This window comes from Aedes aegypti, chromosome 2 (assembly GCF_002204515.2).
Source record: "Aedes aegypti strain LVP_AGWG chromosome 2, AaegL5.0 Primary Assembly, whole genome shotgun sequence".
In the NCBI taxonomy this organism is placed as follows: Eukaryota; Metazoa; Arthropoda; class Insecta; order Diptera; family Culicidae; genus Aedes; species Aedes aegypti.
Genome location: NC_035108.1, coordinates 36714694 through 36779492, shown reverse-complemented (window position 1 = coordinate 36779492; position 64799 = coordinate 36714694). Strand labels below are relative to the sequence as shown.

The window sequence follows — 64799 nt, the reverse complement described above, 5'->3', positions numbered from 1 at the left end:
ATGTAACATGCAGTGAATGAACGTTGTTTGTCGTAAGTATTGTCAAATTGTGTGTCGTGAAGTTTTTTGCGTTAAAGAATATGTATTTCTATGAAAATAATGAAAAATTTCAATATTATGTACGGTGCAGTATTGACAAACATCAATAAACTTCTAGTTCTAGACAAGGATTTGAACATGGTACAATCCTAAAAGTTTGTGAGGATACTTAAGATATATCCCCAAACAAGATTTCATAACCAAAACTCGTACCAATTCGCTCTTTTGGTTGAAATAATTGAATTTCTGTTAGATATGAGGAAATTCCTTAGGAAATTGCATACATTAGGCGTTTTCTGCGCAATTCTTGAAATTTAATTATGCATTATTTATATAAATATTGTATTGTAAAGAATTTAACAAGCATAATCGAATTCAGGAAGCTCAAATTTATTATGTAAAGTTGTTTTGAAAACTAACAAAAATCGCATTGATAAGTGATCAATTTTACCTCGAAATGACATCACCCGATTTTTCATTTTAGAGATATTTTTTAGCACTAAAATTACTTTTGTTACAAAATTTCGGTACTTAAGCCAATGAGGCTCACCTTCGTACTTGTTTTCCTGCATTCAGTTGTTTGACATTGCCAACATTAAAGAAATCAGACAAGAAAAACCGTGAAAAATGATCAATTTCACCCGAAATTACGGTACGGTATACCACTTCAACGTAAAATCATTTGTTTAACTGGATTATTTAGATCTTTGGGCATCCCTGAAAAACTTTGTTTACGTCCTCAATTATATGCGGTCGTTCGCTAATCAGATTTCACGTCTTGATTCTGCCCCACTACCCCGATTGCCATCACCCCGAATTTCATTACCCCAAATGTACTATTACTCCGAATTCCATCACCCCGAATGATGTTTCCTCGAATTTACACTAATCTTGACATGATGATTCCTCCTTGAGTCCTTGATGGCTACAGCGTAGCGTCACGCCATTGCCGGGCGTATTTTGTCGGTTTTGGGCGAAACTTCTCCAGTAGGGTGCGGGTTATTTTTCAAAAGTTCTCAAAACCAAAAATTTGTGTGCTCTACTGAATTCAAATCACACTAAAAGAGAAACGTCAAAATCCGAGCCAAAAATATCAACATTTAGAGGTGGCGCAAGCGTCTTGAAGGTGAATTTTCAAATTATAAAAAATAACCTTCAGTGTAGTAAACATAACTTTGTTATTTTTCTACCAATTTTAGAACTTTTAGCACCATTATCTTCAAAATTAAATGTATGAAAACTTTGTAGAACATCAAATTTGTCTAAAATTAAAACTAGTCTTAGTTAAAAATACTTTTATCCAAATTTTTCCTCATTTTACTAAAAAAATAATGTTTGTTTGACCATAACTTCATAAATACTCAATCGATTCCGAATATTTTTATTTGCTTTTGAAGCAAATTTAGTTATTTTTTAACTGTTCATACAACACATTTTTCTTAAAAAATGGTTTTGATTCAGTTATTCAACAAAACAACTCAAAAACATGATTTTTTTAATGAAAAAAATTCTTTGGATTGTTCAAGTTTTTTTGCCGGAAATTGCATTTCTTCTATAAAGCTCACATTTTTAAAGCATCCTGCTTTAATAACGAGTTGAATAGTGCATATATTTTTAACACATGCAAACATATTTATGTTTCAATATTATTTATATATATTTTTATATAAAGTCCTTCTTATAGGTTTAATAAATGAGAAAAAAACAAATTCAGTACATAGTACATTTTCAGACATTATCTGCCAAAGCTCATTTCTTTTCACTGAGTCGTACGCCGCCATGAAATCATTAAACAGATGATGAATGGGGCCCAGATAACCGTAGCGGTAAACGCGCAGCTATTCAGCAAGACCAAACTGAGGGTCGTGGGTTCGAATCCCACCGGTCAAGGATCTTTTCGGGTTGTAAATTTTCTCGACTTCCCAGGGCATAGAGTATCTTCGTACCTGCCACACGATATACACATGCAAAAATGGTCATTGGCATAGTAAGCTCTCAGTTAATAACTGTGGAAGTGCTCATAAGAACACTAAGCTGAGAAGCAGGCTCTGTCCCAGTGGGGACGTAACGCCAGGAAGAAAAAGAAGATGGTGAATCTGCATGTTAAACTCCCGGAATTTATCTAGGATCGTTCACAAGGTAAACATCTGGTCCGTTTTTGAACGGCCCTCACGAAAATCAGCTCGTATTTTAAATCGGTGGCACGAACGATTGACCCGATCGATGAAAGAAAAAAGTAGCAAAATGGATCTTTGTATAGTGTTAAGGATCACAAACGGGTAGTTCAAGCTTTCAAGAGGAATCCTTACATTTCAGTTCAAAATGTGTTGAAGAAACTGAATCTATCCTAAACTTTCGTGCAAGATGCGAAAAAAACGTAAAGTCGTACGTACAAAGTCCACGTAAAACACGAGCACGGAAGCTCTACACCCAGATGTTGGTGAAACCACATTGCCTTGTTATCGATATGTAAAAGCAGACTTCCGGAGCTCCAGTTTTTCACTGCTCATCATAAATTCGATGTCCCTGAGGACGTCAAAAAGCAGAAGATGTCAAAGTTTGCCAAAAAATATATGATTTGGGGAGCAATTTGCTCGTGTGGAAAGCGGAGCACCCCATTCGTGACAACTGGAACGGACAATGGGCAGGTGTGCCTAAAGGAATGCCTCCAAAAGCGTCTACTTCCGCTTCTGAGGTCACACGATGGTCCAACAGCGCAACGGAATTGCGCTAAAACAAATCAGATTTGAGTAGAACCGTTTTGCCGTGTATGTTAGTTGAATTATTCAACACATGTTCAGGAATAGCGCCTACGGTTAGGCAATCATATGTCAATCTAATCAACATGAGTTGAATATGCAAGAGTAGAACTATCAGAGTAAACCTACGTGAAAGGGTGATTTGCTTTTTATTGTAATTTTAGGCCAGCATCATAAAAACAAGTTGTGTAATATTGCGATATAGGGTTCAATGCTAGTATTGAACCCCTTAGTAGCTGAGATTTGCCGCCTTTTTGTAATAATATCCTAAACTAGGGTTTCAATGCTAGTAATGGCCCCTTAGTAGCTGAAATCTCAGACGTATATACGTTTTGTGGAGTCTAACAACAAATTCAATGTCTTTACTTCATAGTACGTCTATGAAACATACAAAATCATTCGAATTTTCCAGCGAAATATGCATTTGAAAAGCTGTTGTCCGAATGCCTATTATGGACCCTCCCGGGGTCCATAATGGGATTGTTTACAAATTTGACGTTGCGTATTATGGACCCTCCATTTGATTCCCATGTAATCCGGCTCGCTGCCGACGAGCCTATTCTGGACCCACCTGGAAATGCGTATTATGGACCCTCTTGTGTGGTTTCATTTACAAAACTGTTCAAATATCTGTATTTATGCGTCTCAAACCAAATATTTTGCCTGAAACTGCTGACTAACAATGTAATCGAAGTTCCTCCGGTGGATTTTCATAGGAGTAAAGTTGCTTTTAGTGTTAATTTTATGTTTTTCTGTAGGGGGTCCATAATACGCAAAGGGTCCATAACCGGCATCGACTCCCTAATATACCTTTTGCGTGACCTGACAACAAGTTTAACATCTCTACTTCATATTACGCACTAACAACATACAACATTACTTGATTTGTCCCGTCAGATATGCGTTTGACAAGCAGATTCTTCATACCGATTCTCATATATAAACCTCACATGTGTCCATAATTGGAATGTTTACAAATTTGACGTTTCCTGATATGCACCCTCCATTTGATTCCCATGTTATCCGGCTCGCCTATTATGGACCCTCATGTGTGGTTTCATCTTTCATCATCATCATGGTTTCATCACGTTTGAGCTGTGCCGTGTTATTTACGTGATCATGGCAACGAGTGAATTCGGCACCGCTCAAATGTCAAATTAGTGAACTCGTGCATTGGTCCATTGGAATAAGATTGCTTTGAGTGCTAGTTTTATGTTTCTCTGTAGGGGAATCCATAATACGCAAAAAGGGTCTATACAGTGACTCAATTTCATTTTCGTACGGGGCACTGTTTTCATATCAAGTTGATATAAAACTTTTAAATGGTGCCTGGACTTCGATATACTTTATTAATAACGAAGGTCAAAGGTCCCAAGAAACACGAAGCTATATATGAATACTTTATGTTTGCTCTATAGTATGCTATCAGATATTGTTTTAAAGTGACATAATCTTTAAGAGCTTTATAAAGCATAATTAAAGTGGGAAAGGGCCCCACAACAACCAAATTAATGCAATACTTGGTAAAGCAGTTTTAATGCACAAGCCTTACTAAAGTATTTATGTTTGTATATTTAGGGATAATGATGTATATTAGCTTAAAACAATGTATGTTTATGGCTTGTGTTAAAAATAAACAAAACAATCCATTGACTTCCTTTAAATGGTTTCCTTTACCAGCTTAATGATTTTTTTTTTTGTTGGAATCAGGATTCGAACCCACAACTAGGATGATGGTGTGCTGGATGCCTGGCGCGTTGGTGTCCTGTGCTAAAGCTGCTGATGTAATAAGGCAGGATAAAAGTTCCTTATAAACGAAGTCACTGTGTGTGTGTTAACATTACTATTCGCCCAGTTATTACGAATAGAAAGAATTCTCTTCGGCGATTGATTTCCTTTCCTCGCCAAATGAATAATTTGATCTCCATTCTTTCTCGTAGAGGAAATAACAGAACTTAACCCACAGAATACATATAACCTTAGATCATGAAATGGGGGTTCGAGATGAAAGAAAGTCATTTCATTATTCTTCCATATCCCAAAACGTAATGAGCGAGTGAGAACGTGCTCGATCGTCTTACTTATTTATTACAGATTCGAGTGCGTTTAATGAGGTTATGTAATCTTGAATGACAGCATAACTGTATATTCACTCTAAACGCTTAGCATAATGCTATATTAAAACACAGATCTATGCTACAATTGAGTGCTAGGCGATGGTAGTAGTGCTAGAAAGGAGTAGCATGAATTAAAATTCGGTAGTAGTAGTAGTAGTAAAATCATTCTAAGTCGAGCTCTAAAAGAAGCAAATAATCCTAAATTTGTAATTTCCGAAGTTGTCCTCCGAATAAAGTCAAAGTTCCAAGTGTTAGCCATTTCCTAAGTGAACAGAAAAAAGACGCCTAGTGGCTGTTAGCGACACCTCCGTGAGCTTTGTGCTAGTGCTTTCGCCGGTATTGCCGTTTCCCGCCGAGCATATTGGCTACTTGACAGCAAGTGGCCGTTTTTCTCCACCGTTCCAATTCCAACGGGAATCGCGAACCTGCCCCAACATAACATTTAGGGTAAGTGTTCCCTTAGTTGTGGGTGTTCCTATAGTTGCGATAGTGCCGTTTTCACTGATATTATTGCATTAGCCGCAGAACCGACACTACCAATCGACGTGTTGGCTTGTTGATACACGGAATAGTTGAAAAGAGCGTTCAAATTGCTTTCAAACTGATGAGATATCACTAAAATGGCTAAAACTGTTTTAGCTTGTACCAATAGTTACGGTAAAGTGTTCCTATAGTGGAGGATCCCATAAGAAAACAAAGGATACCGCAACTATAGGAACACAAATACCGCAACTAAAGGAACAGTGTACCAATGGACCGATGCACGAGTTCACTAATTTGACGTTTGAGCGGTGCCAAATTCACTCGTTGCTATAGGCCTTTTCATGTGACAGGTCCGTCTATGCATTTGTTTACATCGGTGGAGGACCGGTGCTAACACGGGCCTGTCATTTTCATAGAAGAACTGTCAAAGTGCTTCCCGATCAGCTTATTTGAGACGTCATGTGAATAGGCCTATGGTCACGTAAATAACACGGCACCTCTCAAATGTCAAATAATGAACTCGTGCATTGATCCATGGATCAATGCACGAGTTTCACTAATATGACTTTTGAGCGGTGCCGAATTCATTCGTTGCCATGGTCACGTAAATAACACGGCACCGCCCAAACGTCAGATAGTGAACTCGTGCACTGGTCCATAGTGGAGGTATTATTTTTCACTGGCATGCCGAGGATTACTGCGATGAAATCCTTTTTCTCATTAAGTCAATGGTCGTTATTTCCCGATACAACATCAACATGTGCGTTAATTGCGCTTCTTGAATTAAGGCGGTTAAATTAAGTTCAATCATGCTTAGTACCTCCACTATTGGTACATCTACCCTATAACAAACCCAAAATTGAAAATTTTAGTCAATTTCTCTCAGTTTGGCTCCTAAATGGATATACATAATCCATAGGTAATGTTGCTATCAAAAATCAATAAATTGCAAAATAGGGTGCAATGTTGAATATAATTTGAATATTAATTCAAAGATAATTGAATATTGCGATAACATCAATTATGTGGAGGTATGTACAGCGTAGTTTAGTGTACTTTATTGTAAAACGAAGTTCGTAGTTCAAATTCTTTTTACAGGCAAGTTCAGAATTTACCTTTACCTGTTGTTTAGAATGACAATTTGGTTTGTATTGATGAAACATATTATTTTAGAAGAGTTTTGAAATTATGACACAACAATTTTCTTAACTCAAAAGGGATAACAACTGTTTATGATTTCTGTAAACTGTATACATTTCAACTAAATTTCTATCAAAGCTCACGAATATTATTAATAGATTGGATCCAATGACAAAAAATAACGTTATTATTCGAATTATTGGATTTTGTAGCAAAACTCATTGAAAAACTGGTATGTCTCATAATTTTACCTAAATTCCATATATGTCCGCTAATAAATTGTCCAAATGAACTTCACTACATCTGAACATCATAATAAAGCACTTCAGCAATCAAATAGAGCTTTTAAATTTAGTTTTGAATTTTGTACGTTCGAAATTTGGTAGGTGTACGAATATGGAATTGGGCGAATTTAAGACATGAACTCAATACTTTTCCATTAATCCAAAGATGAATGTGAATGGAAACATTTTGTGTTTTGAGTTTTTTGACATCAGTTAGGTTTTTTCAATTTTTAAAGAAAAATATAAGTAAAATAATGATCCAGAGGACGTTTAAAAAAAGTTTAGCAATTATCGTTAAAAATAAAAATTCGAAAAAATAACTTATTTTTTATTTTTATTTTTTTGTTCTTTATTTATTTTTATCCCCCCCCCCCTCGTACCTGCCAAGTGGTCTCGGACATAAAAGAAATTTAATATTTGTATCAGCCTAATTGGCCAACGGAAATAAAGGGATCATGCACAAATTATGTCACGCTTCGAGGGGAGGAGGGGGTCAGAGCAAACGTGACAAACCTTACAAAATTTTCGAAGAGCCCATAAAAAAAGTGTGACAAAGGGGGGGGGGGATCGAAATAGTTGAAATTTAGCGTGACATAATTTGTGTACCATCCAAAGTTACAATAAACACAATATGTTTTTCATGATTTTTCATGGAAATTTCCGAAACAAATTATGTTATACAAGTATACTTCATGAGATTGAACATTTATTACAGTAGGGCACAGAACCAATTGGGCACCTCTATGATTCTCTTTGGCATGGGGGTTTTTATCGGCCGAATAGTCTGAAAGTTGGCCGAATATGTGCTCTGAACAGGATTCCGTCAAAATCCTGAACAGGATTTCGCCTGAATCCTGAACAGGATTTTGTCAGAATCCTAAACAGGATTTCGTCAGAATCCTAAACAGGATTCCCTCAGAATCCAGAACAGGATTCCGTCTGAATCCTGAACAGGATTCCCTCAGAATCCAGAAAAGGATCAAAAGGATACCCTCATAATCCTGAATAGGATTCCCTCAGAATTCTGAACAGGATTCCCTCAGAATTCTGAACAGAATTCCCTCAGAATCATGAACAAGATTCCCTCAGAATCCTGAACAACATTCCCTCAGAATCCTGAACAGGATTCCGTCAGAATCCTGAACAGGATTCCCTCAGAATCCTGAACAGGATTCCCTCAGAATCCTGAACAGGATTCCCTCAGAACCCTGAACAGGATTCCCTCAGAATCCTGAACAGGATTCCGTCAGAATCCTGAACAAGATTCCCCCAGAATCCTGAACAGGATTCCCCCCAGAATCCTGAACAGGATTCCATCAGAAACCTGAACAGGATTCCGTCAGGATTCCGTCAGGATCCTGAAGAGGATTCCGTCAGAATCCTGAACAGGATTCCGCCAGAATCTTGGACAGGATTCGGTCAGAATCCAGAACAGGATTCCATGTGAATCCTGAACAGGATTCACTCAGAATCCAGAAAAGTATTAAAAGGATTCCCTCATAATCCTGAATAGGATTCCCTCAGAATCCTGAACAGGATTTCCTCATAATCCTGAACAGGGTTCCCCCCAGAATCCTGAACAACATTCCCTCAGAATCCAGAACAGGATTCCCTCAGAATCCTAAACAGGATTCCGTCAGAATCCTGAACAAGATGAACATCAGAATCCTGAACAACATTCCCTCAGAAACCTGAACAGGATTCCGTCAGAATCCTGAACAGGATTCTGTCAAAATCCTGAACAGGATTCCCTCAGGATCCAGAACAGGATTCTGTCAGAATCTTGAACAAGTTTCCGTCAGAATCTAGAACAGGATTCCGTCAGAATCCAGAACAGGATTCCCTCAGAATCCAGAAAAAGATTTCCACAGAATTCAGAAAAGGAATCCGTCAAAATCTAGAAAAGGAATACCTTAGAATCCTGAACAGAATTTCGTCAGAATACTGAACAGGATTCCGTCAGAATCCTGAACAGGATTGCCTCAGAATCCTCGACAGGATTCAATCAGTATCCTGAACAAGACTCCATCAAAATCCTTAACAGAATTCCCTCAGAATCCCGAACAGGATTCCCCCATAATCCTGAACAGAATTCTATCAGAAACCTTAAACGTGATACTCCTACAATCCTAAGCAGGATTTCCTCAGAACCTTAAACAGGAGTCTCTCAGAACCTTAAACAGGATTTCATTAGAATCCTTAACAGGATTCCTTCAAAATTCTCTATGAGATTTTCACCGAATCGTGGACAGGATTTGCCCAGAACCTTTGACAGAATGATAATGCTCTAATTGGTTCTTTGAAATGATGATTATTATTCCTTTAGAATCCTCGCTCACATACCTGAATTCGATGGCCTAAACAGGGTTCCTTCAGAACCTTTTCCTCTTTTTTAGAGATTCTAAAATAACATTTTGAGATAAATCGTTCGTAGCTTTTTTTTTCTATTGATGCATGGACAAACAAAATCAAATTATTGTATTACTCCAATTCCAAATATATTTTTGAATTGTTTGAATGAAATTTATAAGGTTAATGCGTCGAGTTTTTTAAAGTTTGCAACTGACGATACCAAATGATCAATCTACCAAATCTAGCCTGAAATAAATCCAAATATAGTTTTGAACAATTTCCCCCAGAAACCACGCTTGTTTCGGCCATTGCTCAATACTGCAAGGTAACGGCGAACACGTTCATTGCGTTCCTTGTTGTTAGATACTCGTCCAGTGGTCTGATACTCTTCCAAAGCCTCCGAGACATCCTTCTGCAAATCTTCCGGAACGTACTGCAGAGACCACTGGAGAACGTAATGATTGATGCGTTCCTTCAAACCGTCCGACAAGGCTCCGTTACCATCGGCCTTAAGTTCCTTGGCCACGTCCTGACGGATTGATTCCGGTGCGGCAGCTGTGATTAATTCTTCAATTACATCCATCGACCCGTCCGGTTGCGATTCACCTGCCGCAGCGTAGATACTTTCCAGGAATGCTTCACTTTGTTGGTGTATAGCTTTTTCCACTTCGGTGGCGTTGATATCGGACTCAGCAGCCACGATCAGCAGCATAGCCGAGAGGGCCACAACTATTGCTTGTAGTTCCATAATGCGCTGAGTTCTTAGTTCGAGTGAACTGTAATAATTCAGCTCACATGAGAGAATTTATATAGCAACTCAACCGGGCTTACAACAAACTAAGAAATGTATTATTCATTGGTAATCCGATTAGTATGGCAAATATTGACCGAAATGATACTTATTCAAGTGTATATTGGCGGAGCAAACGTTACTTTTGCCTAATGATTTTCGGAATATGCGGAATCGTCTCATTGTAGTGGAATTGAAGAAACAAAGAAGGTCAAGTCGTAGTAATGGTCACTGTCGGCGCTATTTTGTAATGGTTTCCGGTCTAGACACATTTCTCGAAGTCTGACAACAAGTCCTAAAGCATTCGAAATCATTCGAAGTTTCAGTCATACATGCATTTGAAGAACTGACTTGATTCCTATTATAAACAAAGCAGTTGTTCAAAATTGACATGTTTACAAATGTACCGATAACTGTCGTGGTATTTGTAAAAATACGTGACAACTATGTGAGCATCGAAATCCTGAACAGAATTCCCTCCGAATCCGGAGCAGTATTCCATTCTAATCCTTACCAGGATTCCATAAGAATCGTGAGCAGGATTTCCTCAGAATCGTGAACAGGAGAACGACAGAATCCTGAACGAGATTCCTTTAGAATACTGAACAGGATTACGTCAGAATCCTCAACAGGATTCCGTTAGATTACGTTAGAGTCTTGAATAGGATTGCGTCTTCTTCAGAATCCTGAACAGGATTTCGTCAGTATCGAGAACAGGATTCCGTCAGAATCCTGGAAAGGATTGCGTTTGATTCCGTCGGAATCCAGACCAGAATTCCATCAGAATCCTAAACAGGATTTCGTCAGAATCTTGAACAGGATTCCGTTAAAATCCTGAATAAGATTCCTGTTAAGGATTCTGAGAGAATCCTGTTCAGGATTCTGAGAGTAAGAATTCTGAGGAAATCCTGATCAGGAGTCTGAGGGAAAAATGTCTTCTCACTGTTCGCCAAACCAATGGTTTGTTGTCAGTTGTTTTTCCAATATTTTTTTACAAATCCCACGACAGATATCATTTCAATAACATTATACAAAGTTGTCTTGACTCTTTTCGATCAGTTCAAGGTGATTTTTTATTGATTTGAAATATTTGGCTTTCACTTGGCATTGGTGTGAATCTATCCCAGGCCGTCAAACTTTACCTCATTAAAAATGTCACTCAACACATTGTATGACATTAAATTAGCCTAACCTGATTTAAAATCCCCCATGTAGCAGAAAGACAAAACGCGGTGTGGCTTATCACAACCTAGCCTTTGTACGTAATCGTTTTCCTATCACATAATATGTTTACACTGCGATATATGCAAAACAGAATTCGCAGTCTATTCGAATCCATACGTTCGATACATCTTCAAAGACACCTTGACGACCCAGGGACAACGTGACACTATGGCTGGCGCTTGCTAACTTATAGTATCGAAGTATCGTGTAACAACGTGGGTTAATATGATCAACCTTTACATCGTGCCACCCCCTCAAACCGTATCCTTAACCGTATGTGGTGATAAATGCCATAATCACTTTATAATAAGACCCATAAGCTGATGTGTTGATTTGAAAATTATATAATAATCGTCGCGACTGTATACGGCTTAATCTGGCAGACATTCTCCATCGATTTTGATCATGCAGCGGCTTTTAACACTCATTAGACACCAACGCACAGAATAGACTCCTTCCAATCGAACAGACTAAATTATGAAGGGGTAAACCATGACTTCTAACTGATTGACTCAGAGCATTGTTTGTTACAATTATTCCAGCATCGATGGGTTTTCGTACTTCTATCATCATTGACTTATAGACCTTCTCCCATTTTCTCCAGTATTTTGTATTGTGTACACTGGCCATAAAGCGATGCTACATTATCCATTTTCCGAATGTTGTTTTCTAGCACATCAGTTCTCAGAATGTCATATCCTTAAATACCGTAATCCGGGGGCAAATTGATTACTGGGGAGAATTTGATCAGGTCGGTTCCAGAAAACATTTCTTCTCGAGGATGCTGAAGCTTTTGTTGGCACCACAGACATTCCATGTTTTCTAGTTTATAGATGTCTAATGATGGTTTTGAACTTTTTCATTTTATTATGGTCAGTATTGCATAGAAATATTCACACTTTTTTAAGGTGTAAACAATACAGTTAGAAACGTCGGTGCTAAAACATCGACTGGTGCTATGCGTACATGTCAACTTTGAATGTTTAAAATGATGTGTAAGCTTTAGTATGAACTACTGAACTCATGTTTGATATGATACAGCATAGCAAGTATAGTTTTTTGCTCATAAAACCGTTTGTTCTCAAATAATGTGCTTTTTTCAAGAGTAATTGCCTTCATTTAAGTGTATTGCAATTCAGAAGACCCAAATTAGGATAGAGAATTTTTGTATTCGTATATCTGCTTATGGTGATCAAAAAAAAAGATCGCGAACTTCTTCTCAAACATCTTGAAGAGAAGAAGCACAAATTTTTTAATTATGACGACAAAACTGAACTTTTGTTCAAAGTCGTCTTGAAAGGTCTCTCAAGTGACTATAAATCACCTGAAGAGATCAAAAAATGAATTAATGATTTACTTGGATTTTCCCCAGTCCAAGTAATCATTATGAAGAAGAAAACCCACTCTGGCATTGTTCGGAAAGGGCTTTCTCAAGAATATTATTTAGTTCACTTTAACAAAAAAGATCTAAAAAATATAAAAGCTTTAGAAAAAGTTTAAGTCTAGCGTTCGATGTTCGTGTGACATGGGAACATTTCCAGAAACCTGGAGGACATTACCAGAACTCCACTCAGTGCCGTCGGTGCCAAAAGTGGGGTCATGGTACAAAAAATTGTCGCATGGATGCTAAATGCATGATTTTCGGAGGTTCTTCTCACACCAAGGACGTCTGTCCAGTGAAGGAAGATACCGATAAATTCATATGCTCGAATTGCGGGGGCAATCATAAGTCAAATTGTTGGGCTTACCCTTCACGCAAGAATGTCGTCAAGGCTCGTGCCAGGCAGATGAAAGATAATATCCGTTACGGTAACGGTCGTTTACAGAATTTGCCTGGTAGAGTATCGAACAATATTAATTTTTCAGTTAACGATCGCTTGATTAGGATTTATACTCATCAGGTAGATCATAATCATGCTCATTCACAAACTAATTTTAATCCAACGGGTAGCCGTTCGAATCTATTAATTTCGAATATATCTACCCACGGAAAATCCTTTGCCGATGTCGTAGCAGGTAATTTGAACTCCTCCCCTATTCGTACTATGAGTACCCATTCTACTTGTTTCAAATCAAATGGAAAAAAAACCTGCCGCCACAGGTAACATTTACTCCGCCTCTTCGTCTACCGAAAATTCTAACGGAAAATCATCAAATGTACCCACTTCAAGTGATATGTCTGCCTCTGATTTTAATTTTCTAACTGAACATTGAATCTAATGATTGATGCCATCACTATGACTGAAGCAGTCCAAGTCGGTGTAAATTTTACTAATCAAATTGTTATTGGATTACGTGGATCTAATAAATAATAATTTAAATATTTTAAATTGGAATGCTCGTTCCTTGAATGTTACCAGGACGAACTGTTTAATTTTCTTACAGCTAATAACGTGCATATAGCAGTTATTACCGAAACATATTTAAAACCTGGATCCAAACTTTAAAAAGATCCTAACTTTTTAGTTATCGTAATAATCGACTTGATGAGGCATGTGGGGGAGTTGCAATCATCATTTTTAGACGTATAAAACATCAACTGTTTTCGTCATTTGAAACTAATGTTTTAGAAACTTTAGGTGTTTCAGTTGAAGCACAGCTTGTTAAATATTCTTTCATAGCTGCCTATTTGCCTTTTCAATGCTCGCAATAAGTCAAATTTTTTTGTCATTGGTGACTTTTATGCCAAACATCGGTCATGGAATAATTCTCAAAGTAATTCCAACGGCAGAATTTTATTTAAATAGTGCTCTTCAGGATATTTCTCAATTCAATACCCTGATAGCCCTACATGTTTTTCCTCTTTTAGTTCTACAATTGATTTGGTCTTAACCGACTCTAGTCATCTTTGTAGCCAACTGATTACTCATGCTGATTTTGATTCTGATCATGTCCCTGTTACATTTCAAATATCCCATGAAGCGATTCTGAATCCTATCAGCTTCACTTTCAATTATTTTCGAGCCGGCTGGAATATACATGAAACATATATTGACTCTATTCTTGATGTTAACATTTCTTTACAAACAAAACTTGATATTGACAATGCTATTGAAACTTTAACAAATTCCATTGTCTAAGCCAGGAGCATTGCAATTCCAAAATGTGAAGTAAAATTTGAATCCGTGATTATAGATGATGATCTTAAACTCTTGATCCGTCTTAAAAACGTGAGGAGAATGCAATTTCAACACACTCGCGATCCTGCTTTGAAAATTTTATGGCAAGATTTGCAGAAAGAAATCAAAAAACGTTTTTCACAATAAAGAAACAAAAATTTTGAAAATAAAATTTCTCAATTGGACCCTGGCTTCAAGCCCTTTTGGAAATTATCTAAAATTTTGAAAAAGCCAGAAGCCCATACCGGCATTGAATAAGAAAAAAAATTACAAACCAATTGCGAAAAAGCTCAAAAACTTGCTGTTCGGATTAGGAAGAATCAAATCGTTTTTGCTGAATCAACCCTTTACAGGAAAATCAAACTGTAATCAATAATAAAAACAAAAAACTCGCATTAATACTTTCAACAATTTAGGTACATTGTTACATTTCTCAACGCAATAACAACTTAATCACTTGACTTAACGATTTTATATAATCCACACTACTCTAACTACCACTATACTTCAGACTAATTCACTAAAATTCAGATTAAAACTTCGACAACACATTCAACTACAGTGGGATTCCGTTTTTGGCATGCTCCATTTTTGGCACCCCCCGATTTTGGCAACAAAATGGATCCTTTTTTGGCAATATTTTTGAATACTATTAAAATTTGTTAATTTGTTACATTCCAAAGCTCCATTTTCGTCGACATTCCACTAAATCTCACCAACTAATGGATCCCGTACGCGCTTATTTGCTTCGGGATGATCATTGGTCATGCATTCGCAACGTTTTATGAGTCCATTAATCTCCACTAGCATCTCAAATAGAGACCAATCTTTTTTCGTAGGCATTCATACTGAGTGACCAGCCAACTTGAGTCTGCCAGTAGGTGATACACTAAAAAAGAAACACTATTCTTCAGATTTGAAACAGTTTGTTTGAACAAAGCACAAGCACCGACATAAAAGCAACAAGAAGTCTATGATTCACACAGAGTTACAATCATAAACGTTGTCTTACCTTTTAAACTCACTGTTCTTATTATTATGAAGTTACATACATTGCGTATGTTAAAACACACCGCATTAATAGATACAAATACATAAAAATGTCGTCTATCATAACTTTTGAAAATTTCATTAAATAAATTGCGCTACGCTATTCACAGCAGAAGAATCAACATAAAATCCATAAAAAGAGCGCATACTTTACTATATTGTATATTATTTTTTACGAATTTCAATGTACCATTTATTGCCGGCCATGACAAATGCGAACACAGTCCAAACTACACTTTATTCTCAACAATATCATTGAAGCAAGCAAAAATACGATTGAGAGTGTTTCAATTTTTTTCCGTGGTATTAGTTTGTATATTGATCTTTTTGCGTTAACTATTTAGAGCTACGTTCCCTCTTTGTTAGAGATTTTGACGTTATATTTGTTTTGAGACGATCGAGAATACAATACAAGATTTTTAATCAAGGATACGGGTCTCAACATAATCAAAATGTTCCTCACGAGCTAGGTCTATGAGTTTCTTAACTGTAGCCTAGAAAATTATTAGGAGATTCTTTGGTTCTTAGGGGACTTTTCAGAAATTTTAACGGATTCTTTAGGGTGTCTGCAGATTCTCAGAGGTCACTGGAGGTTTCTTGCGGGATCCCTAAACTCTTAAGATTTCTAGGGCGTCCTGTAAATTCCTAGCGGGATAATGTGGATTTCTAGTGGTATTTTGAGTATTTCTGACGAAATCTTGGGGATTTTAAAAAGGTTTCCAGAGGAATTTAAGAAGTACTAGTGGTAGCCTAAACATTTATTATTTTGAAAATTTTCATCGGAGACTTGAGAATTTTCAGCAATATAGCAGCGGAATCCTAAAATGTTAATTCCTAGCAAAACGCTTAGCGAGATCAAGAAAATTCTAGACGATATCCTACGGATTCCTAGCAATATGCTTCAGAAACCTAGCGTTTTCCTATAAATTCCTTATGAGCACCTGAAGATTCCTATCAGGCTCTTTAGATTCCATAATAGGATCCTGTTATAAATGCTCCGTTGATTTTATGAGGTAGGTGTAAAACATATCATTTATGCATCATGAGATGTAGTTGTTTATGTTTGCCCTTTTGATAGCAATCAATCATTCGTTATGAAATGCTTAACTTTATCAGGAAAATAAATTAGAGGAGCAAGTCTAAACTTATCGAATGTCAAATTTAGCTTTTGTCTTAAAATTAAACTGATTTTTAATGTTAATTAAATAAAAAAAACTAATGCTGTTTTGTAATAGCCAGCGGCACAGCGCTTTTATTTTGCAAATATGTCTTTGTAAGAATGCAGTAATACATTTTTTTCGTATTCTTACACAGCTTTCAGAAAATGTCCAGTTCTTGAATAAAGGACACTAATGCGATTATAGATGTCACATAGCTCACTCATACAAATAGTGTTATAAAGCTTCTAAAAAATCATTGAAGACGATGAGGCGTAAAAAGTATGTAGAACGTTTGCCAGAAAAAAAAACATTACGGGGTTATAGATTAATAGCATACTTAGTACAACCCTCCGGAACACTGCTCCGAAGTGAACCGTTCTGAAGTCTCGATGTGATATGGTTCCACAAGGATGATGTAACTCTTATCATGTTTTCAAAACCAATAGTTGAAAAATAAAATTTTAAATATTGGTTCCGATTTTGGCACGGTTCCGTTTTTGGCAAGTGAAAATTTCGACATTGTTGCCAAAAACGGAATCCCACTGTAACTGTATTCAATCCAATAATTTTTGTTTATGTTTTTCTTTATCTCGTATTTACTTTTTTTTCGGTTTTCTATCTTTCTCTCTCTTCTTCATGTCATCTCATCTGTCTATCATTCTGTCTAGGTGCGTACATTTTACTCCGTAGCCAGAGTATTAGGTGTAATCACTTGGCGAAAGCGGCTAGGAGGCCATCTTCAACTTGCTGGCCGTTTTGTTTACAAACATTACTGCCTCGCCTGGATGATGCTGAAACTGAAACTAACTGTGCTGCCATTAGTGCGGACGAAATTGTCAAAAAAGAAAGAAGAGAGTAGAGCACACAAGGAGCAGGGGCGACCAGATTAGAATAATTCTCGCGGAACATTACTAAAGGACTTATCTAACATTGAGAGGCTCTCTTTGTTTACTTTCTCTTTCATTAATAACTGAGTCACATTAATCTCTTCTGTTGCGTTTTTTGTATGAAACGCTAGTCAAGGAAACTGATTTTCGATCTATAGTGAAAAACTTCCCAAAATCTTTAGTGTTCCACTGTTATAATCGAAAGAGAACGAGAGAGGAGAGAATCTCTCATTTGTACATAGGTCCTTTAGTAATGTTCCGCGAGAATTCTTGACAACACTGTTTCTCCAACCAATCAGGAGTCAATCTCTCGACTACCTGTCTCAGATGTTTGTAAACAAAACGGCCACCCCTTCCTCGCCTACCATGTCTGGTTTTCAAGAGAATTGGACCCGTCTTGCTTTCTGTCAGCTCGCATCTCATCGGTTCTCGATATGGCAGTGCTGCTAGAACACTTGCTATGCAGTTTGAAGGTGCGCACAATTTTAATTCAAGACTTACTAGTCCAATTGAAAATCAAGTTACTCAGGACTTCGAAAATATTCTTAATCAAGAGAACATTTTCGAGAATTTCTGGGAGACTGATTTGGAAGAAGTGAAAACTATTATTTGAAAAAATCAAAAATATGAAAGCTCCTGGCGATGATGGAATTTTCTACATCATCATCAAGAAACTTCCAGAAAGTAGCTTATCATTCTTAGTGGATATATTTAACAAATGTTTTCAATTAGCATATTTTCCTGACAAATGTAAAAATGTTAAGGTTGTACCAGATTTAACACCAGACAAAAATCCTGCAGAAGCTTCTAGCCATCGTCCAATCAGTTTGCTTTCCTCCATCAGTAAACTTTTTGAAAAGGTCATTTTGAACAGAATGATGGTCCACATCAACGAAAATTCAATTTATGCCAATGAACAGTTCGGATTCCGCCATGGACATTCGACCACTCATCAACTTTTACGTGTAGCAAATTTGATCCGTTCCAACAAATCTGAAGACTATTCTACTGGTCTTGCTCTTCTAGACATAGAAAAAGCATTCGACAGTGTTTGGCATGGAGGCTTGATTGTAAAATTTGAAAAACTTTAATTTTCCAACATACATTGTTAGAATAATTCAAAGTTATCTGTCAAATCGTACACTTCAGGTTAATTATCCGAACTCCAGATCTGAAAGACTTCCTGTAAGAGCTGGTGTTCCTCAAGGCTGCCTTTTGTGACCAATATTATACAATATTTTCACATCTGACTTACCTGAGTTACCTCAGGGATGTCAAAAATCTTTGTTTGCGGATGCCACAGGCCTCTCCACCAAAGGACGAAGCCTGCGTGTCATCTGTAGTCGATTGCAAAAAAAGTTTGGATATTTTTTCTTCATACTTGCAAAAATGGAAAAATTCTCCTAATGCTTCCAAAACTCAACTAATAATATTCCCACATAAACCAAAAGCTCTTTTTTATTTGAAACCTTCAAGTAGATATGTTGTCACGATGAGAGGGGTTCTAATAAATTGGTCAAATGAAGTTAAGTATCTAGGGCTCATGCTAGATAAGAATTTAACTTTCATAAATCACATTGAATGCATTCAAGCCAAATGTAATAAATTTGTAAAATGTCTCTATCCCCTTATCAATAGAAAATCAAAACATTGTTTTAAGTACAGTTGAACAGTTTGAAACTGTCACAGAGGACAACTAAGAAGTGGTACAGGAAATTATTTTACGCAACTTTTTTCCACTGAAAATATTAAAATAAGATTGAACGCCGCCAACTTGTTACGGAGTAACAGTTGAAAGGTTAACAATATTTCGCTCTATTATGCAATAATGGCTGAAACATCTCAGAAATCTCTTACCTATCGTAATGTTCTCAATGGCCTCAAAGGTTTACGCATGAGTTTAAAACCACAGACAAACAGACGGCACACTCTCATCATTGTCCATCGACCACATTTTTAACGATCGATTCAAAAATATGGTAGGTGGCCAATCCACCACCCGCAGCGCTCGCATCGTTTTTGTTCGTGTCTGACGTTTACACACTACCGCCATCTGTTGGCATGTCGGCCAAACACACCGATTTTAGCATTGGGCGTACAGGTCCTCGTGACTATGATATTGATCGATATTTGTTCTAAGTGTTACGTCTGTTTATCTGTGTTAAAACGTTAATTCACATATTCAGTAAAATATATTAATTGTTTTCACTTACCCCTTTATCCACTTGCCCCACGGTACCTTAGGTTAAAGTAGGTTAAGTAAATTGAAAAGGTGTTTTTTTTTTTCTCTTATAAGCAGGTGAATTCAACTCACCTGTAAAAAATCTGAACTGCTACGGCAAATGAAATGTAATATATTGTTAACAAAATGTTAATGAAATCTTAAATTTGTTTTACCAAATTAGGATGATAGTGTTGTCTAACACAGAACACCTAGATATAAGTAATTAATGTAATGTTTGGAATGATATTAATAAAGAAATTAATAAAAATATCCTTTCCTGTGATCGAGTTAGGAATAGCAACTGTAAGAAAACCGAATGCTTTATCACTTCTCGCTAGTGACAAAGTAACACGGCATGCACTAAACAAAGAACACGGGATATACAATAGATCAAATATTGGTCGCAGCGGTTTATGTTCCGAACAGAAAAAAAATGCTAATCTTGGGAATGGAGAATGCCGTTTAGGAAAAAAGAAGCTTGATCGGGCTGTCGAAGTTGCACACGTTCAAATAAAACACAAAATTTTCGTAATGATACACTCTAAAATATTTATTCAACATCTTCATCTGCTGCTGAAGCTGCAGCAGCCGCTTACTTTTCTTTGCTTAGCTCGTGACTTAAATAATCGCTCGTAAAATACTATATGCACAGACGGTGATGATTTTTTTGTCAGATTTTTTGCGAAAGCAAAGGTAGGATTCATGAGGGAGGTTGATATTCGTCTTCAGAAGCGCACATTTTGGACTGGGTCGCTGCATGGTGATGAGGCTTCTCAATGAATTATCGACTGATGGAACCGGTTGTCTCGAAGTTAGACCAAATTTTGGCATATGTCATTTCGGCACACAATGGACAACCCATTTCGGAGGCAATTTGAACGGATTACGATGTTGCTGTTGATAATTACCTCGGCTCGGCGAGGGGTCACCTAATCGTAAAGTCCCAAAAGTCATCGTCTCAGTCAGCATGAAGGGAAACGCAACAGAGCGTTGAAGCGCCGTCCGCCAATAAAACCTCTTAGTTATAAGTATTAGAGAGACAGAGACTCAACAACTATCGATAATTATTGATTAACAACTGTAAACAAACGACTTCGAGTCGTTTATGTGAGCTGAGATGAATCGATGAGTTGACGGCTTGATCAAGCATGTAAGTGCTTTGGTACTGCCACAGACAAACAGACGTTAGTCTTAGAACGAGTTCATTGAAATTATATGGATCATCACTTTGAGGTGAACGCACTTCCATCTGTTGGTAGAATCGCACAAATCAATGTCGGCCATGATGGATTTCAGTTTGCGTCATTCAGCAACGTATACACTAAAACTGTCAAAGCGATCGACCGCTAGCCTGTGGGGGCTCATTCGTGAAGTTCACGTGGTATCCAAATTCACCCCCCTGACAAGTTTTACGTCTGTTTGTCTGTGGTATATAACTTGCTGCTAGACGCACTCTTCTTAAAGCTGCGCTGAAGATGATGATGATGAAGATCGACGGGAATTGCAACAGTAAGTGAGCATGGTGTGAGAACGACATGTGCACGGAGAAAACGAAGTACTCAAAAATAAGTTTTTTCGTACTCAAAATTGAGTAAAGCAGTCGAACTGAAGTAGTGGGTAAATTTCATTCTGTCAATTACATACATTTAACCCAACATTTGAGTTCTCTATCGAAAACTCAAATTTGAGTTAAAAATCAACTTGTTCAATTTATTGCAGTCATTTAGGCCTGCGTTTCTAGCCGTTGGGTAATTTAAACACAATTTTGGATGAAAAAAATGTAGCAGCCACTTTAAAATGTCAACACAGATCATTCCATGTTAGCCATCGTCGGTGAAGGATGTAAATCGTGATCGTTTCTAAAAAATAGTCGCAAAATTGGGTGGATTAGTGTAGTGATTTTTTAAAGGTAAGTGTCCTTGACTTAGTTTCCTCCGAAGAGTTCAGTTTGCCGAAGGAATTAATATCGAACGGACTTGTTCTTTTCAGATCCTCAGTTGTCCTGGGTCCACTATCATAACTACTGTTTGTCGTCCCTGCCACTCGTTGTGAACAATTTCCGGAACCGAGATGCTGGTTACTGATTTCAATAGAATTACCGCACTGATTTCGACAGATGGCACCCCGCTCCGAGCTTTGTTTTCCCGTTCCAGCCACCCTGTGCCACCGCCTAATTGCAGTAAATTTTCACACCCGATACCAAATGTTTTTTTTGCACCGTGAACGTCGCTCCTGGCATCCTCGTCGTTGACTAAAAGCTTTCAAGCGAATAAAGGTTTTTTTTAAATTAATCTTTTGGTCTTTATATATCACAACACATGCTTATTATATCAATTTTGATATTATTTTTGTTTTGAATTTCGCTTCGTATGAAAATACCTATTTTTGAGTTTTTTACTCCCAAGTTAACGTTGAGAAAAATCACCCACCGATTTGATTTGGTACAATTACTCAAATTTGAGTACTAGGCTATTTACTCAAATTTGGGGTAACGCACTAACGTGCCGAGTTGGGTCAAAAGAACCCAAATTTGAGTATGTCATTTCTCCGTGTAGCGTAGCACCTAACGAGCTATGCGGTCGGTGAGTTGCCGATGCGCCGCCGGCTGAACTTTGTTTTGGATAATGGTACGGCTGGTTGAGAGGCGAGTGGCGCGTCATTGAGTCTACTGCGACATGCGGGACGACGACAGGATCGCTGATCTTCAAGTGTGATCGTGTGCCAGATGCAGATGCGCAGGCTTCCATTATGTAAGAAGGACTGTCGAAAGAAGCTTTTCGGTCTGAAATTCGCTCGTGTTGGATTGGTCAAAGATAAATAAGGTTTTATTTGTTGGAATAACTCGAACGAATGAACTTAGACGGATGCGAAAATGGCAACTTTGGGCAAGAAAGCTCTCAGATAATTCCCGTGAAAGTGCTTTTAGAAGCTGAGAAGCAGGCCGAGTTTCAACAGCAAGTAATGTAAATACAATGTATTTTGCTATTTCGAATGGGTATGGTACGTTTTTCTGAAATTATTGGAAAATACTTGGTACAGTATGTCTGGGCTATTCTTTAGACGAGTGGTTAGAGTCCACGGCTACAAAGCAAAGCCATGCTGGAGGTGTCGATTCCCGGTCGGTCCAGAAATTTTCGTAATGGAAATTTCCTTGACTTCCCTGGGAGTATAATCGTACCTGCCACACGATATACGAATGCGAAAATGGCGAATTTGGCATAGAAAGCTCTCAGTTAATAACTGTGGAACTGCTCATAAGAACACAAGCTGAGAAGCAGGCTCTGTCCCAGTGATGACGTTAATGCCAAGAAGAAAGAAAGTATGTCTGAATCTTATAAATTATATTTCTAGCATAGTTAATAATTTCATTATTAACATTACTGTCTAACGAAAAACAAGAGGTTAAACTTTTTGCTCCCAGCTTTTTACTAAAGTGTCATTATAAGCACAAAAAGTTCTTTTTCAAACATAAATAAGAAAAATAAATCTTGAGTAAAGTACTGGTTTTCGAAAGTAATGTGTGAAGTTTTGCAAACCTTATTATCATCATCAACCAAACCTTCTCTCCATATTCACATTCGTATCCAGCGCGACAACATCAAACGCTGCCAAGCCATCTTTTTTCTCGCAGAGAACAACAAGACCCCGAAAACATAGCGCCGAAGATGGCACCAAACTACTGTGACCCCGGCAAACCCGTTCGATTCGCAACCCTTCGAATTATTATATAACGCCATCGGGCCCCAAACAGGCAGGTTCATTATCCACCGTCGTCATATGCTTAGTATGCCATTCGCAACCCACCATTCCCCAAAAAAAACCGCAATAGCTAAACGACACAGATCCCTAATGATGGCAGATGAGAAATTCAGTAGAATGGAGAGGTGACCGATGAAAAACAAAATAAATAAATTAAACCTTTCCACGTGGCGTCAGTTTGGCAGGTTGCCATGTCCTAGTCGTCACATGTATCGGTCCGAAAATGTCCGAAGGTATTCAGAACGATGGGGATGTCATGATGATTAATTATTCAAAGAGCTTCCTAATTACGTAACAATTACACAACTAATTCAATAAACCTAGGTGAGGAAAGGAACTTTTGGGATTTTGTAGTGGTAGCCCTCGTCGTCGAGCGTATGCGAAGGTATTACTGGAACAGGTAACCGTTCCTCCGGTACTTGATAGTTGTAGCCTTTGCTGGTAGATTCTGCCAAGGCCACCCTAGGCTGCACCTCAGACCCGTCGGCTTCCGCTTCCGATGCCGGCCCACTGGGACTGCTGGGAGGGGTTTGGATTGGATCGGAAGACGGCGTGTCATCAACCACGATTCGCAGATCAGACATGTTAATTGAAGATGGCGGTAGATAGCTATTGCCAGGAACAAGGCCATTGATTGCGTTGATCATTTCCATTATGTTGATGGGAGTTTCCGGTTGTTCAGGTTGTTGTTCATCTGTTGGTGGCTCGGTATAATCAGGACTTGCGGGGACAGCCTGATTAACTTGACTGTCGGAAGGAATTGAGGGGCGAACAGGCTGCTCTGGACGGTACTCCGGAACGCTTGAAGTGAATTCTACTGCCGGGCTGGTCGCAGGTGGATAATACTGACTGGTGGAGTTATCATCTTCTGGTGGAAGATACTCAGGAGCTGCGGTAGACATTGGCCCGGAAGATTGGTCTGAGCCAGGACCCATTGGGTATGGTTGAGCCCCATCAAGTGGTTTTGAAGTTGACGGCTGACCCGTAGAATATTCTAGACCTATCGTAGATACTGTGGTGTATTCAGCAGCACCAGTGGTTGTGGATCCCTGTGCATTTGGATAGCCACCAAAGGTGGTTGTTTCTGGTCTAGAAGTAGTTATGGTCTCTTCACTCGGGTACCTAGAAGAGGTCGTGGTTTCCTGACTCGCACTTGAGAAATCTGTGGCTGTTGTGGTTTCTTGAACAACCTGCGTTGCACTATCCGGACTAGGATATCCAGCAGCTGTTGAAGTTTCTGGTCCTGCACTAGGATAGCTTGACGTAGTCGTACGATTACCATTGGAAACAGGGTATCCTAAATCAGGAGAAGCTTCTTGAACTGGTTTTGGGTAGCTAACAGGAGTTGTGGTATCACGATCGGAACTTGGGTAGTTAGAAGATGTGGAAGCTTCCTGATTTGGGCCCAAATAACTTGACGTAGTCGTGGTTTCACGATCAGATTCTGGATAACCCGCAAAGGTTGTGGTTTCCTGACTAGCATAACCCACAGTAGTTGAAGTGTCTTGACCTACAACTGGATAGCGGGTGGAAGTCGTTGTATCGCGATCGAAACTCGGATAGCCGGCAAATGTTGTGGTTTCTAGACTAGAACTTGGATAGTTGGCTTCTGTAGTAACAGATTCGCTGGTTCCAAAACCAGTAGTTGAAGGACCTGTTTGAGGACTCTGAGGACTATCACTATCCGGTGGCAGGTATTCTGGAGCAGAAGTGGAAGATGGTTGTCCAGGCAAGGCTGCCTGTGTTGTCAATTGTGTTGGTTGAGTTGCGGGTCTTTCAGTTTGATCAGGGATCGGCGAGGCACTCGGTGCATTCGGAACAACCAACTCCGGGCGAGGTTTTGGAGGAATGAAGGATCCATCGGCCGTTTTTGGAGTAGTGGTGGTTGTTGGCTGCGTAGTAGTGGCAAGATCGTTGATGTCGAAGGGCTCTCCAAGCACCTCATTTAGGTTGGGTGGAAGCACTGGTTTACCTGGTTGAGTACCCCCGGTTGTGAGCAAAGCCGGGGTGGAATCGGTAATGGGACTTTCGGTTATAGCGTTTGGTGAGAATGGACCCTGTGGATATCCACCAATTTCTTTTTCTGTAGTCGTTTCAGATTCCGTTAAAGCTGTACTAGTTTCTCCAGGTGAAACTGTTGAACTTGGTCCTTGAGGATATCCAGTAAATCCGATTTCTGGTTGTTCGCTTGGCCCTTGTGGATAACCAGTTGGAGAGGTAGTAGTTCCAGAATCTTGATCAGGCGATACTGTTGAGCTGAAACTTTCAGGATACCCAGTGAATCCCGGTGTGGTCGATGGTTGTTGACCTGGTAAGCTAGAGGATGTTTGTGGATAATCGGTTGATGACGGAGAAGGTCTTGGTGTAGATTCTGAACTAGGCTTATACGGAGGATAACCAGTAAATCCACTTTCGGTGGTTACTTGAGATTCAGGCTGTTGGGAAGTACTCGTAGGAGTTTCCTGTGGAAAAGTCGTTGATACTGGACTTCCTGGGATAATACTAGGCCTTGATTCCGGAGGATAAACACTTGAAGAAAGACCGGGCTCAGGAGAAGATGCTGGAGGATATCCTGTAAATTCATCATCGGCAGTAGATCCTTGTTGGTATCCAGTAGTCAAGTCTACTGGACTAGATGTGGGTCCTGGTGGGCTGTAACCGTTCTGTGGGGATTGTGACATACCAGGAAAACTAGGTGTCTCCGATCCTGGTGTAGGAGAGGAAGTGCTAGTTCCAACACTTGCTACTGATCCTTGCGTAGATGTAGATTCAATTGGTCTCTGAGGCCTTTCGGTATTTGCTGAACCAGGTACCAATTCAGGGTACGATGGCGAAGAAGATATTCCGGAAACCGAAGATTGTACATCTGCAGGTGTTGGAGGACTTTGTGTCACCGGAGGCAGATATTCCGGAGCTTGAGTTGATACTGGCTTAATCAAGTTAGCATCTGGATTGATCGGGAAGTCAAATGGATCGGATGGTTTCTCATAGGTGTAGCCAAATTCAGCAGTGTTCTTCTTGAATGGAGAGGGTTTAACGACATTCCTAAAAGCTCTGCTACCAGCCCGTCTACCGCCAATGGGAGGTGATGATCTGCCTTCAAGACCGTTAATTTCCGTTTCATTAAAAGCAGTTAAATAATCGAACACATTGTACTCACTCGCGGTGGCAGCACGGGCTTCAAACTCGCCACCTTTGCCCAACTGCCGACTGAGGTAATCCAGCGGATGGAAGGCCCTGTCGTTCTGGCGTTGGTTTTCCTGCTTCAAAATGTGTGAAACATCGGGTCGTCCAAGACCGTGCGATACCAAGCACGCCGCTATCAGCAGTTTCAGCATCTGAAATTAGATTAGCAAAAAAACAAAAGCACCAATTATCAAACACGAACTATGACCTCAGGGGTGCAAATTTGCTTCAAACAGGTCAATTCATGAGTGCAGGGGAGCATTTGGGTCATAAACCTGAAACGATTTAATGATAGAGCGTTACCATTGGAGTTGTGCTCACTTCGACGAAGATTCCTTTCACCGTAAGCAGCGACTCAAATGATTGCAAGTTTCATCGATAAAAACTTAAGTGATCATTCTGAAGCCTTTGTGTTTCTCTCCCACCAATTGTTTTATATACTTATGATCGCGAAATCAGCCATTACATTCAATTTCGTCATTGAAATTTGAGGGGTTTTTTATCAAAATTCCAATGATAGTCATGCTCTTTCAATGAGAGACTAAATCGCGGTTGAAATGAAAGCAGTATCGAGAAGAGTTCATAAGGCATGGGTATCATCGCCTTTCGTGCTCTGTCAATGATTTTCGGTCTGCCCAACAGAAGTTGGTACATGGGCGTAGCAAAAGGGGCCACCTATTTGATTGAATTTTCCAAAGATTGCTTCCATCATTCATAATTCTATAAAATTGAGTAATGATAAAATTGTTGAATCAATCTTGGAGTCCAGCTTAAAATCAGACTTCTGTGCATGATTTTTTCCAGAAATTATGCCTAAAATTTGGCGTTTTCTCGCCCTTCTCTGGCCAATGGAAACAAAATCACAACGTTCAAAATCTTGAGAAAATCCAAGGAAACCAAGAAAGCGTTCGAATTTAAGAAATTAACCAGAAACACCTCAAGTGACATGCATAATTTGAGCTCATACATACGTATCGCATTGATTTGTAGAAATTTATTCTGTGATTTCCGTAGTGAAAGGGCTTATGATTTTCTCTGGCAGAAATTCTTCCAACGATGCATACACTCAGGCAAATGAACTATCGATAAACATAGGAACCCCTTATGAAAATTCGCCACAAGAAATCGGATTGAAATTCATAAATTTGCCTTATGAAACCAGTATTTGAAAACAAAAAACGTTTTCGCGGCAACCTGGAATCGAACCAAGAACCTTGCGATCGTACACCACGCGCCTATCGACGCCTTGATGAGGAAAGATGCTAAAACGATACATAAAGCGTTCGTATTGCAATAATCGTTCCACCAAAATGTATGAAATTCGATATTCCAGCTGCTGCGTGTAAGGAATAATTCTAGAGATTTGATTTTTTCCTTATTATTATTATCTTTATTATCAAAACTTTTAGCCGGTTGCTGGTTCGTACTTTGCTTACATCAGGTTTTTTTTTTTTGCTATTTCAGACACAACTTTCCGTTCTACGGTTGAACCACAGATAACAAACGTTTAAGTTCGATTGTAAACACAAGTAGCAACATCGTGGTGGCGCTAAGTTCCCATGACAATATCAGTGGTGAATATGAAATATTTCTAGATACTGATATTTACTACTGTTTGACGCAATACGCTGTTTGGGGGCGCTAGTGATCTCAGCATGTTCTAGTTTGGACACTACGCTAATGACTGTTGTTTTCGTCTGGTTTTCGAAGCTTCACACCATACTAGCATACTTTGATAAGATGGTTTCGTTCCAATCTGAGAGTTCCAATCTGAGAGAGACTCGCGAAGAGGAAAAATATCAACGTCATATGCAGGCCAGATTCCGCTGTCACGAAACGTCAAGTGCAGCCCGCCGTTTTTGGTATAAACACATGATTGGTATAAACACAGAGTGGAATAAGAAAAAAAAACAGCAAATAACAAATATAGCAAATAACTGCTTACAAACAATATCTTTCAAGAGCATTATTACCAGTAATTTTGCGAATAATTATTTTTACTTTTCCACGTTAAGCCTTAAAACTGTTCTGGACTTAGGTTGGCGGCTTTTCAATTTTACTCCCAGTTGACAGCTGCCCTCCACCCTTGCTCAAGCCTGCGGCAAAACTTTGACAGCAGCGGTAGAACTTGCCGGCTATTGACTGTTTAACGATAAAATTGCGACAATCAATGCGCCACCGTATTTCATATAACGGAGGTTATTAGAACTAACTTGGAGGTGATGATTTGGAGGTTATTTGGCAATTCGGAGGTTAACATTTAAACAAAATTTGCACGTCAAACGCAAACAGCAATATTCCATGAAGAGAATTGACAAAAATTCTTCGATAATAAGATAGGTAAAATAATTTTTCATGTAATTCGTGGAAAATGTATGCCAGAATTCAACAAAATTTAAGAGTAGTCTAAAAAAATATCATGAAGTTTTTTTTAATCCTGAATTGACTCTTGGAAATAAATTGACAGAATTATTGAATCAATCCTTGGAGAAACTTATGGAAAAATTCGAGGGAATGTATCTTTACTTAAACTTTTTTTAAATGCTTAGGAATATCCAGGAACATGATAGAAAAGAATTCTATATTGTAGTTTACAGATCTACAACAAATGAAGATGTATAACTAATGAACTCATGCATTGTGTCTTCTATTTGGTCGGCGTTAAGTCAGAGGGGACCAAGTACAAAACTTGGGAAAATTGGATTATTCTCTTATTAGATGTGAAATTATCTTACCTCCGCTACACTTTGATCAGATTTGATGAATGCTGTAAACTGCGAGAGATATGTAATAAATTTACTTTGGATGATCAATAAAAACCGGTAAAAGTGTGCAGTCAGAGTGGACCAAGTGCTTATTACCATAACATCGAAAATGATCATTGCGCCGAGGAATGCGAGGAAATGAAAAACATTTCAAGAGATTTGTCAGATTTTTCAACATCGAATGATTCTTCTACTTATCCATCAATAGGAATTTATAAATATTACCTGATTCGATGCATTTAATTTTGATTTTCGACCATTTACCATATTTGGATGGGTGGTCAGAAATTGCAACAATTTCTGTGCAGACAGAGCGGACCAAGTGTTGAAAAGCAATAAACTGATTGATTATTGCATTTTTTGAGTCAATTTCAGAGTCTTATAGAAGGTTATGGTAGTTCTATGGCGTATGCATGGGATGTCCTAGGACCCGCTTATTGGACCAGTATATTTTGGTCGGTACTCAAGATTTTCACTTGGTCCACTCTGACTGAACGCATATTTGAATATTTATGGTCATCAATGCCCTGACCCTGCAAAACCTTAATTTTCAAGCTATCGTAATGCCACTGATTTCGGTATTCACTATATGGATTATTGAAGAATTTACGATACTGGTGTCGAAGGGTCTTGATAATCTGTTTATCTTAGAGATATGCACTCAGTTGGACTATGCAAGCATTCAATGATTGTTATTTTCCAAGAAATTGTTCAGTCAGAGTGAACCAGCTCACTGAACGGTGGTCTTTAGTTCTGTCAGAGTGGACCAAGTACACATAGTCCATCAAAAAATCGTTCTATCAGAGGTTTGAATTATGAATTTTCATGATTATCACTTCACATTATATTGTTTGAAAGTAACACAAAGAGGTGTAGAAATATTGAATTAAAAATTAAACGACTTAAAAAATTACAGAGCGTTAGACTTTAAACCCATTTTTCTCAAAATATGAAAAATATCACTTGGTCCACTCTGACTTAACGCCGACCATTTGAGCAATGAATTTGATAGAATACATTGAGAAATTTTTGAGGAGGGTTTCCAATTTTCCAGAAATTGACTTCGTATGAAAGGGGAAATAAAATTGTGTCATCCACAAACAAAGATTTTTGACATCTCTGAGTTAAATGCATAACACAGCGTAACAAGAATGACATTTTGGCGTGTCTCAAGGATCAAATTATGTGTCTCTAAGAGCGGGATTGCTGAATCTGATGCCATTCTCAGAAAGGTTAGCGCATCACAATTGTTGGCTACAGGTCGTCAAAGTTGCATAAAACACTATTTTATTTGATGTATATATAAAATTTAAAGTATGATTTATCAAACTTTTTTGTGATATAATCCACCGAGCATGCAAAATAGGCCTTTAACTTTCATTTCAGATGTAATTTGGTTGAAATTGAACGATTAAATTCAGATTAAATCGATTTTTTCAACATATCTGCAGTCTTCCTACAAAATTCTTTGATCGCTTATATCGCAAAACACATTTTTTTCTAAATCATCAAAACATAACTTTTAAGCATCGAAAGTATTATGAACTTTGTTGATATGTATTGTTATACACATGAAGGTAAAATTCTATGACAGATTGAGCAAATAAATTACCATACAAGCTAGAAAACTTGCATGCAAGTTGGCTGAAATAGACGAATTCTGCATTTTCAACAGCCAATATCTCAAAAACAAGACGTGCTATGATATTTTTGAAAACGGCAATAGATTCAGCAGCCCTTGGTTAACTACACTACCCGTCATAAATACGGACTCACTGAAATAAGTATTGCAACACACAGCTGAATAATGAATCACCCCCGAAAAGTTTAGCATCACCTCAAAACAGGTTAATTCACATTGCTATATCTCGAGATCCTTACGACTTGCAAAGAAGCGATCTTCAGCAAAGTTGTTCAGGGGATCAAGGACATCCGGAAAGCGAACAGTTTAGTTCGCGATTTTGCCGCTAGGTGGCGCTAGTGAGCATTTAAAATTGAGCATTTCAAACTAGTTCTAGCTTGTGATCCATAAGAGATAGAAAGTTCGGGTCTTCGGCAACGTTGCTCAGGGTTTCATGGACATCCGGTAAGGGAACAAATTAATTCGCGATTTTGCCGCTAGGTGGCGCTAGTGAGCATGTAAAATTGAGCATTTTAAACTAGTTCTAGCTTGTGATTCATAAGAGATAGAAAGTTCGGGTCTTCGGCAAAGTTGCTCAGGGGTTCAAGGACATCCGGAAAGTGAACAGTTTAGTTCGCGATTTTGCCGCTAGGTGGCGCTAGTGAGCATGTAAAATTGAGCATTTTGAACTAGTTTTAGCTTGTGATCCATAAGAGATAGAAAGTTCGGGTCTTCGGCAAAGTTGCTCAGGGGTTCAAGGACATCCGGAAAGTGAACAGTTTAGTTCGCGGTTTTGCCGCTAGGTGGCGCTAGTGAGCATGTAAAATTGAGCATTTTGAACTAGTTCTAGCTTGTGATCCATAAGAGATATAAAGTTCGGGTCTTCGGCAAAGTTGCTCAGAAAGTCAAGGACATCCGGAAAGCGAACAGTTTAGTTTGCGATTTTGCCGTTAGGTGGCGCTAGTGAGCATTCAAAATTGAGCATTTCAAACTAGTTCTAGCTTGTGATCCATAAGAGATAGAAAGTTCGGGTCTTCGGCAACGTTGCTCAGGGTTTCATGGACATCCGGTAAGGAAACAAATTAGTTCGCGATTTTGCCGCTAGGTGGCGCTAGTGAGCATGTAAAATTGAGCATTTTAAACTAGTTCTAGCTTGTGATTCATAAGAGATAGAAAGTTTGGGTCTTCGGCAAAGTTGCTCAGGGGTTCAAGGACATCCGGAAAGGGATCAGTTTAGTTCGCAATTTTGCTGCTAGGTGGCGCTAGTGAGCATGCAAAATTGAGCATTTTGAACTAGTTCTAGCTTGTGATCCATAAGAGATAGAAAGTTCGGGTCTTCGGCAAAGTTGCTCAGGGGTTCAAGGACATCCGGAAAGGGAACAGTTTAGTTCGCGATTTTGCCGCTAGGTGGCGCTAGTGAGCATTTAAAATTGAGCATTTTAAACTAGTTCTAGCTTGTGATCCATAAGAGATAGAAAGTTCGGGTCTTCGGCAAAGTTGCTCAGGGGTTCAAGGACATCCGGAAAGGGAACAGTTTAGTTCGCGATTTTGCCGCTAGGTGGCGCTAGTGAGCATTTAAAATTGAGCATTTTAAACTAGTTCTAGCTTGTGATCCATAAGAGATAGAAAGTTCGGGTCTTCGGCAAAGTTGCTCAGGGGTTCAAGGACATCCGGAAAGTGAACAGTTTAGTTCGCGGTTTTGCCGCTAGTTGGCGCTAGTGAGCATGTAAAATTGAGCATTTTGAACTAGTTCTAGCTTGCGATCCACAAGAGATAGAAAGTTCGAGTCTTCGGTAAGTAAAGAACAGAAATAAAGTAAAGGACATCCAAATATCAAATTTTTTGGTTTCTAATTTTGCAACTAGGTTGCACTAGTACGCATATTTAAATAAATATATGAAACAAATTCAATTTTTCGAGTCAGATGAGATAGGAAGTTTGAATCTTCGGCAAAGTTGTTCGGAAAGTCAAGGGCATCCAGGAAACAGTTTACTCTGGAGGGATGACTGTACTGCCGTTATACGCATAAATGTCCCATGTTACAAAATATGAAACCGAGAAAAACGCGATTAACGATTTTCGCACATTTATGCTCCGTATTGGTGAAGGTTATGACAAATTTGAATAATTTTTTCATAATAATATGAGGCAATGGGTGTTTTTTATAGTCAAGAATTGGTTTTTGCGAAAGAATTCGAATTTTGCAATGAAATTAAAAGTGGGACGGTTATGCCTAGAAATACCGCGTTTTGGTGGAATTTCTACGCATAAGAGTCCCACTAATTGTAGCAGACCGATTTTGACCAATCACATTGCTCTTGATGGTTAGTTTGACGAGAGTTTAATACCGAAAATGGAAAATGTATATTGTAAAGCCAATATTGAGGGTCCAGACGAAGGCTCGTGTGGCATGTAGCAAAGTGGAGCCGTATATGGGTATGTGAATCAATATGGTTATACAGGTTGGTAAATGCTGGGCATGGCGTACCATTGGTACCATGTGTACATGAAGGAACAAAATAGATCCCTTTGAGTGGTTCATAGCCTCCAATTGTAAATGTTCCTGTGCTGAGGCTTGCAGAGCCTGACACAAACCCCCTAGATTTCAGGAGGACCATTCTTCTAATGTTTGGAGGGCCATAGAGCACAGTTTTGCTTAGAGTTTTACTCTGGCACTCGGACGATGATCAGCCGCCGCCCCTGACAATGGTATGCCATGCCAGTATTTACTACCCAAACCCATTCAATGTTCAATTAGTTGTAGTTTCTTAGAAAAATCGTTAACACGAATACAACTTCACACCGCACAAAAATACAAGCAACTGAAAAAATGTGAGTAAGACATGAACTCAGAAAACCAGAAACATCAAACCAATATACATGGTCAAGCAAGTGCTGAAACTAGATAACGTCGAATGCTCCTGGATGCATCCAATTAAATTTAATTTTCAAAAAGTTTCAAGCATTTGTATTTAGGAAAAATTTGGCCTAACTCAATTATTCAATCTATCCCCTGTACAACAGTCTTAAAACATTATTGTGTGAAACAGGCAGTGTTCCACATAGGATGTAAAGCCAAAGAAAAAAGATGATATAAAACGATTTGACACAGCTCAATGAATCCTATAAATTAAGTATTTTATTTGCAACTGATTTGGGAAAATACATAGTGGGACAGATATGCGTAGAAATTCAGTAGCGAGACAGTTATGCGTAGAAATTCAACAGTGGGACAAATTGACTTGGTATGCTTTTCATAGAGTGTTCGAACAAAGTATTTGTTTTTGAATTGTTTTATAATAATATAGGTTAAAATAGACTTTTTGGCTACAAAAACTAAAAAATGACAAAAAGTAACATGGGACAATTATGCGTATAACGGCAGTGTACCTTAACATTATGAATTTGATAAGTGATTAGGGATGGATTCATATTAAATTAAAGTGATTCAGGTCTCATCAAATGTATATTCAAGTGTATCATATCTGATTCATATGCTAGTGATTCTGGTATGGCTTACTCCATGTGCGAGTGACTCAGTCAGGACTCAGCAACTTTGCCGAAGACCCGAACTTTCTATCTCTTATGGACAACAAGCTAGAACTAGTTTGAAATACTCATTAGCGCCACCTAGCGGCAAAATCACGAACTAAACTGTTCCCTTTCTGAATGTCCTTGAACCTCTGAGGAACTTTGCCGAAGACCCGAACTTTCTATCTCTTATGGATCACAAGCTAGAACTAGTTCAAAATGCTCAATTTTACATGCTCACTAGCACCACCTAGCGGCAAAATCGCGAACTAAACTGTTCGCTTTCCGGATGTCCTTGAACCCCTGAGCAACTTTGCTGAAGACCCGAACTTTCTATCTCTTTCGGATCACAAGCTAGAACTAGTTCAAAATGCTCAATTTTGCATGCTCACTAGCGCCACCTAGCGGCAAAATCGCGAACTAAACTGTTCGCTTTCTGGATCTCCTTGAACCCCTGAGCAACTTTGCCGAAGACCCGAACTTTCTATCTCTTTCGGATCACAAACTAAAACTAGTTTGAAATGCTCAATTTTGCATGCTCACTAGCGCCAACTAGCGGCAAAATCGCGAACTAAACTGTTCCCTTTCCGGATGTCCTTGAACCCCTGAGCAACTTTGCCGAAGACCCGAACTTTCTATCTCTTATGGATCACAAGCTAGAACTAGTTCAAAATGCTCAATTTTAAATGCTCACTAGCGCCACCTAGCGGCAAAATCGCGAACTAAACTGTTCGCTTTCCGGATGTCCTTGATCCCCTGAACAACTTTGCTGAAGAGCGCTTCTTTGTAAGTCGTAAGGATCTCGAGATATAGTAATGAGAAATTACCTGTTTTGAGGTGATGCTAAACTTTTCAGGGTGATTCAATATTCAGCTGTGTGTTGCAATACTTATTTGAGTGAGTCCGTATTTATGACGGGTAGTGTAAATAGCGATATTTTGATGCTTGAGACAAAAACGTGTTCGGCAGTGTAATATTAGTCCGCAAATTCAGCCTAAAGGAACACCAGCACACAGGATGTCTTGCAGACCTGGAGCTCTGATAATTAACCTGAAGTGTACGATTAGACCGATAACTTTGGATTGTTCTTACAATGTATGTTATAAAATTGAAGTTTTCTAATTTTACAATCAAGCGTTCATGCCAAACAATGTCGAATGCTTTTCCTAAGAAGAGCAAGACTGGGAAAAATCCAAGTATATCATAATACCCCCCGAATTTTAATCTCTTCAGGTGACTTATAGTTACTTGAGAGTCCTTTCAATACAACCTTGACGACGTTTAGTTTTGTCGTCATAAGTAAAAAAAATTGTGCTTCTTTTCTTCAAGATAGTTGAGACGAAGTTTTCGATTTTTAAGAATTTCCGACAAAACGCGGCAGTCTGATTTCTTTGCAGTTTGGAAGAAAACCTTGATGCCCCTAATGGAGCTCAAGATCTCCTGCCTAGATCCTTCAAATTCGGAACAACTGACCACGATTGGCGGCATCCTTGCTTTAGTGAATAAACGAAAGAAGACGTTACTTTTATATCCTGTAAATAAAGAATAAAATAATATGTTAATCAGTCCACAGTTCGGGAAGTCTCTCCTCTGTGCCAACTGCAGCCAGTACTTATAGCTCAGAAATACCATAGGTACGAACAGATAAAAGGTACCAAATCATAAGGTAGAATAATTAATATCACTTGAGATAGGTAGACATGACAGTTACCTTCTAAGAGTTTTTTTGTTTCAAGTCGGTGTCCAAGAAGGATTACAACCGCTAGCTTTCGCTAACGGCTTCAACAAAAAATTGAAGGCACGGACCCGAATGGAGATTGAAAAGGGATCAATGCGTAGAAAACAGTAGCCCTGCAAAGAACTGTTTAATTGATTAAAATAATAAAGTTTCATGTCTATATAATTTGACATTTCACGCAAAAAGGCCAAAAAGGCGCAGAATTAGTATATATTGATCGTTTTGACTGAAGTTCGTAAATGAACTTTTGAGGTAATAAATCGTCGAGTTATTCAATAAGCCAGCAGTACCAGTACAAAAAGTCTATTCCGCATGCTTTACTGTAATTCGTTCAGTTTTGATGAATTCAACATATTTTTGAAAATGTTAACAACTAAATCGTGATGATAATAAATCTTCAAGCTGTTTAGTGGAATATCTACATTGGCGTAAATAGGGAGGGCCAGGGGGGCCTGGCCCCCCGAACCATGGGCTTGCCCCCCCCCCCCCCCGAAAAAAAATGGAGAAGAAATGAAAATACAGTTAAAACTAGTTTTTAGTATCAAACACTTATGATACTGGTCGCATAAAACGCATTTTGAATATAAATTTATGGATGATCATTGTTTGACAGGCAATAGCAATATGTAATTTTAAAACGTCACATACTGCCATACTGTTTCCTTTTTGTCTTCCCCGATATTGAAATTCATTGAAACACGTTTTAGAATTAGAAGAACTGGCATGATCCATTTGTAGTGGTAATTAGACAACCAAAGTCTTTTCTTATTTAAAAAAAAAAGCTGCGATATTTTGTGATCAATTATCTAGAACGAATCGTTGTTACAGGGAAATGTTTGTGTATGAGATTTTTTGCGGACTTTCAAATGTTCCATATTCAAATTTATGAGCCATTCGATAAATTTGACTCCGAGACGTCGGGAACAGATATAAACTGCTAGTAAGTAGACGACAGTGGAGCAGTTGCATTCAAATGTGACAGCAAAACTGTGAACATTGAAATTCCTCTACATATAGTAAGATAGTGGCGTTTTTTTTTTTCAATGTTATGCTGACACCAATTTACTAAAGTTTTTAAATAAGACTATGTTACTATTTATTTCTGTAGAATAAACGTAAAACCTTATTCATACTGAAGATTGTTTTAAGACACGCTTTTAATTCTTCTATAAGTGTTTATAATATGACCCTTTTTTATTTATTTTTATTATTTTTTCTCGTACCAATCTTTTTGGCGTCTTACGTAGTTTACGTACATTACATCAATTATTTTTGTTTGTCTTTGTTAACGAGATTTTTAAACCTGGGCTAGTTCATTTCGAGACCAACAGCTACACTTCCCTTCCAAATGAAGTCGCCACTATTACTTTTTGAGTCATAAGTGACTACCTCCAGAATGGGATTCGATCCCAGGTCCTCGACGTGTGTTCTACACCAGGTCCGTCACCACATCAATTCGGTTCAGAGATGTTTTTTTTTTCGTTATAAATATATATGCATTCATGTAAAATTTCTGTAATTAGAAGACGTTGCGTTATTTGTAAGAAAAATAGATAAAACTTGGTTTTAGATTAATGATAAGATATCGAATGTTTAGGATTTCTAGCTCAAATCAAATCAAAGCTTATAAATGCCATATAACATAAGTTTATATAAGGTATGTCTGTTGTAAAAGTGTCGAACCCCGCCGATGGGGCAAAAGTTTGATTTAGACAATCAGCGAAATTATAGCAAATATGTTGACTGTTCACTGTATGGTATTTATTTTCAACTATTACCTATTGTTTTTATAAAAATGTTGATTATACCACTAAGGTCGAACTTTTGCTCTGCCTTACTATGATTGGATATTAATAAATCCATGAGCAAAACCTTCCATCCTGTTTTTTTACAAACAACTGTTATCGTACGAATTTGCTGACGACAGCTTTATTTGAATACAAAAAAACTCAATCCTTAAATACGATGGTAGCCAAGCAGCTTTAGGATTTAAAGTTTTTAACTCTAACAAAAAAGGTATTATTCAACCCTATGTACAAATTTTAGTTTCGAGAGGTTTAGAGAAATGAATCGTTTGCTACAGAAATGCTAAGCAACAATAATCCATATTTTCAAACTGGCAAGCATATTTTTTTCAAAGGCTTGGGTGATACATTTAAATCTTTATCTTGTTTTATAACTTTGCAAACATCTAGGTCGAATCAAATTGGAATGGTAAATCCTGATTATAATCTGCTTTACAAAACTTGTATTCTATTCGAGATCTATAAGATTGGGTTAAATACGTCATCTTGACAATATAAAACGAAAACATAGATTTTTAAATATTTTTTTACTATTTTTCAATAAATGTGACATTTGGTAATCTAAGAAAGTTGATCAGTCGGTTTTGGACGATTTTTAGGTTTTGATCCACCTCTGTATGAAAGTGCGCCACTATAATCGGTTCACAAATATTATCGAAACAAGCGTTGTTAAGTTATCTAAATCCTTCACGACTTTTATCTCTCATGAGAAGGGGCCGTGGCCCCCTCAAGTCTGATGGCTATTTACGCCCATGAATATCTATAAGTAAATGGAAACCAAATTTGGTGTTGTATCATTTGATTCTACTAGAGTTTGTACCTTTTGACAGCTACGCGTATTCCAACCTCAATTGTAAAGCCGTCATTGTCGTGTACACATCAAAAAAATCTTAGATTTACACGTAACGTAATTTTAGCCTCAGTCATGCAAAGCCATTTCACATGTATTATTCAATGATAAAACCTATAAACACATCTATTATGTACAACATTGTTACCAAAATCCTTAATATTGAACGCGACACGTCTTCTCTCGAAGAATGTTGCATGCAAAACGGCAGAATTTACATGATTTTCACGCTGAAAATTCAATCATAAATAATGCACATGGAATGACAAGCCGTCGATCCATCCATGTGCATTATTTTTGACAGAATATTCAGCGTAGAATCATGTAAACTGAGCAATCTTGTTTGCAATTTCACTTTCAAGATACAAGAAAGCATGCAATATTGGCGAATGTTGGATGTAAGATCATGAAATGTCTCAGTTTCGCTCAATATTGCAAGCATTTTCGAATGCAATGAGACAGTTTACATTAATTATCGTTGAATGTTCAGTTGCAACTCGTTTTACATGATTATCATAAAAAAATACGTGCCATGTAAATTTTAGAATTTTTTGCTGTGTACTAACTTGACCAACTACACACTCCACCCCCCTGGTGCAAATCCTGGCTATGCCTATGAAGACATCTAATCTTTTATGCTGTTAAAGCGCCACCGATTATCACCGATTGAACTCGTCGTCGTGATGATCGCGACTCGAAGTGATCGTTAACATTTCTGAGCACTTACAACGAAACGATCGTTACAACGATCGGTGTGATTGGAGCAGGAATGACTATGGACACAGTAATACTGATTTCGATTGGTCGTTCGGTCATTTCGCTAACCATCATGATCACATTCAATTAGGTACTGCTCATGACAAGCCGTTTACGGGAGGCTCACGCATTCGTGTTGTTGACAGGTTCGGAATCGATGCTGGAAATGATCGATGATGGTTGAATTTTAGGAAATTTTATCAAAACATGCACATCTAGTGTCGTGAGCGCCCAATGTGGGGATGAAGTGTGCTTTGTACTTTTGGTGTCTGCGTGATGATCATGTAGGTCATTGATTTAATAACGCTCCCGTTCGATAGGTTTGGCATCGTTCGATGGCACAGTTTTGTTTCTGAAGACGGCATCGTCGAATAAGCGATGAAATTTTATTCTGTTCGATTGATGATACTGTTTAACCTTAAGACCCTGACCTATTTTTACAATTAAAATTTTGTAATCTTTTGGCTCTAATTTCCACCATTTTCATCCGATTTCAATAAAATATTGATCCAACATCACAACACTATTCAGGTTTCGTGCCCTGTATCGGGAACTCCAGTCGATCAGCCAGTTCCGGATTTATACGAATGTTTCGTGGGGTCGGTCCAAAGGTCATTTGGGACATTTCTATAATGAAGAAGAAAACTACAGTGTTTGTATCTGAATCATAAACCATAAGTATATTCCGACTTTTTTGGGGATAATCGTACCTGTCACATGATATACGAATGCGAAAATGGCAACTTTGGCAAAGAAAGCTCTCAGTTAATAACTGTGGAAGTGCTCAAAAAAGAACACTAAGCTGAGAAGCAGGCTCTGTCCCAGTGAGGACGGTAATGCCAAGAAGAAGAAGAACTAAATAAGCTATTCACGTATAGATAAAAATAATTGACGTGAATATCTAAATTTTGAAATTAAAAAATAAACATGTTGTTATTTTTTATCATTATTTTGTTATTCACCTCTACCCGGGAATGGTACCATAATCATAAAAACTCATTGATCAAAAACGGTTGCACCGACTTGTTTCATTGTTTTCATTACAGACTCTTATCGAAGTATTGTTTCGAAAAACGAATAACCGAAAATGGGAAAGCAAATCTGTAGCCTGAGATATTCACGTAGGTTATTGCTACGCATCAGCCCCCCAAGGAATTTTGGAGTATCTCCAGATTGGTCATCTAAGTGATAAAAACTGATACAGTTGCTTGAAAAGACGAAAGCTTGATAGCTTGTGAAAAAATGGTGCAAAAATATCGAAAACAAAAAAAATGCGGTTTAAATATGTTTTGTGGTGAAAAATTGACTCTGCTAGTGGTCTTTAAAGAGCACTAATAAAATATAACGTATAACGTATAACGAAATCACCGTTTGCGTCATGCGATGCTTATATGCACAAAGTTTCCGTATAAGATGTCATGTATAAAAGTAGAGGCGATATATGTGCATATTTTATATGATGAAAGTTAGCATGTAAGCGAGTGTAAAGAATTTATTGCAAACTATTATGTAATCTTATGCGACTAAATTTGTGACAACAAAGTTGATTTCACAGCTGCTACGGATTGCTTCACATGTACCTTGTACGTAGGGTGATGTGCTAGTATCCATCGTATTAAGCATTGATCAGTGAGAACAGCAATTTTTCCAATATTGCAGTGAATAATGCTGATACAAACCGATGCCAAACAATTTTTTTTCTCAAAACGGCTTTAGCATTGTACAATAAGATTTTGATAAATATTGATCTGTTTTTGGAAATAATGCAAAGAAAATGCATTTTGCCGTATTCTCAATCCGTCGTATCGTTTTCAATTCTGTCACAATCAGTTTCCAGATTCGTCTCACAACTTACGGCTCTCTGTGATATGTTGAGTGGTCACAACATATCAACGCTATAATAAAATGTTTTACTAGAATATATAGATCTATGGGCATCTCCCTCCATTCCTTCAGCATGATGGAATATACTAATTTCTTTCAAAATTCATTGTTCATCATCAAAATTCAGCCAAAACATATGAACACAATTCCTTTTGACCGTACAATTATTGCGGCTTCCACTCGGCTGGTTAGCCGTAAACCACGATTCATAATTAAAAACAAGTATTTATCGAGCAACGGACTCATGTTCCGTAACCTGTCGTTTGAGAACGTCGCGACCCATTGGAAGCCCACACAATAGAAACCTCAGCCAGCGCAGTTGCTGGCTAGTGTAGTGTGCTATTCCTATACCTAAAAAACAATGCGCTTTCGGGCTAGGCATTGGATATATATAGAAAGCGTTGTGTTTGGATGGGCATCTAATTCTTCCGAAAGAGGTGCACTTTGCAAAAAAGGACCACGTGATTATTGAGCTGAAATCGAATTCAGGTTAACTTCTGCGTTCATGAGTCCTCTCATGGCGTAGTGGTAACGCACGCCAACTAGAGATCGGGGAGTCGTGAGTCAATTTGTCCATCTAATCCAATTGCAAATTATATGTAATGGTTAGCTTTTCGGTAGTTGTTAAACTTAAAGGAATTTTCATGATTTTTTTAGGAATTTCAGTGTCCTGAGAAAAAATCTGAGATAATTCAATGATCATGTAGAATTACCATTCAGATTGATTTCCGTTGTTTTAATAGCCAGAGCAAAATTGCCGATCAAAGGGATCACTACGAATTGAATCTTCAGAATTTTTCCAATAAGCAATTCTAAAAGACGTTAAATGGACCCGTTACTCAAGACGCGTTTAGGACCTTTCTTTGCTTACGAGCATGAACATGAAGATAGCTGACCGTACTATTCATAGTTGCTACTCCGTGATTAACCAGAATAATCGAAGTTGCACAGAGATTTGATGAATGGTGCTTGGGATCAGCTTACCATTTTTCAATGTGCACAAATCTAGAGCTCAAATTTTAAAAGTCAATAACGGCGCTGGCCACGTCCATACGGTCATCGGGGAAGGGAAGGAATGTTAGGTCGACAACCGTTGTTACTAGAGACCGAGATCACCTCTGCATCTCCACAGTTGTCATGGAAAGGATATTGGGTTAGTGGGATAAGGTAAAGACCTGGAAGTCACCAATGGTTGGTGATGCGATCCATGATGTAATCACACCTAGTCGGATTCACGATATAATTCGATAATCGCGTTACACGCCGAACAAGTGTTCATCACTCGTACATGCAAGAGCAAGTGACACGATCGATAGATCAAACACTACTAACGATCCGCGGCGCGTTTTCATTTCACTACTCGACCGACGCGCGACATGTTAGATCCTGCCCTCGTTGCCAACCCCCCGCAGGAGCAAGCGGCAAGGTCGAAGGATCAAACAGAACTCTTTAGAACCTTTCTTTGCTTACTGTGAAAAAGTAGGGTGGATATCCTGCACAGTTTTATGATTCATGCAAAAAGGGTGCATAGGCAGTGTATAAAAATCGTTTCGACGCGAAATTTGGGAATGAAATTTTGAGGGCTAATCTTCTCCTCCCTAATAAACAAAAAATCTGGCTACGCCCATGTTCCCCACCGCCTTAAAAGTCTATGTAGGTTGAAAACATGGTTCATAAGCAAATATCAACACGTCAAGATTTGAAAAACAAAAACAAAAATTATGACCCGATTTTGTCAGGTTCCCTATTTTGTCAGCCTAAAATTCATCGAAGGGCTGACAAAATCGGGTCCCTACTGTATATACCATTTAATTGCAGCTAGAATATATACGCCTTGTCAGATACGCGTATTTGGACTTCAACTGTAAGTCCGTCTTCAGTGTCGTGTACTTGATTTGATTTTTTTTATTTATTTGGCTAACATTTGAATTATTGAATATAACTATATATTTTGACACCATAGAAAAGTATTGGCCGCACCGAAGTAAATGTTTTCTAATGCAAAATTCACATTTTGGCATCCAATTGAATGGGCTCAAGCTAACCCATTGTACAAAGATGACCCGTTACCGATATCGCTGTCCACAACCAACGATTTGTTGGAAAAGTTCAAAGTTAAACCGAATCCAGCTCTTCATACCGATGCGTCATGGTATCTTTAATCTACTAGGTTTTGGGTTTCAATAGCGGTTGCTGCAATTGCAACAAAAACCATCATCAACACTGATTTCAGCACCGGAGCTATGCTGAAGCATTAGAGTATTAAAGATACCGCAAACGAGGAGGCATACCTCGAATATGATGAGGCGCGTGTGTTTTCAACACTGGGTTATTGAGTGCGCAAAAAAAATCGCCCGTAAAAGTCGAGATCCTAAAATCAATGCTCGGTCACCTGAACTACCTACGCCAGCACTATCGAGCATTAATGATTGTTTTGTTGGGGTGATGTGATTTAGCATAATTTTCGGTTCGTAAAAGAACAAGACATTGCGCAAAGATCCATGACGGGGGTTGTGAGAATTATAAATAGGTAATTTCAGTGCTAATGTTACGTTGATGCATGAATTTCAAGATACGATTTTATTAGATGATGGACCAGTTAAAATAAATCCAACCAGTTTCCGTACAGTTCCGTACGCCGTAGATAGTGCGTTACGTCCCAGCTATGTAAATCAGAATCCGGAAATGAAACGTTTTAAAAGTGAAACCAAATTGATCAGAGTGGATGGTGTAGAATCTCGTTTATTTTTCGGAAATTCCGTACACTTGAGTTCTGTATGGAGATTTCATTTGAACGTTTAATTGAAATATGTCAATAAATATTCAGAAAAAGACGGTCATTTGCTATCTATGTTAATTTAAACTCTGTGCGTTGTAGCAATTGTGTAGGTCAAGCTCGTAAAAACTAGTCTGAAGATTATATGCGATGTTATGAATTTAAATGCTAATTATTAATGCAGTTCTGGGTTTGAATCAAGGTGTTGGTAAAAAGGAACAGAATGAAGACAGTGTACAGTACAATAACAGTAAAATATGATAAAATATTATTTTCATCAAAATACTCAATAGTTTACTGTTTGATTATGCAAAAAGATAAAAAAATGACATGTTTCGGCTAATTCGTGGCCATCATATACAATTAGAGCCACCAAAAGCCCTCAGTGTTCAGTGTTTAGAATATGAATCAAACCTATATAGATTTACACAAAAGTAAAAATGACGGCATGTAAGAATGTCTTCCCTTAAAATCTGTACATTCCAGATTCCTTGTGCAACGGCAGTAAAGCGTGTGCTAAGAGGCTTCAATTCTGTTTTTCACCAATTGCGGAACTGTCTTCGACGTCGTCGTGTTCAAGAAGATACGGATCGCAACTTGAATTATGTCACAGAGAGCGCACCGTCATCGTGCCGACATCATATCGTTTCGGGATTGACCTTTTTGCACCGTCTTTATTCAAGCAATGTGTAGTGGTAAACTGCAATGGTAACGATTATGTGCGGTGGTGATAGTTATCTATATTGGAAATGAAGAGGACCCGACCGTTGGGCATATGGTTGGAATCTCAAGTGATAGGATTTTTCCCTCACGCAGCAGTGCGGTTTTCTTGGATAGAGCTCTACTTTTCTTCTAAACTGGTGCTCGACAAATGACAATCTCTCAGAGTGCAGTGTTCTATGCGAGAAAATGGATTTGGCCATTGAGTAAAGTGCCGCCTTCGCAGACAGGTCGATGAATGGGTCATAAATCAAAATCGTAGCCATCATGCTGCTGAACGACGATGACGAAGCTATGCCGGGCGGTTGATCTAGTCCATAAAGTGGTGGAAAAACTCTGACGAAATGTCACGCTGCAAGAAACGATGAAATCTGCCTGGGTAAAGCCGTCAATTATCTTATGATGCCGGTCAGTGTTAGTTCATATCTCGCAAAACAAAAGTGCGTTTATACTAATTAAAGGCAAGTCCAAGTCAATTTAGAGCCACATATGTTAAACTATGAGCACCGAAAAAATAATTAATTGGAATGAGCGTCATTTTATTTTTCATATGACAATCATTGGAACAGGGGGCCAGGGAGGCAGCTCCCTCCCATTTTGAGGTCCTCTCTAGAATCTTGGATTATAATATATATAGGCTGTCGCTGGATTGATTACCGTAATCCGGGGTAACATTGATCGGTATGAGTCTTCTCGTAAAAAGTTCGAATCATCATTTATTGATAAAACATTTTCAAAGCATGAATGGTGCCGCTCTTTGTTACATGAGGTTTTTGCGAAAATTAAATTTAGTCCATGCCTGAATTTGTCAACCTTTTAACATTACCAAACGTTGTTTCCATAGGTGATCCATGTTACGCCATATCAGCTAAATAAAAATATCACTTTAAACATTTATTTAAACCAAAATACGGATTATAGTCACGAGCGGTGGGTGACTTGTTTTAAAAATAGAAAACTTGCGACACTTTCATTCCAAATGAAAAATTTAAATCAATGTTCCCCGGATTACGTTCCTAAGAGTTTTGTATCTAAATAACATAAATCTTAAAAGGAATGAAAATAAAAAAACTTAATAACTGCGATGAACATATTTTTCTGAGGATTTTTCCCTCCAATAGACTCACACCTAAATAATTTTGTCGCACCAAGTTTGCCGTAAAGGGTGCGCCATCTTTTGTGTTCGTATGTGAAAATTGATTTTTTTTTTTTAAACCCAATCAATTTCTATATTTGAGGTATTTCTTTTATTTAATATGACTTTCCGCAATTTATTTAGACTATTTTATGAAAAAAAAATCAAACAAATGACTGCCTTTATTGACCACATCAAAAAGAGTTACTGTAGCTGCATTGTTAATTACTTTTTCGAGCTTTTCGAAAGTTTTTGCGATGATTTCGGCCTTGAGCTCGTCAATGGTCCGACAATAGCTGACATAAACTTTGATTTTCAAATAACTCCTCAAAAATCAGTCAGGGTAATTCAAATCAGGATCCTCAAATTCATTTAAAATGTCCCTTCTTTTTGACATCTGATGTCCAGGGAATTTTCGTTGCCATAACTGAAAAAATTGATTGACAGTGAGACATGCAGCAGTGCCATTTAATTGCAACCAGTAGCTGCTAAGACCTTTATACGCATTTTCAGGCAGACATAATTTTATCTAATTCTGACCTGAAAATTTTCCTGGAAGTCTATTTGTAAGTATCAAGGAAAATATTAGGTGTACTGAAATATTGAACAGTATATCCATTTAAAAAAATATTATAACTCGTAGAAGTTGGGATGGCTCTTTTTGGTTCCCATACAATGCGTACGAAGTATAGTATTGCTGAAAAACTTCAAACCCGTTTTTTGGGAGCATGTTTTTGTCACTTACACCCATTGATCCCAACTTACATTTCTGATGGTTTTAAAGCAGCTCAAACTTAGCTTCTGGTTATTTAGAGATCTTATACAGAATGTTAAGCATAAAATGCATAAAGCAAATTACCGATAAGTACATATTGTAGCATCAAAATTGTGTTCAGGAAAAAGGGCCTTCACAAGGCTCTGACCTCGGGGCCCCCACATTTGTAAATCCGGCTCTGCTCAGGACCAACGGGTTTACTTCTTTATAGATTTCACATCATAAGCCTTAACCACTACACCAGATCTGTCCCAAAGTTCAGTTTTCCCTCGCAATTCAGCGATTCCTCCAACAAAAACACATTGGTTCTATTGAATCTTATACTTAGATAATTCACTGAAAGGTCTACTAGAAATTCCTCTGTAGATACCTTCAAACAGTGTCCTCACAAATATTATTACATTCTATTATATTTTGTTCGCGAAGTTCTTTTTTTCAAAATGCATCACAAATTGCGTCAAAAATGTTTTTTTTTCTGGAAATTTCTAATGTTTTTTTAATTGTCACTTGCATCCAAATCTTCAGAGGTGATTTATTTCAAAACACCAAAAACATTCAGCAAAATAACTGGGAAGGGAGAGATAAAAAAAATAAAAATTATCACTTAGTTTTCGTTATACCTTTGCGCATCTGTTGTTTCTATCTGCTTCAAAAATTTGCTATTTCTTCTTTCTTCACATAACGCTATCTTGAGGAACTTTTATTTTATTTTTTCATACTTCAAAAAAGCATTTCCAAAAGATAAATTCCAAGAGTTCAAAATAAATCGAAGAATTTGTTTACCACATGGTTCCTGATTTCTGAAAGTCTATCAGGAATTCCTCAACAAATTTTCAAAGTAATGCAAAAATTTCCTCCAAGATTTAAACTTGATAAAATCTTACTTTACTTATTATACCATTAGACAATGCAAAAGTTCTTAAAAGTACCGCCAATACCGCCGTGTTGAGCTGCTACAATAATAAAGAAAAATAATTGTTTCTACGTTAATCAGTTCGTCATAGTTATCATGAAACTTCGGAGATCATGTAGAACATTTTTCAACATGTATCTAACAAAAAATGAGAAAAAAAGAACAAGAATTCTTGTTGTAAGCATTTCTACAGAAATTGAGTATTTTTTATGAATTCAAGCTGAACTTATCGAACAAATGTGTTTAGAAGTTCATCCAAAAGTTTTTTGTATGTGTTACTCTAGAAATCTAAAATAAATTGGATATGGGGATTCAAAGAGTAATTTGAAAAGAAATCCTTAAAAACAAATCATGAGATATTTCTGAAGTAGTTTACGAACCAAAAATGAATAGTGGATAGCTAGAAAGATGTTATTCATGTAAAAATCCCAAGATTGACATTCGGATAAATGTATGCAGTAATTTTATATCTTTTTTAAAGATAAAAACAATATCTGAAAAATGTTTGGATTGATCTCTGTCTCTGGTAAATTTTCCGGAAGAATCCTAGGACGATACTTCAAAGGAAATAGTTATAAAATTCTCTGGAGAAATTACTGAACAATTTTCACAGGAAACTTTGAGTATTCATTTGTTGTTTGTTGAAGGAATCTGAACATAATCTTCAGAAATAACTTCAACGGCAAAGTTGGTGAACTCTCTGAAGAAATTCTTGCCCGGTGCTCATGAAGACAATTTTGGTGAGACCCCTACAATCTCTTGTACTGTTTCTTGGATGAATCTTCAGTAATTCCAGAAAATCTTAAACAAATTATTATTGAACAACTGGATGGTATTTTAAACAACAATTGGAATGTATATGTAATATGTACGTAGAGGACCTTCCAGAATGAATGTTTTGAAAGGAAGAATTTCTAAAGCAATCTGTGGAATTCTTCAAGAGATTTTTAAGCAGTTCAAAAGAGATTATTCGAGAAATTTTCTGGTAAGATCAGCAAGCCTCAATGAACTTCAGGAAAAATCTGTTGAATTATAAACTCTAATCCCTGGAATGATTTTTCATGTGAATCCTAGGAATAACTTAGTGAAAAGAGGTAAAGGAGTGCTTGGAGAAATCTCTGGAAAAGTACGGAAATATTTCATGAAGAAATCTCTGAGGAATCACTCAAAAGCACATAGTTGAATACCTGTAGAGTTCCTGGTAGAATCAAAGGATATTCCTCGTGAGTTCTTTGGAAGAATTGGAAGCTCTTTTTTCTGTGCACAGAAAATTCTGTGCTCTTCACCCTCCAAAAATAAACCTGGCTATAGCAATGAAGATAATTATTTTTAGAACAGTTTCTTTTTCATTCTTGTGTTACGCTTGTGTTACTTTCCAAGTACCGGACATCACCCTATACCTGGCATCGTTTGAAAATGCAGAGATCATTATACAACCAAAATGCTGTATGACAAGGAAAGGTGCTACTCATGGTGCTACTACATAGAGTAATGTTTATCTATAATAACAGATTTTTGAAAAATGCTTGTAATTTTCTGGAATTACGAATGTTTAGAATCCGATAAGAAGACGACGTATTGCCTTACATTTGCACTTAATTATCAATGCTTCGGGGCTGTCCATAAACCACGTGATAATTTGTTGGGAATTCTAGAATCTTTCAGTTTCCTATACAAAATTGAGTTCGATTCGCTTTAAATCGAGCTCTTCTAGACCTACACATCAGGTGTGCAATTTTAACACTGCTGAAAGGTGCCCCATGGAATAATTTCTTCTTCTTTTTTGTGTAACTTTCTTCAAGAGAGTATATTTTGTTCAGAAGTTGAAGATTCAATGACCACTGCGCTTATATTTTGAGGTATGGGCAGATAATCGAAATTCTTGGATTTTTCATGAGACATATAATATGATGGCATGATTTTTATTCGTTAATTTCTATTCAATAGAGAGAAATTGGAAGCAAACCTCCAAATGCTATCCTGCAGTCATCGAGTTCAATATCTTTGTGATTAAAGATTTTAAAACGTCAACGATGGAGTAAGATTATTCACAGGCATTATCTCGAACATTCGCCCATATCAAATGACAAAATGGATATATACTTGGAGCGCTGGGGACTTAAACATATTTTAGAATAAACAGCTGATTCTGGAGAGCCGTAGTTGAATCTTCATATAAGTGTGATAAGCCGCTCTGTTTTGCTCAAAACCTTTGAGCTAGTATTGATCTAAGTCATCTCTAACCGAAGGAATAAACTCCTTGCTCAAAAAACTCTCCTAAACCTCTGTATTTATTTTTGATTAAACTTTTAAATAAAAAATAAGGCGCTTCAAACCCTTAATACGAAAATGCTCCCAAAACTATGGCCCTGGCGAAATATTTTATTGTTATCATGAACAACACGTTCTCTAAGAGCTCATCTATTCTCTGATCCCAAACAAACTAATATTTTCCACAATTAAGTGTGACTTTCAAAGGTGGAAAGTTTATCACCAGAGTATACGGCGATTAAATGCTTTTTCTGACTTTTAGCGAACAAAACCTTCAAACTTATTTGCTTTGGTAAATTATTTACATTAATAAGAAAAATATGATAAAAATAGTCCTAGATAGCGAAGTTATGTCAGAAAATACTACAGTAATTAGGAATTACATTTACTCACAAAAACAATGGAAATAATGCAAAAAAAATAAAAAAATAATGTAGCCGCAAAATTTACATTCAAACAATTTTATGGGTCATACTGTATATCCATTCGAATTGAAACTTTTGGCAATTCTTCAGCTGCAATCGATAGCTAGAATGCCAGTACTTGTTTTAAAGTATAAACTATAATTCTTTGAAACAGCATGCATAAATATTCAAGTTTTTTTTTAACTATCAAAGTTACCCCATTTTACGGTACGTTTTTTTTACTGAAATTCACGTTTTACTTGAGCTGATTCTGACTTTAGAATTGAAATTAAAATCAAATTCAAAATCGTCACTCATTGAGTTCTAAAAATAATGTTGAAGTTCGTATTCAGGTTTACAAATCTTTTTTTGTTTGAAACAAATGTGATCATATTTAGTAAAAATAGTTAACAAGATTGCATAAACCCAATAATTTTCGGGGATCTCACTTTATGCTTTTCAGCCTTTTTATGAGCACTTGTCTTGTAGGGAAACACGCTCTATGACCCAGAAAGTTGAGAATATTCCTCGAATGACGGCAACCATACGAATGATTTAACATTCACGCGTTTACTGCTTTGTCAATGTTGGCCCCTATACCAGTAGGTGTATGAGAGAGTTGGACAAAAGTTCTTCAGAATATTTGATTATCGCAAAAATAGCTCATAGATTATCGCGTAGGTTAGAAGCACCGGTTTTGGCCATACGCCAGTTGTAGCCATAGTGGATTATACACCATTTTACATAGCCAATCAGCATGAAACCTTTTGTGTTCAGTAGATCACATTCATATGATAGAACTACATTAATTTACTCGTCCAAATTGATTCAAAACATAAGAAAAACAATTCATTTTCTTTATAATTTTAAGTTCCATACACCTAATTTGGCCAGGACACTCCTAATTTGGCCACTCTCATGAATGCAATTGGCCAATTTAGGAACCGAAGTTAAATCTCTGGCCAAAAATGGTTCCGTTGGCCTATATTGACCAACGGGATTTTGAAAGCGAATAAATGGTTTTAGCTCAGTTTTGATGTTTTACACACATAATATGGATTAAAAGCTTGCATTTGACTTGGCTTCCCATTTAATTTTTATTGACATTTTCTCTTAGGCTGGCCAAAACCGGTGCTTTTACCCTATAGCACTCTAGGATCGGTGTACCAATAGCCGATCAGCTTACAAAAAATATTTTTACAAAATCGAATAATAAGGGTTAATTCTAAAAAATCGCTAGTTTTTCTCCCCACATGAAATATCTTCACGAAATCACAGCTTTTCAAGTATTTTCAATATAAATAAAAATTATGCATTTCAAGTTTACTTATGTCAAATGAGATAGGTAACAAAAAATTTAAATTTTTACATGTATTAACGGATATACAAGGACTTGGTTTTTACCCTTTGAAAAATCGACCACAGCAGAAATCGGATTTTTTGTTTCTATTCAAATTTCATATACTTAAGTTTATAATAAATAAGTAAGAGTCGGATTATTTATCAAATCGTCATTGGTACATGTATTTTTTCAGATTTTAATTGTACATTCTTTTGACCTAGCACAAATTTCTTACAACAAAGTCGCTCCGATTTAACGTGATTTGTGCAAAACTGATAAGAGGAGCTTCCAGAAAGGTAAGACCATTAACAAACGTTTTGCAAAAAAAAATCGTTCAATATACGAAATCTGCTCTTATTAAGTGCAAGAATAAAATGTGTGAAAATCAGATTTTTATCTGCACTAGTCTCAAAATGGCAGTATGGGCACGACTTTACCATACTGCTAGTGCAGATAAAAATCTGATTTTCACTCATTTTATTCTTGCACTTATCAAGAACAGAATGTGAATTTTGAGCGATTTTTTTGCTACCTGTATGTTGATGGTGTTACAGCTCCTCTTATCAGCTTTGTACAAATCGCGTTATATCTGAGCGACTTTGTTGTACAAAATTTGTGCTTGGTCCTAAAATACGTATAATAAAAATCTGAAAAAAAAAATCTTTATCATTGCTGATACGATAAATGATCAGACTATCACTTATTTTAATGGAAATTATAAACTAAAGTGAATAGAAAATGAAATTCCGATTTCAGCTGTGGTCGATTTAAAAAAGGGTCAAAACCAAGTTCTTATATTTATGCTAAAACATGTACAAAACTCAAATGTTTATTGCCTATCCATCAGTAAAAATATTTGCCAAAAGTTAATCTTAAATGAATTATTTCTATTTATATTGAGAATATCCGGAAAACTATGATTTCGTGAAGTTATCTTACGTGGAAAGAAAAACTAATGATTTTTAAGAATTTTACTATTTTGTGTTCTCTAATTGTATTTTTGTAACAAAGCTTTCAGACAAGGAGAAAGCTCTTCCAGGTTTCATCCTGATGCTGTTTGAATTGTTACCCATGCATAGTGAATTGTTAACTATTATTTCGGTTTAAACTCGGCAGACTCCTAATACACGAATTATGCCGAACAATGTGTGTCCATAATTGAAGCACATTTAAATGCGTTAAGTTATCCTGAATCCTTTCTTAAAATTTGTACCTAGTTGTCTAGAAACCTTGATATTCACTATCGGCAGCTTAATTTGTATCCGATGATGTTTCGCCATCAATGAACTTTACCAAAGTTGCGTACAATTTATAGTGAAAAAAAAATTGATTCAAACGATTATTTGATTTTCCATCAGTACCGAAAATACCGGTATTCAATGCTTTCCAGTACCGGTGTTTCGGTACCAAAAAATGGTCGGTATTATCGCTACTTTCGATACTGGTACTACCGGTACCAAAACCCTAATCCTGACCATCATTACGAAAAATGTTTTACAACGGTTAACAGTAAAACAATCGTTAAAATACACTAGTGACTATAGGGGACTATAGATTACTAAGGGTGAACCTAGGGGTGAACCCACCCTAGAAGATGACACTGAAGACGAACTTACGATTGAAATACGAGTATCGGGCAAAGGATACACACTCTAGGTATTAATTTACTTTTTCATCAATAGTTCAAACGCAACTTAACACTTTGATTTAAAAATAGATGAGTACTAGAAATAAGACAATTAAATCAAATGCTTTGACTTAACACTAGTGACGAGGTTGCTAATTTATTCGGCACAACTTCATAGATTTTTTTAGAACAAATTATCATCGTTGCCGACAACTTTTTGGTAAATATATAAATCAAGCAAACCAATTATCAATGGACACTTGTTAGTTAATATTGAACACATATATTTTATTTGTGCACTGAACTCCGAAATAATATCAAACTGATTTTGTTTCGTTGTTGAAAACGACGATATTTTTAGCGACATCTCTATACAATGACGCTAATGTTATTACAATGAAAATCATCATCAGCCTTTAGCATTCCCTACCTCAACATATAAATATTATCAGAAGTAGAAGTAATTTTAAAAAGTACAAAAATTATTATTCAAAAAATTGGGTTCGAATGTTCCTTGAGATGTATCACAATACACTTTAATTAAAATAAAAACAGATCAAGAAAACACAAAACACTACATTTCTTTACAGAAAATTCACATGATATAAAATTATCCACGAAAGTTTGCTGTCACGAATGAAACCATTTGAGAAACACCGTCCTCCAATCGTAGCACAAGTGGGCCCACGCATAGATCGCTGCTTTCCCAGACCCAATTCTACTGCACTCACTAACTCAACCATTAGAGACCACTTCTGATCTGCTCTCAGATAAATCAGCGTAGAAAGCGAATTAACGATCTCCATCATTGTCCGAGCCTCGATTCACGGATCACCAACAATCGTCCATCATCCCAAGACCCCTTCGTGGATTCAGCAAAAACATGGGACGGGGTCAAACGGTTTCTTATGTAAGCGGCCCCAGATATCTGGGTAGTAGCATCGATGCACATTCGGTTGAACTGGGGGGATCATATGCCACCTAGCATTTTGGCGAAGTAGATCCTCACGAACGCCCCCATCTTCGCAATGTCCCAAACAGTCGAACACTCACCATTTCTGGCTATTGATGCGCTAACTGGTTAAAGATGCACTCCACTCGCCAGGGGTCACCCCAAGTGTTACGGGAAGCCACCTCTCAAAACAATCAATGATCGTTGACTTTTCAGCTTTTTGAAATTCTTCTCACTGTTTTTCCACAATGTCCTTCTTCAGTTGTCACTTATTCCCTTTCTATTATCAACATCCGCCCTGTTGAAACAGTTCATATGCACATTTGTTCGAAAAATCCTTGTTATCCTTTGAAGCACCATGTGTTATCCTGGATCATGCCCAATCCAGGAACAAAAGAAAACACACCTCCCGAACCGAAACCGATCTCAACTCGATCAAACAATTATCGTGAATGAAGTTTAGGATCCATCAATCGACGTTACTTATATATACTATGTCTGCTAGCTAGAAGAAGGGGATAAGTCGTCTGCTGCATCCCCAAAACACAGTCAGTGATCGCTCACCGGCCAGCAGACCAGCCAGCATCAGCACCAGCCACCGAGAGGAGATCTTCTCTTGTCTCTGCATAGGTACTTTAGTCAGTCGGTCTAGTAGGCGGACGATCACCACGTGCTGCTTACTGCGAGTTTGCGCGCGCAATCATGTGCTGCTCTCAGCGTGGGCTAGGGCGCGCGCCAAATTTCCTCGCATCCAACAATCGTCCATAGTGGGCAAATTTGGATCCGTAATCGTAGTTATTTCGAAGCTGCTGAATTAGAATCTTATGATAATTCATTGCCAACGGAAGAATGCTTAGTAAATAGATTGGTGAAGTGCAATCTTCACAATTTCCACTAAATATCAGACTTTTTAACTCTTTTATACATGATACCATACAAAATGACTTTTTTTTATCAAAACTGGGTGTACTACTTAAAACATTGTGCCAAGCATCTGTGAAGTTATCTTAAAATGAAATTATCCAGGAATTTTATGAAGAATAACAAGCGGGAAAATTTAAAAATTTGGATGGGCTCGCGGAAATAACGCGCAGCGAGCTATCTCCGCACAGAACAAAAGTCACACAGTGTGCGTTGAATTCCGATTCATTAAAACATCGTCATTCTATCACTACATACGTACATGTAACGCCTAGGACTGATCATGTACTTGGAGAAAAATGTTTTTAGCGATTTCCAATCCTATTCAGCAAAATGGTTCCGTGAAAAAGAATCCGTGACGGTACATGGAGACTTTATGGGATTTTGACTTATTAGAAGCTTTCTTTCTTCCAAAAATTCTACGAAATGAAATCAACGGTGGTTCACAACATAATTATAAAGGGAATGTAATCCCATACGTAGAGATCTTCAATACCAGTTAAACAACCGTGCCCAATGCCAACTTTCGGAACTAGTTTTCTAGTACCTATTGGAAGCGTATCATTTATCGGAGCGCTGTAGTGTGATGAGCATGAAATTAGTCATAATTTTTGGTCCGAATATCTTTTTGTAGCAAAAGAACTATGAATCATATACCTAATATCACCACATGATATTGAACAAAATGGGAGACGTCAAATTATTCCAAACAGGCTACTGCACCTAACGATGCGCATAGCTGAATTTGATTAGAAGCCTGGAACATTTACCATTCGAAGTCGTTCGATTGCCCAGGAATCCAATTTTTTTCTTGCAACGCGTAATAAGGAATCCGTTAAGAGAAAACTCCACCTGGCCTGAAATTCTTCTTTATTTCCCACTACATATATTTATTTAGATTGTTCATGGAGTTTATTCAATAACCATTCAATTTTTTCTCCATCGATCTTTTCTGCCTCTCAAAATGCCTCCAGAAGATTTTCTTTCATTTCATCCGAGAGTTGAAATGAAATCTTGTGAAATTTTTGTCGCAAAGTTTTTCATCAAGAAGCTTATCTAGGAAAAACCTGACTAAACAAATTTTCAAAAAACAAGGAAGAGTAATTCTAGCAAAGAACATACTGAGAAGTTCATAGGGATTCCTTCAAATATTAGTCTAAGATACCAGCCACAGAAATTCTTCTACATGTTTAAAAAAATCGCCATGCATTTTCTCTCCAATTCGATCAAGTTCGACTACTACCATAATTAGGCTTTGGGAATTATATTCATTTTAAGAATCACTTCAAGATTTTTTTTTTTCATTTTGTTCCTAAAAAAATCGGCCGTGTTTTTTTTCAAAAAGGGTTTACAGATATGCAATTTTTTTACATATTTTCATAAAATCCTCAAAGTATTCTTTTACAAATGGATCATTAAAACAACCAAAACGGCCGCTATGAAAAGTACAGATAGCGCCACCGTAGTCTTGTGAGGTTGACATAACAGCGATGCTGTCACAATATTAAACCCCATATACGATAGCGCCGCTGTTTTGATGCTGTGAGTGCCGAAAGAGTTACCTTCAATGATCCATCGATCTCTCTCGGGATTTTGCCTTTAACAAGTGTCCAAAAAGTCGTTAAAAATCCATTTTCTTAGATTTTCTCTGGAAATTATTGATGTGATGCCAATGGCTTAGCTAGGATTTCTTTCTGAAGGGGGCCTAGGGGACCCCTAGCAAATACTTGTTTAACAGAATTTATGTAGGTTACAACAATCAACATTTTCACAAATTTCGAAGTTTTAACATATTTCAACATATTGATTCTATTTATTTGCATTTTGTCTCATTTCGCGGCACATCAGTGATATTTGTAACTTTTAATTTTTGTTACGGAAAAGATTCATTTTTTTTGTAATTCAGTAAAAAATCTTTCAAGAATTCTAGCAAAACAAAACTCACAAGGAACTCCTCATTTTTTTTTTTTTTTTTCAGTGCTTTCTTCAACAACTCCTTTGCCCGTTTTCACTGAGTTCGTCCCACGGAAAATCATTCTCAGATTTTCTGATATCACCAGAAATTTTCTCTAGGAATCTCTATCGAATTGCTTAAAAATCTCTTGGAGAATTCAGATAAAGAATGCATTAGAATGCACTTATTACAAATAAAATCCAATTGTTAATTTAAAGTATCCTGCAGTTGTTGGTGTTTAAGATATTCAGAAATTATTGAGGATTTCTTCAAAAAATAGTACAAAAAAACTAGGAGTGCCTTCAAGATCACCAAAATGTCTTCAAGATCACCAAGCAAGGATTCACTCCACAAATTCTTCAAAGAATTCTCCAACAGTTTTTTCAACTTTGCTTTTGAAGTTCTTCCTAAAGTTTCTCTACAGGATTGTTTGAAAAATCGCAGCAAAAACTATCCAGACTTCCAGCAAAAAAAATATTCTTCCAGGTGTTACTCTAAAGATTCCTCGTAATGTTTCACTAGAATTACATGAGCAATTATAAGAACTCAATTGGGAAAATGCTATTCATAATTTCTCAAAACTTAATTATTATTATTTTTTTTTTTTCAAAAAAGCCCGATCAAGAAATATTTAAAGAATTCTAACGTTCCTATGAAGTTCCTAGCGGAATACGTGCAACTGTTATCGCAAAAATTCACCCTGCTATATCCCGATCGAAATCGTCCGATCGACGAGATTTGTGAACCCATAAATTTCATTAGCTATTGTGATGACTGTATTCATTTTTTACCATAATTCATATTTTTAAAATTGAAAGAAAACCGGAAAAGTCCTTGTTCTAGTGTTTCAGCGCTACAAATTTTAAAAATTTACTCGATCGGATGATTTTTGACCAAGATACGACATGGTTAAGTTGGCTGAGGAAAAACTGGGATGAGGCTTCTCTGGGGAAAAAACTGAACATTCCTAGAAACATGACATTCACACAAAACCAAGTGAACATGATGGGGATCATCGAAAGAAAATCGAAAATCGGTTCGCTGAGAACCAGCTGCTTGAATATATAGATCCCTTTTTTTTACATCACGGTATTTGTCTCGTTAATCCTTCATGAAGACTGGATAAATTGGCAATACAAGTTTTAAAGACTGTTCAACGTGTCTATTCCAAGTCGTGTTGAATGAGAATCGGAGGGGCCAAATATTTAAACAGGGTTCAGTAGTTTTCTTTACTGATAGCTCCAAAATAAACGACCGGGTTGGAGCTGGTGCTACACGCACTGGACATATCAATATTTTTGGGTAAGTGGCCAACAGTGTTACAGGCAATTATCGAATGTGACACTACTTTACCACGACGCGACTATAGACATGCACATATATGTTACTTTTCTGACAGTCAGGCTGTCGTGGAAGCATTAAAGTCTTTCACATGCTTAGAAGTGCTATAGTGGGAATTAATTCAATTACTGCAGGAAATTGCTAAAACATCTACAATTAGCAAGTGGATATCACTCAACCTAATATTGATACGACACCTTGATATGGCTTATACGTTAAAATGGGACCTGCCACAATAGATCTAACAACTGGTCCCAGTGGAAAAAGTACTCAAGCAGAAATAAAAAAAATACCTGAAAAATTATGACCTACAATGAAATGTATTAACCTGAGATATATAGAAAAATAGTATAATATATCCCTTTTTATATCAGATGATGCACAAAAAAAAATACAAATATACCAATACCTAATTTGATAAACACCTATTTTTGACAAAAACAAGTCATTTGTATAATATTATACATAAAATAGCTGAAGAAGATTATGTTTAAGCGAAAATGTGAAAAATGGACCACTTTCCGAGCATGAAACACATAATGAAACATGCACCAAATAATGTATTAAATGTTTTTCCATTCAAATTCAATCATTCAAACATTCTAGTTCATAGGCTTCTAAATAACTCTAAGGTTCAAATGTTGCCCACTGTGAACCGTTTCGAAAATAAAATCTTCCAGCAACCTTAGCCAAAGGGACCGGGACGGGGACACGATCAAATCGTGCACGCGCCCCCAAATAGTCAAATCCGTCCAAACAGCCACCCGTCATCCGTCAAAGGGACTCACGACGAGCGCGTGCAATGGGGGGCTATTATTGTCAAACACACTTAGCATAAAAACGAAGAATCTGTAAAACCTGTGTACTTTCAGTCATTCCCTCAGCATCCTACGTGTTTTGTTTTAGGCTTTTTGGGTTTACAAACATACACGCTGGGTTGGATAGTAAAATTCTTCCAACTGCAACCGGCCTCGTATAAATGTCAGGCGGTAACATTTTGCATCTGAGCCATAATGCGCCAACGAAGTGGAGATGAAGACGACCATTTTTGTCAACAACTTAAATCCTTCTTGTTGGTCGAGAGGCGGCGCACAAGAGCGAGCATGCGAAACTATGCAACTAGCTGTCGCCATTAGTCGGTTGACACGTTGTTAATTTAATGTGACAATGTTCTACGAGCAGGCGGAGCGGCGTGTGTTTGCTTGCAGAATAACGTCTTAATTGGCGAATCAATGTATCCGCCAATTTATCCACCGAAATATGCATTGATGCATTGATTGGTGTTTGATACAGATTTATCTCAATAGGGTCCTAAAGCCCTGTCCCAATTTTAGTGCCAAACGCTTAATTTTAGGCCAAAAACACAGGTTTACTCAATTTTTTAATGTTTTCCGTTGGTTTGAGCCCAAAAAAACTTAAAGATTTTGTCACACCCCTTGGCTTAAACTCAAATTTTGGGTGTATTTTGTTTTCCGTGTCCCTTCCGAAATGTCAGATAGGAACAACCCCAGTGTTAAAACTGAAACCCCTGTGGTGTTTTTGTCGACTAAGCGAACGTCAAACATGATCTTAAGTGTCAACCCAATTTTTAAATTAAAGTTTAAACATGATATAGCCCTTATTTGAGCGGGAAAAATTGCTAAAGTAATTGCAGTAAGATGCTATTTCGTGTTATTGAATAAAAACAAGATTTCATTAAAAATTTTAGGACCCAATTCTGGGGGACCACGATTTTAATAGTCATTTTTAATATCCACAATATTACAAAAACATTTAAGCAACGATTGTGCTACTTTTCCCCGAATGTCGTTTCTCTGAATGTCGTTTCCCCGAATGTCGGTTCCCCGAGCGCCAGTTCCCCGAATGCCATTTCCCCGAATGACCCGTTTCCCCGAAAAGTATAGCAGTTCAAATATGTGCAATAATAGTTTTCAGTGGCAGGATGGTGAATTAGAAAGAATGGTAAGCAATCAAAAGAAAGAAGTATTTAGTCATTCTCGACTCTACACATGTTGCCAAAAATGCTGAGGACGGAAAAACTCGTAAGAACCGCCAATCAAATAAAGAAGGGTGCATATCAGATGACCAGTAGATTCACCCCCTGAAATGTATACAGTTATGTCAAAAATGAGTGCCAAAAACTTTTCGGGGAAGTGGGCTATTCGGGGAAACGGGATATTCGGGGAACTGGCATTCGGGGAATTGGCGTTCGGGGAAACGACATTCGGGGAACCGACATTCGGGGAAAAGTAGCACAACCTTAAGCATCACCCTCGAGTCCAGAAGATCAAGGAAGGAAGTCTGGAATATTCCCGGCGAAATTTATGGAGTAATTAGGGGAAACTGGGTAGAATCGATCTGCGTGGAGACGTACTTACTTACTTTTGCTGGCTCTACGTCCTTCAAGACATGACCTGCGCCACAATGTTAAGCCAACTAACTCGGTCCATGGCTGCTAACCTCCAATTCCTCGATCGCCCCACACTTCCAAGATCCTGCTCCACTTGGTCAAACCACCTCGCTCGTTGCGCTCCCCTTCGTCTTGTACCGGCCGGATTTGAGTTGAACACCATTTTTGCGGGATTGTTGTCCGGCATTCTCACAACGTGTCCCACCCATCGTACCCTTCCAGCTTTGGCGACTTTCGTGATACTGGGTTCACCGTAGAGCTGCGCAAGCTCGTGGTTCATTCTTCTCCTCCATACGCCGTTCTCACATACTCCGCAGAAGATCGTCCTAAGCACACGTCGTTCAAAAACTCCTAGCGCTTGCAGGTCCTCTTCGAGCATTGTCCACGTCTCATGCCCGTAGAGGACTACCGGTCTTATTAGCGTCTTGTACATGGTACACTTAGTACGGAAGTGAAGTTTACCAGACCGCAAGGTCTTGTGGAGTCCATAGTAAGCACGACTTCCGGCGATGATACGTCTTCGAATTTCTCTGCTGCAGTTGTTATCCGACGTTATCAATGATCCGAGGTAGACGAATTCGTCCACTACCTCGAACTCATCCCCGTCGATCGTCACGCGTCTGCCTATGCGAGCTCTATCGCGCTCGGTTCCTCCAGCCAGCAGATATTTCGTCTTCGACGTATTTACCTTCAATCCAACCCGATCTGCTTCACGTTTCAGCCTGGTATACTGTTCAGCAACCACCTGGAACGTTCTTCCGACAATGTCCACGTCGTCAGCGAAACAAATGAACTGGCTGGATTTATTGAAGATCGTGCCCCGCATGTTGAAGCCCGCTCGTTTCATAACACCTTCTAGCGCAATATTGAACAGGAGGCAGGAAAGACCATCGCCTTGTCGAAGTCCTTTGCGTGTTTCAAACGGGTCCGATAAAGCACCCGATATCTTCACACAGCACTGTACACTATCCATCGTAGCTTTGATCAGTCTAGTCAGTTTCCCGGGAAAACCGTTCTCGTCCATAATCTTCCATAGCTCTTCGCGGTCGATGGTATCATAGGCCACTTTGAAATCGATGAATAGGAGGTGCGTAGGGACTTGATATTCGCGACACTTTTGGAGGATCTGCCGCAACATAAAGATTTGGTCTGTCGTCGATCGCCCGTCCACAAATCCGGCTTGATAACTTCCAACAAATCTGCTTGCCAGTGGCGATAGACGGCGGAAGATGATCTGGGAAAGCACTTTATAGGCTGCATTAAGAATTGTGATCGCTCGATAGTTCTCACATTCTAACTTGTCACCTTTTTTGTATATTGGGTATATTATTCCCTCCTTCCACTCCTCCGGTAGCTGTTCTGTATCCCAGATCCTGGCTATCAATCGGTGCAGACAAGTGGCCAACCTGTCCGGGCCCATTTTAATAAGTTCCGCTCCAATACCATCCTTTCCAGCTGCTTTGTTGTTCTTGAGCTGTTTGATAGCATCCTTAACTTCACCTATTGTGGGAGTTGGCACGTCTCCCTCATCCGCCGTACTGATGAAGCCATTCCTCCTGCTGTCTTGATCTTCCTCCTCTGCGCCGTTTAGGTGTTCATCGTAGTGCTGCTTCCACCTTTCAATCACCTCACGTTCGTCCGTCAAGATACCTCCGTGGAAACGTAATCCCACCCTATTTTTCGTAATCTAAAACGGTTTCATTCGGGTGCGGTTCGTTAGGTCGAACGCTAACAATTCATTCGAACTGAAAATTCATTTGATTGCTTCTAGGTCATAGCTTCCCATACTCGCTTTTCGCGTTCGTGCATTTGGTGCGGGTGAGATTCTTTCTTGACCGCAGTTTCTTCTGGAGCCCATAGTAGCCACGAAAGCTTCCATCGGGTTGCAACATTACCTTGAAAAGCTGTTCAGCTGTTCAAATTAGTAATGCTTCGTGTTTTTTTTTATTCTTATTCTACAAAAAACGTTTTCTTGTAAAAAGTTAGTCATTTAAATTGTTTCTTCGAGTCTACATGAATTTTGAATATATCAATATCTATTCGGTTTTTAATATCAAAAATTCTCAGGCTTTACAACATAGAGTAAAGTGGAGCAAAAGTTCGAGTGGGGCAAGAGTTTCTTTTTAAAATTTCTAGCTCAATTCAAAACAAAACTCACAAATGTCATGGTGGTTCAAATTCTATTCAACTAAGAGACTTTCACTACAAATATCATAAAAATTGATTGAGATTTGGAAAAGTTATGGCTATTTGTTGTTTTTCGTCGTGAATTTTGTAATTTTTGGTCAAACTTTCGTTGCTTGGAGTTCAATGAAGAAGGGCAAAAATTCGACCCATGTATAAACTCATGGAAAAGTTTGCAAATTGACTAAAATCCACATACTATCTTCAAATTTAGCTAGATTTTCCTGATCGTGCGAACAATGTCACCAAAATTTTAAATTTTCACTTAGTTTTGCGAAAAACTGCTATTTTTGAGTATTAAGCTTTAATGTGTAATTTTCGGCAAACTTAAATTTACGGATGGTATAAAGTATGCCTGTTGTAGAAGTATCGATATTTTGTGTTTTAGCCAGCGAACTTTTGCCCCATACTAGATTCGAACTCTTGCTCATCCGGTGAGGCAAAAGTTCGTTTAAGATAATCAATTTTGGAACTGTAATAACTAAAAATGGGTAAATATTTTGACAGAAGTTTGTTCACCAGTAAAGCCAATATGTTGAAGGTTCACTGTGTGGTATTTGTTTTGTTTCAACTGCTATTGTTTTCCTGGAAACATCGATTATACCACTAAGGTCAAACTTTTGCCCCACCTTGCTCTACAGGTCTCTCCACTACAATAATAATAATACCATTTTGTTTAAGCTAAGGGCTTCGACCGCTAGTCAACTATTCACTTAAATCAAAATTCTAGCAATAAAATATTCAATCAATAATCTTTGCTTGATTAATTGATGCATAGAACCACAAGAATAGAATAATTGTCAACAAACGTGAGTGAAAGACGGATCTTCAAGTCCAGTTAGTATTGCAGTAGACAGAATAATTAAGCACATCTGTCCCTCTTGGATCATGATTCTACAAATCACCCGTTTGCAATTATATGATAATCGGCTCAATCATCGATGACAGATGAATGTTACGTGCTGCATGGCGTTCATACTTCGATTAAGTCAAGGATTAAATTTCACCCGTTGTTGCTACTTTTTCGAACCTATCGCAATCGACTGCCCAGTCCATCTTACCTTTGACATCATCATGCAATTCGACAGAAGTTTCGTATGATAAAATTTATGATTTTTACCCATGAATAATTTCCAACATTCGCATCCATGACCTACATCGTCACCTAGCAGGCATAACCAATTGATCACAACGCTTCTTATCTTATTCCAATCAGCAGATATCGATATCATATGCGGCGGGTGTTGAATTTGGCGCTTTCTTTGCCTGATTGAGCGGCTTCGTGAACAACGGCAAAACATTGCTTCCCATATTGTGGTAGGCTTAAGCTGTTTGTGGCAAACGGGAACCGAGATCAAGGTCAAAAATACGCACATCTGGTCAGAAACCAGTTGAAATTCGACGTCAAACATCGTCTCTCTAATGGGGCAAATCGTGAAAAAGAAATAGCAAACAGCTCATCTCAACAGTATTATGTCAGCAAAATATTCAACGATTCAGCACTCGAAGGTGGAGATGGTGGGACAGCGTAGGACAGACATCATAGTGGTA

At 37.8% G+C, this 64799-nt stretch overlaps 2 protein-coding genes across 3 annotated transcripts; both read right to left on the bottom strand.

Annotated features, from left to right (window-relative positions):
- Positions 1–9295: 9295 nt before the first annotated feature.
- On the bottom strand, positions 9296–9963 carry LOC5569903. Its single transcript, XM_001658751.2, has one exon. The coding sequence runs from the start codon at positions 9920–9922 to the stop codon at positions 9416–9418; it is 507 nt and encodes a 168-aa protein (XP_001658801.2). The 5' UTR covers positions 9923–9963; the 3' UTR covers positions 9296–9415.
- A 12915-nt stretch (positions 9964–22878) lies between these two features.
- LOC5569902 (mucin-5AC) lies at positions 22879–54882 on the bottom strand. Of its 2 annotated transcripts, XM_021840562.1 has the most exons (3): positions 54540–54882; positions 26548–26725; positions 22879–26484 (listed from the first exon to the last, which is right to left on the bottom strand). In XM_021840562.1, the coding sequence occupies exons 1-3, from the start codon at positions 54540–54542 to the stop codon at positions 23708–23710; spliced, it is 2958 nt and encodes a 985-aa protein (XP_021696254.1). In that variant the 5' UTR covers positions 54543–54882; the 3' UTR covers positions 22879–23707. The 2 variants fall into 2 exon arrangements, with proteins under 2 accessions (XP_021696254.1, XP_001658800.2); XM_001658750.2 differs by having other exon boundaries at positions 22879–26725.
- Positions 54883–64799: the final 9917 nt, after the last annotated feature.

What these genes read in the sequence shown, in the direction of transcription:
- LOC5569903 (XM_001658751.2), bottom strand. Translation starts at nt 9,922, where the DNA reads ATGGAACTACAAGCAATAGTTGTGGCCCTCTCGGCTATGCTGCTGATC.